The 72,089-nt window shown below is 35.8% G+C and overlaps 1 protein-coding gene and 1 long non-coding RNA gene across 2 annotated transcripts; both read right to left on the bottom strand.

Moving 5' to 3' along the window:
* Positions 1-19,430: 19,430 nt before the first annotated feature.
* HFM1 (helicase for meiosis 1) lies at positions 19,431-64,146 on the bottom strand. The gene is made up of 35 exons (XM_072420798.1): positions 64,134-64,146; positions 63,217-63,237; positions 63,080-63,121; positions 62,187-62,257; positions 59,945-60,077; positions 58,003-58,154; positions 56,499-56,576; positions 55,773-55,934; positions 55,162-55,362; positions 54,981-55,069; positions 54,592-54,635; positions 54,305-54,406; positions 53,364-53,509; positions 51,925-52,019; positions 49,991-50,124; positions 49,354-49,401; positions 46,641-46,721; positions 43,997-44,088; positions 43,794-43,900; positions 43,187-43,234; positions 43,018-43,115; positions 42,810-42,941; positions 42,378-42,463; positions 39,937-40,020; positions 38,911-39,068; positions 37,333-37,436; positions 34,079-34,207; positions 32,790-32,882; positions 31,038-31,156; positions 28,016-28,089; positions 27,588-27,685; positions 25,179-25,397; positions 20,570-20,654; positions 19,737-19,821; positions 19,431-19,651 (listed from the first exon to the last, which is right to left on the bottom strand). Exons 1-35 carry the CDS (start codon positions 64,144-64,146, stop codon positions 19,550-19,552), a joined length of 3,525 nt encoding a protein of 1,174 aa, XP_072276899.1. The 3' UTR covers positions 19,431-19,549.
* Positions 64,147-66,062: 1,916 nt separating this feature from the next.
* On the bottom strand, positions 66,063-71,353 carry LOC140336215 (uncharacterized). The gene is made up of 3 exons (XR_011921840.1): positions 71,245-71,353; positions 68,663-68,937; positions 66,063-66,251 (listed from the first exon to the last, which is right to left on the bottom strand). It is a non-coding gene; the product is annotated as an uncharacterized lncRNA (long non-coding RNA).
* Positions 71,354-72,089: the final 736 nt, after the last annotated feature.

Raw genomic sequence — 72,089 nt, 5'->3', positions numbered from 1 at the left:
TTGTTTTGCCTAAATTTTGCGTACCCATTGGAAGTTCGAAAAAATTTTTGCAAGAATGTCAGAGGTATTCTCGCTGATCCCTAGTACAGAGGTGTTGGGTGTATAAAACCCTGAAAACACCCTGCTGCACATACATGATGCATTGCTACTTGTCCTGAAAATACATTTATGGCACATACATACAGGCGCATATTCTTTTTTTAGAAGAATAGCATAGTGCAGCTTGACCTTGTCTACTCCTTCCCCACTCTTCTGCTTATTCTATGTGAAATGGTCATGCAGTAACTTTCAACATGTCTTGAGCTCTTTAATGGAAAATATTGGAGAAATAGTAATTATTGCAATACTGACAATTATACAAAGAATGGAACATCCACACGCACCTGACGTCACCAGGAACTCCCTGGTGACTCATCAGATGCAAAGGACGCCGGCCGGAGGAAACGAGAAGACGAGGATTGCAGAGAAGGACACCGGCGGATCAGGTAAGGCTCTATTTACTATTGTTTTTTATTGTTTTAGCTACCCGGAGTGTGGCTTGGGGTTACCGCTTTCAGCATCTTTTTTTTTACCCAGAGCCACACTCACGGCTACCACTCAGGGGGTTAAGCTCAGAGATAAGTGAAGCATGTTTAGGGAAGTGAATACATACAAGTGATAGTGACACAACAAACAATTGTGAATAAATGCAACAAATTTAAACATAGTGAAAACTATCCTTCAACATACAATAATAACAAATAAATAATATACACTAATATACACCAGGCATCAGGCAATGAATAACTGAAGTGATTATTGGGAAATTAGGACAAGAATTGTATGCCAGGGAGAATGGCCAGAGCACCATCATAGTCACATGTACAGTGCTAATACAATTTGAGACATGCAAAGCCACAATATTTAGACCTTCTAATATCAAGACACAGGTTTTGGTTAGCTGGGACTCAAACCTGCAGCGTAGCACCTGCTAAAAGCACCTTATAGAAATACACCTGACTGACACAATGGACCCTATTTATTAAATCTATCCAAGACTGGGGGAAATTGGGTAATTTAGCAAACCTAAAACAAATCTGGTTTAGGGCTGTAAACATTTGCTAACTAATAGCAAAATATTTATTAAAAAAAAATATTCCAGGTTTGCTGGATTACCCAGGTTCACCTATGATATTCTATCTTCTCCAGTTTTGGAGAAGTCACCAGAAGGACAACATCTAAACCCTAAGCCAAGCAATACATACCACAAATTTCTCGGTGGAGCTGCCCTTTTTTGGCATGGCTGCACTGCTGGATAGAGATGAAGAAAGAAACGATATCACAGAAAGCAGGCATTCTGGGAGTGTGTCTCATGGAAACGTTTATAACCACCTATAAATGCTAATAATGCTTTTGTTGAAAAGAGTGGAGACATTTATAAGTCATAAAATGCTTTAAAATGCTTAGGACCATACGTAATTGTCCCTATTGTTTTCAAATAATGTGTTTGTAAGTATTTTAAATCTTGTAAATTCCTCATTCTAATTATTATTGATTAATAACAGTAATTAATTTGGGGGGTTTAGAATCAGAAGAACACAGCAAGGAATGTTTTTTAAATGGCCAAAAATGTTCCATTTAAAAGCGCTTTGGTATGAACTGGCCTATTAGAATGTTAAGGAACTTCAAACATGGACGTTTAAATGCTGGGTAAACAGTCCGTGTAGACTTAGGTTTAGGACCAGTCTGCTAAGGAAAGTTATACTATATATATAGGTGATACAGAAGCGAGTCTGACACAGAATGGGAGTATTACAGGATAGAAGATTGGCATGCTGCTAGGTCATTGATTGGGGAGAGCTGAAAAATAAACTGAGCTATTGGGAAAAAATGCAAAGGTTCTTTGCTGAAAACTTTGAGAATGAATTACTCCACAGTAGCTATTGCACTAATACTATTTGTTTTAAATGTACTCCTTTTTATTTAAAAACACAGGGGTATAAAAAACATAGTAACTTTCATTTTGCTATCATAAATAAAAGATTACCTAAGGGTGAAAAACTTTGGCTTTGGTAATATGAAACATACTTCAGGGCTGGAAACCAAAGCTAAATCACTTCCTATCCAAACTGTTTTCTGTCCATACAAACCTGAATTTATTGTTTTTTCCAGTAAAGAGGTAATTAACGCTATATCATTTTACCTTCATAGGTTTTACATTTACATGCTTTTCTTTCTTTGCTGCATTTTCCTGAAAATAGTGTCATCTATAGAGAACAGTCTGGCCACACAAGCATCATTTTATCACATTTATCCAGTAGAGGGCACCTCCTACCTGCCAGTAGTAAGCTAGTTCTAAGAATTTTCTGGTATTGTTGGTCCAGAAATATTTTTGAATGGTAGTAAAACGATTTCCCCTAGTTTCTTTGTAAAGCAGGTTAAATGTGGAAAACAAAAAGTTTATCTGCTTTTTCTATTACAGTACAACATAACTGCATAAACCCTTATACTGGACACATGCGATATAATCTGTATCTATAGTGTACCTGTAATAGGCAGCTTTACTATTTTATTCAAGCTACTTTATAAGTTAAAGAAACATTTTGTAGAGTTAGAAGACTGAAGATCCCAAAGCCAGCAGAATTATTATGCTGGGAGGATGTCTGAGACTACCTGGTAGCTGACCTAACATCCCAAAGAGATTGTCTTTTACTTTTTAAGTTTCTTCAAAATTCTTTTTGATGCCAGCTGCAAAATATCTCTCTACTATCTTCAACTTACTAGAAATACTTTAGAGCAATTTCTCCAGAGGTTGCTAGGGATTCCTTGAACAATTTGCGTGTTCCCAGGTCAGTTTAAGTAACACCAATGATTTTCTGGCTATCTGTAAGGGTGACATTTTTCCCACTGGCCAGCAATGAAGGAGGTATTCTTCCTACAGACCACCGCACTAACGTACAGTGAGCTGTGGATATAGTAATTATAGCTGGGTTCCCTAAAGACCTGAATGTTATTTCAAGGGGTTCCTAATGTTGAAAAAAAGTCAAGAAACTCAGATATAGGTACATCAACAAAAACATTTTCTATCTTACCTGTTTACTATGGTAGAAAATAATTTGCCCTTAAATGAAAAAAGTCTGGACAACCATATTTCCTACGAGAAGATTTGAATAAACGCAACTTTGCAGCTCTTAAAGCTATCTATGAGAAGAGAGTGTACTCAAAAAATGCAACAGAGTTGGTAATGAATGTTTAAATCATTGCATGAAGAAACTGAAATGACTTTTGTTGGTGACCATGAAGAATTGACGCCACTCTCCCAGGTCACTAACACTAGTCATTTCAGAGCCATCTGCAAAAAGGGAAGAAATAGCAGGGGACTCAGACAAGGGAGGATTGCGGAGGCCCTTTGCAGAGACACTGCCCCTGATTTAATAAAGCTCTTCAAGGTTGGAGAAGATACACTGTTATCGGTGAACCTGGGTGATCCAGCAAACCTGGAATGGATTTCCTAAAAGTATTTTGCTATTTACTACCAAATGTTTAGAATCCTTAACCAGATCCATTGCAGGTTTGCAGGATCACCCAGCTTCACTGATGAAAGTGTATCTTCTCCAGCCTTGGAGAGCTTCAATAAATCAGCCCACTGTCAGTTTGGCCTGCTGGGGCAAGGTTACAATGTTTCTTCGAGGCATAACATTGAAAATGTCAATTTAACTGACTGTATGGACTATGTATCTCTATGCTTGTAAACTACAATGTGTATCTGTTTACTAGCATCCAATGCTTGTCATAGACCATGCAATCTCGTCTCAATGATATGTTTGATAGCAAATACAATTGATTTAAAAAAATCTTTGTGACTGACTATAAGTACTCATTGTACTATCCACTTTTTTAAATATGAATCTAAAGCACGATGTATTTTATTATATCTAATCAAAATATTTAGTATGAGAAAAAAACAATTGAAAAAAAACTCCTCGCCTGATTAACTTACAAATGACATCCCAACTAATCAATTGAAAATTAAATTGTTTCGATACAAGCTAAAAAACTAAACCTAAACTCAGAATTTTTACTTTACCTAAAAGGGTAGACTACCCTTTTATTTACAGTAAAAATTGTTTTTGCTTTTTTTTCAAATGCAACACCCTTTTTAAAAAAAAAATGCAGCACCGCCTCTTTAAATCTTGATTGCCACGACGCCTGTGCAGTGCAAGATCGGGCCGAACACGGATTCTGGGACCCGATGGAAGGAACCTTGCGACGCATAGACTGATCTGCAGGAATAAAGGTGTTTTTTTTTATTTTGAGTTTAATTACGCTTACAGACCGTGCAGGTAAAAAAATTTTAAAGTGGAAGTTTTTGGGTTTCAGGGTTCAGTAAATACAAAGGCTGCCAAATAATAAGCTCCCCTTATAAAACTTCTTTCAACTAGTCTAATAGATAATACGCAACAAAAAAAACCCTTTTCTTCAAAAGATTTATCAGTGGTCACATGACCGCTATCTGCCCACTTCTCCTAGTACAGAGGCTGGGGACAGAGCCTGGTACACAGGATAGACTTTAGAGGTCTTCTGGGAGAACAACAGCCATTTTCTGTGAAGGAGCCACTATCAATCAAGTGGTGTTGCCTGTAACAAAATCAGTAGTGAGTAATATGGGGAACTAAACAATAGGTAAAGCTTACAGATTTGGAGCATCAAGAATGCTTGACCTGCATACATTTTACCAGGTCTGTTCCCTAGAAAGTATTTCAGTCACATGATAGCTAGGCAACTGGCATTTTCAGAATCGGAAACAGTAATGGATGCCTCTGTATTCTGCTAGTACAAGTTTTACTTTAAAAATGTTTTCCATGACTCAGCTGCACGATACCGATAGAAGGGGACAAGTAAGCAGCACCCTAAGGAGGACAGCAAAGCGGCCTTTCCCAATTGGTTTTTCATCAATATGATTAATGAACATTTGAAAGACCACTGTACACGTCAGGTTTTCACATGAGACAAGCATGACAATCATGTAATGTGTGTACAAAGATTTACCTGTTCAGGTACAGCTTCATGAGCACAAGGGATAAAGGAATGACATGGCCTTTAAGACTTTAGGTCTGAGTTATCAAATCTCTCAAAAACTGGAGAAGATAGTCAATCATGGGTGCACCTGGGTGATCCTGCAAACCTAGAATTGTTCTCCCATGAAAGTCTATCTTCTTCAGTCTTTGAGAGCTTTATAAATCAGGCTCATTGTTTTAAAAGGTAGCAGATCTAATGTATTGCAAAGGAACATTTAAAAAAACGCTTAATTCTTGCTAAATTTGCAAAGATTGTTTAAATGAAACAGCAAATTAAAGCAACCAATCAGATCCCAGTTGTAATTACAATTTATTTAATGTAGGTAACATAAAAGCAAGAGCCTCTTAGTTCCTGTGAACATTGTATACATCTTCCCATTGTCTCTTTTAGGTTTTGTGTATAATCCAAGTAATAAAAAAATCTATTTATACTTGCAAAAACACTCCATAAAATCTACTATAGCACATTTATCAAAAACAATGGGTGTGGGTAAAAAAAGAGGCGGGGAGGGGGAACATTTTTGTCTTAAAGACAAAGAGATTTATTACTTCTTATGGAATCTTTATTCGTTTTTTTTTTTACAAAGAATGCTTTCAGCTCCACACATCATATGGTTTATAATATATTTCTGCATGTGCTAAGGAAACATTTTATAGAGACAAGACAAACTAATTAAAAAGCTCATTGTATAGCTGACAGAAACTCTCATCCCTGCATAAACATTCACAATATTTGAATAGCCTCATCACCCTTGATAAATCAGTTTTATGGCAAAGTAAGTCTGATTGCTGTACCCTTCAATGAGGTGTTTGTGTTTTATTCACCGGTCCACGCGTTTCATTCTTATATATGCACAATTGTATTATTTAACTAAACAGAATGGCGTGAGGATGACTTAAGCAAGCAAAGTTGCTTGTGATGATCTCAGAGGGTGAGCTCTTCCCCAGTTATTAGTCTTCAGGGGTCTTATTAGAGATGAAGGGCATATTCACACTGAATATATAAGGACAGAGTAACCTTTTCTACATTAATGCCATGTTAATTAAAATAGGAACTGAAGGTTTTGAAGTTATGTATCATTGTTTCCAGAGATAGTAGGATTGGTTCTTAAGGTCCAGGCATTTGGGTAACAACCATTCAAGTTATAATTATAGACTAATAATTGGAAACTCGAAAAGATTGTTTCCAGCCCACAAAGAACACATTTCTATACACAACAATGGATACTGCATGTTTTTTATTATATGCTTTGAAAGCAACAGTGATAGGTTGGACCACAGAAAATTACAATATAAACATCTGTATTACCATTTCTACACCCAAAACGGATTACTCCATTTCCAAGGAAATTGAGCAAAGAATGTCTGATCAGTCCCTGGGCTAATAATGCTAATTATGTAACTTCAGCAGGGAATAACCCTCTACGCCTCTACAATCAGTACATATTAGATATAGGCTTATGGGAGATATGGGCATGTGGCTCGAATATGTGCTATTTTAAAGGCATATTGTGTTTCCAGTGTGTGCAGCTTCAAATATTATGATTATACCTACTTTTCATGCAGTTCTATCACATTGTGATCAAGACACACATAAAAGGCGCGCAAGGTATGCTTTGAAGTAAATGGAGGGTGAGATTATGGCATGCAAACATGGGCATTCCCTTTGAATATATATATTTCTTTAGTGCATGTTTGCTACATTGGTGAAGCCCTATGTAGGAAGTACTGTCAAGACACAAATGTCCATATTGCACACTGAACAAATATAAAAAATGCATCTAAGCATTTTCAATTCACTTCCATTCACTTAATCATGTTCTCTTGATAAAGTTGCAATCAGTATTGCCTCTTTCAACAAGCAAATCCATAGATGTACACAAGAATCAAATGGACAAATATTCATACAAATCTTCAAGAGCCAAAAGTGACAGTGTGCTCTTTGTTGGTGGCCCATCTTTATATACCATTTACAGTTATATTGCAGGTTTGTCTAAAGCAAATCTTTCACCTTACCCATTTCCAAATAGTCATTAGCTCTTGAAAGATCTCCCTTCCCTGGAAATTCACCTTTCCAATGCTCCACTGCCCTTTTTATTCACCCAAATACAAAATATCAGGTATTTCTGAATACTCCTAAAGATAAACTAATTTGATAATAAAAGAAAGGGGTAGTTTCCTGCCTGTAGAATCTTTAAATTTGCTCTGAATGGACAAACTGGCAGTTCTCATGACCAGCCCTTCCTTCACTAAAGAATGGGACATCGATGAATCAGTAAACTGGAGGCAAATCTGAAATCCCAGCTCACACTTAACCACAGACCACTACACATCTAAAATCTACATATCAGTTACTCAATTCACTTTCCATTGTTTTAATATATTTAAAGGTTATATCATTGTCACTGTATTATATCAACAATGACACTTGTATAAAAATGGAAAGAAGAAAAAGAATTATAAAGGCAAGCAGACACTTTGCAGATTGCCTCTAGCTACTATTACTTACAAGTATAATCCGAAAACAAGCATGTTCAGCTGGACTTAAACATGAAAAATCATACTGATGTGTTTGGCAAAGAAATACTCGTTGGGATTTGTACTAATTGCAGATCACTGTTTCTTGGGTTGAGATCACATTGTAGCAAAAAGGATATTATTATTCAGTGTTTTCCTGATGTATGTGTGTGTTTTAATAAAAGCAGGCTGTTTGGTATAAATATTGATTGTAGCATGGTGAGAACATTTGAATAGACAATATGGACCAAGGGAGGGAAATATAGATCTGTCCTGTAATGACTTAAAATGCATTTATAGGCAGTTTATTTCAGCTTCTCATTCCATAATTTCAAGGTGTAAAACAATGTATATAGAAGATTGAATAACAGCTTTATAGAAATCGCAGAATCCTGTAAACATAACAATAAAATGTATATTTTGCAATAAAAAAAAATGTTAACATTTTTTGCTGCCAGAAGGGTATAGGTAGACATTTGGGAACTGGTAATTAGCACCGATTAAAGCAGGGGAATCACCAATTAAGCACTTTTTGATCTTCAAAATATCTAGATCCATGAGTTAATAAAAAAATCATGTCATTTAGGAAAAAATGCATTTTTGTTTAATAAATTGTATTATTTTATGTATTTTACCACTCCAAATGCATGGGAATTTGTTGCCCCACTGCAACTTGTCAGATGTAGATGTTAATGGAACCTATCATGGCAGAAACATAGAGGCTCCCACTGCTGACCTCCTAAAAATACTCATGGTCTGCTAGCCTTCACTGATGAAAATGTATCCTCTCCAGCCATGGAGAGCTTTAACAAATAGGCTCAAAGTGGGCAAAAAAAGACAATATTCCTGAAAAATGTTTTTTTGATATCTTTAAGAAATTGCTAAAATAGAAGAGTTGGGATTAGGGGGTATCTATTCAAGAAAAAGCTGATCTACATTCTCCCATTGCCACCAGAAAATATGTAAAGTTGTTATGGTCTGGCAGTGCTGTAGTCCTAGGTTTAATTCCCACCAACATGCGTATAACGTGTATAATTTTTTCCATGTTTGAATTTAGTTTTTACAGCTCTGGTTTTCTTCCCCTGTAAAGAACAATACTTCTAAGATAACAAGCTTCCACCCAAATTGCCTCTAATGTTTGGCTGCCCATGTGTGACTGTGAATGTCCATGTAAGGTCCCTTGGGGGGAAAACTACAATATAGAAAATGTTAAAATGCTATAATAATAAGTACAATAAATACTGTGGATAAATGGGCTCAAGCTTTTGTTGGGGCTAATTATTCATGAATAAAAACATATACACACAAAGCTGGGAGTTACTTTGATATGCAGTTACAGTGTGATAAAAAAAATCTAAGTAGTGAAATGTAAATGAGTGTGCTCATATTGACCTCTATCAAAATCATAGCCTTCAAGCATTAATTTCCTTTCAAAATTTGTATAATCCATGATGTGACATTTGGAAGTGCTCACTCTTTATGAATACTTGTATATGCATTTCTATTTGCATTGATGTGAACAAGTGTTTTGTAACAATGTGATGCACTGCAGTGTCACAAATGGAAAGCAATCCAGTGACAGAATAATGCTTTACAGATTTTGACTTACCTTTCAGTGAGAAAATATTTCTTTATTATTATGTACATTAATCACGTAGTATGATGACAATCTTCTATCCTGTGGTGCCAGTTGATTTAGCTAATTATACAGTAGATAGCCCCGTTCCATCACCTTTCAAGCATAAGTAATAATATTGTATCTTTAATATATTTCCATCAGCCTCTTTTTGCCATTTTAATTTTAAATGTCTAAAAAAAAAAAACCTGTCAACCTTGATATACCTTGTTGACCTGGGTGAATGCAATTATTTAGCAGTTGTATTTCAACATAGTTTTTTTTTTTTTTTATTAAAATGTATCTTCTTGGAGTAGATTACACCAAAACAGACTAAATATAATTGGATTTTCGTTATATGGCATTGTCATTGATATGCAACATGCTTTTCAAAATTGCAATGTATAACCTTAATATTTGCGAGTCTATCAGGACTTTGGCATAAAAATGTATATTTTCTAATATTCTCTCTTGCACCGAAATGATTTCATTTATATGCAAATGAGGCTCAGCTCCACACCTGTTTCTTGTTTGTTACAACTGTGGGAATTATTTGCACTTAGTAATAAAATTCCATAAACTGAATTTGTCACCAATATGGTAGGGAGAGAGAAAATATATCTTTTTTTTACCTTTAGCAGACACTTGCTTTTGTTTTTAGTTTGAAAGATTGATGGCATCTAAAAGTATTTTTTTATTAACAGAACAAAGCATAATTTGTCTTTTTTAAAGTGCATGGCGGATCTTTTTAGATTGAGTCGACTGTTGTTTTGTTTTTGCTTACCACTCTGATTAAGCTGAATGAAAACAAATCCTTTAAGGCTGATATTATACTAATATAGAACTCTTACATAAATATTATATAATATATAGGGAGCTTTTCAGATAAATGTACAGTGCATACTTGAAATGAGATTTTCTGAGAGTCACTGAGTACTGCACTGTCTCACCTTATGCATGAATTGGAATACATTGAATAGCATACTATGATATGGGGGAAAAACATATGGCAAGTTTGTAAAAACTCAAACAGTTTTAAAATAACTGTGAGCATAATTATTGTACACACAATTAACTGCCCTCTAAAGTCTGGCTGTTTACCAGTCCTCGGGCTAAAGTGATGACAGGGACTGGCATTCTGAAATCTGTTTACCATGAAAATACTCAGCTAGGAATAGGAGACTGCCATCTCTTCATTACAAAATATAAAAACACTTCAACAAACCCAAGCCTTCAACATTATGGCATTCTAGACCTTCCCGGGCACCACTTTCATCTTCTTCCATGTTTGTTGTTTAGGGTGACATAACCCCCATACATGTTCATGATAGTAAATTCATCCTGGCATAAAGGCATGCATAGTATTAACAATGAGCTGTGCAGTATGATTTTTGTAAGACTAGCTACCAGACAGAAGATGAGCTTTTTTGATGAAGAAAACTACGCAGTCTCTTCTGCAATTAAGGCCTGCCAACAATTGTTCAAATTTGCACTATAGCTCCACTTTATTTCTCTTATTTGCTCCTTTTAGTCGGTGAAATATACTACAGTAGGTTTTTTTTTATAGAAGTTATTTAATATGTAAAAGTACATACATACATTAGATTGTAAACAGAATACCTGAATATACATAGATATAAGCTTTCCTTAATCCCATGCACTACACCAGTTATGCAGAAAGAGGCAAATGAAGCACTATGAGCCAACCAGGCCTCCATTGCTTTACACATTTAAAATAATACTTTTTGCTGTGAGTAGCCTTAACCACTACAAAGCTTAACTGTTCATTGCAGCTATAGGATTGTAAAAAAGGTGATATACTTATCTTATATACTTATGACCCCCCCTATACAGACAATGGCTGTGTTTTTATTGGATGTCACATGAATAGCTTCCACTATATGATATGCTCTTCTTCTGGTCCAACACCCCTTCCTATTCTTGTGACTTTACTGCCCTGTTCCTGAGCCTCAAGACTGTCTGTTCTAGCAGACATGGGGATGACTGCCTGATTACAAATTACTATTTGAATTCACTTCCTCAGAGCGGATTAAAAGAAAAAAAATCACAATTATTCTGGATTTCTGGCCATTTCTTGTGAACAGTGGTGTAGTAGGGCGGGCACGCCATGCCCTTACTTTTTTCAGGACTCCCCGATATGCTCTCCCTTGCCATGGATAGTCTTCACTATTACCGTGCCCCTTCTTTTTTTATGACTACACCCCTGCTTGAGAAGCACAAGATTTTTATTCTGATATTCTGTCATAGTCATTGACCGATTTTTGTTGGTGGTGGACCTGCTGAAATGCATAGGACATCACAAATCAGCCCATTGTGATCAGTCCTTTACATGGGGCTTGAGAGAACAAACCACAACAATGTTCCTAATTGACTGTAATGGTGTTCAAATTTGGGGATTTACCAAATCACAATTTTTGGACCTGTTGAGATGAACATCCCTAGAACCTAACAGATACATTCAAGCAAGCCTAGCAAGAGACTGTCATCCAATAGCATATCTACATCCTTCCCCAATAGGATATAGTATCCCTAATGTAGCAAAAAGTAGCAATAGAGTGCAACAACCTCTTACATTTAATTGGATTTAGAATTACCACAATGAGTTCACTAAAAATTACTTCTACAGACTAACTATTGTATTTCTATAATAAATAAGCCCCAATGTGTTATTTGATGGAGAAGCAATAAAATTTTGCAGTTGAAAGTAAAATCAAGCCAAGACATACCTTTTAAATCCTTTGGGGATGGTGTGCATTACTTTATTACAATAGTGATATATGTCCGTGGTTGTCATAAAATATGTCAACATTTTCTAATCCTTTTTATTCTATATGCATTGTGAGGAAGTCACCAAGGAAGATACAAAGTAACATGTGAAATATATTGGTATGATGTTAGTAGTTCATGTATAAACCCTTGCTGAGCATGAAAACATATACGTTCTCCTTGTGCAGTACATACATTTATTGGCAGGGTAGATGTGGGGAGGCAGATACTTGTACTGGACATCAGGCAAAAATGTATGGAATAATGTGAATGTTTTGTGGTAGAGGATTGAACACAGTTAGCTTTTAAGTTTGATCATTTTCAAATAACACCAACATCTTTGCCAAAAACATAGACATAAACATTTGTACAAATAGAGTTACTTAGTTGCATCTTGATTGGCCAGGCAGGATTTTGTAACTCACAATGCATGGGAATTCATTCAGTCAAGGCTGCAATGGAGGATGTCGGGATACTCAGCATGTCCTGGCATCCTGTAGCTGGAAAAGAAGATTGCAAACAGGCAGGTAATCATTTTGTATTGCAAAATATAAATCCTGCCTGCTCACAGTTTTTGAATGTGACACTATAGTTCTGCTTTAAGTTCTACTGAAAAAGGGTATGCTGATCAAGAATAGAGGAAAAGGACCACTTTTTTTTGGATTAAAAAGAGATTTTTTTTGGCTTTCTAAGCACTTGTCAAATAGCATTGGTTAAGCATCTGGAAGGTCCATCCCTGTCCCTATGTAACTTCTATCCACACGTAAAAATTTTCAGCACTGTGAATAGAGCTAGTATGCCCACCCCTACCTTTTACAAGTCTGATCCACATGCATACAAAGCAGTCCACATAGAAGACAAAGTTTGTACAAGCCAAATTTACCATCAGGCTCTTTGTATTATTAAGTGAACCAAACCAGCAATGTGTAAGAACTTCACTTACTCCAAACATGGTCTGGTGCAGGAAGACTTGGGTCCTAGGTTAGCTCCCATGTAAATGTGCTATTCTAATGCAATCCTTTATGTGCTTTTAGTTTCTAAATAATTCTAAAAAAATATTTGAATATATTTAGATAAATATTTTTGGGTTAATTATGGGTTACTGTACCCATTTTTAGTATGTTACTTTTTTTCTGACAAATATATTTAAATATCACTTGGTAAACAGGTACAGATTTTACTTTTAAAACTAGTAGCATAGAAATAGGGTTGGTATCAGGTTAGCGTGTTTTTTTTTTTTTGGTTTGGTTAAACACCAGCTAATTATGATTACAAATGTTGTATACTTAAATTGCATGCCTAAAACTAACATTTGGAACATGTACTTAACACTGAATGCCATTGAAAGGAATTGTACTATAATTCAGAACACATTGCTGTATTGTTACTAGAGTTTAAACATTGCCATTTAAAACATATTTTTTTCCGGCACTTTTCCATTATTCCAAAAGGTATTTTCAAGTAGATTACACCCTTGTATTTATTAATGGTGCACACTATGAAGAAGTATTATTAAACCAACTCTGCCCAGTTCTCATTTAAGTTGACATAGAACAACACATTAACAATTTAAACATGGTTTATTGCAGTGTTCCAATGTTCATATGCAGCTTGATGCCTTCCTTTATATAAATGTGGCAGCAAACCAAAACAAAATGGTTTCAATGCAAATGTCGGTAATAAAAGTAATATGCTTGCAAACACTATTGAAATAAAAGTTATGTTACAAATGAAAAATAAACCTCTTTTATATGTGGAAATAAATATATGTTGAGATAAGTACATTCCAAAGAAGATGTAATCTTTGAAATGGGAATCCAGATACTCCTTTTGTAAATTCTGGGAAAGGTTAGACCCTTTGCCATAATATTATTGCTGTTAGTTTTTTACATTTCGGAGTATTTCCTCTTGTTTCCTGTTTAAGTTACATTCACACACTTGCTATGAACTTCTTGCTTTACCTCTCTAGAGTGAATTTTCCATGTAACTATGCAGATTCCACTAGAGTCAATAGAGACCAAAACACACTAGAGAGGTTCTAAAAGTAACTTACTCCATCCAAAACCTAAAAATGTGTGGGCTCAGTTTACTCCATCTCTGTTCTATGTGTATCTGAGTATGTCTTTGTGTCTGTTATTCAGATATTGGTTTACATTCTTTTATTCAGATTTTGGTTTACATTATTTTATGTTTTTTCTTTTATTTTGTTATGCTGCTGATGTTTTATGTATGTTTGTTTATACAAATGTTGTAAAATCTATGCAAAATAAAAAAAAAGTTTGTTTATAAAAAATGTGTGGGCTTTAAATTTAATCAAATGATTAAAGTGGTACTAAACCAAAAGAAAAAAAAAATCACACCTACCTTTAATCCCGCAGGTCCCTCAATGGCACTGGTCCTACCCGCGATGTGGTCCTGCGTCATCCTAAAATTCCTCTTCGTCCTGGCGCTAAGGAAGCGCTGGGCACCGCCATCTTCTTTCTTCACTTTCGTCTTCTTCCTCTGTCTTCTTGGCATATCACCCGATCTCACACTGCACAGATACGAGATCAGGTGACGTAGTCTGCTGTAAAGGGGAGAAAAAAGAGACACACACTGTGCTTGCGTGAGATCAGCATATTTTTCCCTTAGTAGATCTCAGGCATGCACAGAAGGAGCACCCAGAGCCTCCCGGGATGCGTGATGTAGGTATCCTGGGAGGCTCTGCGCTCCCATTCAGAAGCAACCAAGACTGAAAGGGGAGGTTTAAAGAAAATAAAGGTTTACACTTTTATGTAAAGTGAAAATTTTGAGTTTAGGTATGCTTTAAAAGCCTGTAGCTTTCACCCACTACACAATACTACTTTTACTAAGTACATTTTTAAATGTTTCAGTGCTTTTAAAATAAATACATATTGCAAGCCTAAAAAAGACCTAAAGTGATAATAGCATCTTCAAGTACCTGGGTTAGTATTAGATTTGATCACTGGGTCTTTGTGGGGATTTTGAGATGCTAGGCTTAGGCTGTCATAGTTTTCAATGCAGAGATCCACACTTTCTGTTTGTCCTGGTGACCAGAATGGTCAAGTGATAATTTTTTTTTATTTTTTCAACTTTTGATTTGCCACTGAAATAAGACTGGCATTAAATTGTTTGTAATTCCTTTTGCTGAAAACTGTCAAAGTGGGAATTTTTCTTACTTTTTAGAGATGTTTTTACACTGTTGTATCTGTGGGGAATTAAATGAAGTTCATTCTCCCCACACATGGCAAAAAAGCCTGTTAAGTACATTCATTTGATCTGACATCACCTTTTGTAAACCACTGTGTACAGCAGCAAAATCAGCAAAACATTCTGTCCACTCTGTCCAGCAATGTCACTTTCATCAGCAAGGAGAATTAAGAAATAGGAGCAGCCCCTGCTTCCCTTTAGCTTGAAATGTATTTTATCAGCATTCCAAGCACACACTCTGTGGCTGTGCACAGTTGAAGGGGATTTCAGGGGCAGATTAGTTCCTGACTAATGCTAACCTTATAGCCATTCTGGCCCCAGTGCCTTTTGTAGTGTTAAGTTAGGCTGACTTGTTGCTGCAGGGTGAATTCATAAGATTTACTGTTGCTGACCTTGCCTGTTTCTGACTCTGTGAGTGAATGTTGCCTGGACTATGCTTTTGTTTTGCCCTTGAATAACTCATTTGGTGGACTGATTGCCTGTGAATGACCTCTGGCTCTGTATTCTGGAGTTGTCTCTGCTGGAATCTTGGTACTACATTATCTGTGGGGTCCTGGTCCCCTGTCAGTCCTTCCCCAGACATTATTCCTTGTGCACCAAGTCCTGGGGACAACTGTGTGCTGGGAAGACACAAATAGCCTCCTGAGGCTGAGTGGGGCCTTGCTTTAGGTGAAGAGGTTGGCGTTAATTGGGGGACTGGTGTCTTTCGAGTACTGTTGTTGGACCAGAGCCTTACAGTAATGCTGTCTAACTCCCAAAATTATTGGACAGAAAAACAGATGACACACGCTGACCTGAATGCACTGGTTTATTGACAACTACATTAGAAATGAGGATCAATATTGATAAATATAAAGTTCAGGTTCTAAAAACATACATACATTATAGAATGCAAATCTGTAACTTTAGTACTAGCAAGATACTATCTTGTATTTAAAGATACTTAAATGTGAGTTAAGGAAAGAAAGAGAAAAAAAGAAGACATAACAAAAATTTTGCAGCTCTACAAACCATTAGTAGGATTTTATCTAGAACATACAGTTCAGTTTTGAGCACTAGAAAAACCAATGCTGAGAGAGAAGAAGAACAAGGATGCTGCATTGCATATCCTTTCTGAAGTAGCCAAGCTCAACTATTTATTTATTCACTCTTCAGCAACTAATATGTGATTTTTACTTTTTCTTTTACTTTCCTGGTATCTTAGCCCATGACGGTAAGACACTGTAACAGAATATGTTAACACACCTATTTACCCTTTTAGACTGTTATACAGTCATGCTTTTCCTAGGTTAGTGATTCTTAATGTTTGATGGTCTGTCTTATTGTCATGTTACTTATGTGTTCTATATGTGACACTTGTGAACACCTGGTTGGATTGTTTACTTTGTTGACATAAATTGGTACGTTAAAAATTTCCTATTAGATTATTTTTCAAATGTAATATTTTGAGTCAAGGTACTGGTAGATAACTTTTGGGTGAGTGGATCTACCATCAGAGAGATTTATGTATCATTTTCATACTCTTTTATAAACAATCCTATTATAAACTGACGTACCTATTTTTAACTTAACCTATTTTTAAAAAAACAGGAAAAACACATTGAATTTTGATAAATCTAGGGCACAAAATTCAGTTGTCACTGCTAACATTTAAAACAGTAATCATTAAAAATGCCAATGTAATTATTATGAATAAAAATGTATATTGAATAAAATTAACATGGAATAAAATGACTGGTGACAGGAACAAGGGCTATAGTGATATGTGATAGGGCTTGCATGACAAGTGACAGCAACAAGAGCTGTGTAAGAGTTACATGGACTGGGGTGAAAGTGACAGCCTGTCATTGGCCCTAATTTATTAAAGCTTTCTTAGGCTGGAAAAGATACACTATCATGGGAGAACCTGGTTGATCCAGCAAATCTGGAAAACCTATCGAATAGCTAATGATTTTAGGACATCCGTTCCAAGTTCGATGGATCACCCAGGTTCTCCCATGATGTAGTGTTTTGTTTTTTTTAATTTTTTTTTATCATAAAAAAAAAATAATGCGTGTCCCACCACAGCAGAAAAAAATAATTCTTTACTTTTCTTGTTTTAACTAAAATTTTCCTTTGCCAGCAATGTCCAAACAGGATGCCCCAGGATGACAAGTTGGTAGAATTCATTGGATGCTCTTAGCATCACAGTGGGAGCTCCACAGGGACAACAGAGGTCCTGCTGGGTCTGGCAACATTACTATACGTATCATAGCTGAAATTCAACTTTGTAAATTCATAGCACTGTACAGTGCTGTGTAATATTTTGGCACTTATTAATAGCATCCAATGTTGAAAATAACTTTTTAGCTCTGCTAGCGTGCAGGGTTTTTTTTTTAACATTCCATGGATAAGGTGCTTGCGGTTCAGTACTAAATCCAGGGAATATCCCTGTGTGACAAAACTTATTTTATCATATTTTTTTATGTCTGGTTACCAACCATAAAACTATGTATCTAGCGTATCTTCAAGCCTTTCTTGTGCCAAGGATCTTGGTGCTAAAAAGCACCAATTAAGGACTATTATTTCTTGTCTGCATCACACCAGCACTAAATAAATACTGTTTTGGTTAACATAACCTAAATTAAACACTATTTACAAGCAAATATGCATATATGGGTTAATCAGCCAGACTAACTATTATATTTGTTAATAAATTCCAAAACCACTAAATCCTGCATGAACCAAGAAAAATAATTGTTTTTAAATTTTTACCAATACCAATATTTACACTTTTATACACATTTTACCATCACAGAAAAGGTGCATGTTCTTATAGATTGTTTTATTAGAATCAGTTTGAGCAATTAGGTATCTAGAGGTTATGCAAAACAGAAACAAAAATTGTGAAAAACACAAACTGCAAATCACAACACTTTAAAACAGAATAAAGAAAATTTGAACAAAATAATATGTAAAAGTGTAGTTTTCTTATGAACTGATATGTAAACTGAAAGCTGGGCAACTCCATAATGTTTATTATTTATTTTACTTTTTAAAATATTCCATCAAATATGCTTAAAAATGTCTGAGATTCCTCATCTGTACTATCCCTGAAAAAAAAAAAAATCATCAAATGTGCAGAAATGGAAATGGGATTTGCTTATCACATCTTATACATACTCACACCAGCTGCAAACCATCACTAAAACTGAAAAGCACAAATAACCAACAACCCAAATAATGATTTTTAAAAAGATGACATTATATTAAGACTAATATCATCAGGAAACTGCTTTGTAGAGTTGCAGTAAAACGTTGTAGTAAAAAGTGTAATTTTGACAAAATAAAACATTGCCAGAATCAACTGTCAATTTCAAGTACATTTAAAAGCAATATTATTTTATTCAATTAGGTAACAAATGATTAAAACCTGCCAGGGTTATTGTTGACACCTGCATCCCATTGTAGAGATCTTACCTTTACTTCTCGTCCAACAGTACACAGGAGTAAATTTCTCTAAAGTATAGGAAATTTTCTTTTGGACAGTTGTTACCAGAACGTGTCCCCCTTTTTCTGTTTTGGCGACAATTTCGAATTGTCACTTTTCAGTTTCAGTTCTGGTAAAAACAGTCAACAGAACTAATAAAGAGTAATAAATCGGGATACATCACTCTTCCAAAACTATAAAGAAGGTTAGGTTAAATTCTAAATACTATTTTCTAACTAACATGTAAATATCTTCCTATGCACAATGTTTCACAGCACAACCCTCTCCATCTATTACTGCTTGGTAAAATATTATTCTTGTCAGTAGCCATAACCTAGTAAATCTCACAATAAACAGATTCATAAACTAGAACTGTACTGAGGCTAACAGCAATCCTCACAAATAAAGCACACCAACCTATAATTACATATATTACAGATCTGCCCAGTATTGTAATGTAACCTAAATCTCCCATATTGTTGATGTTTAGAATTAGGTCAGTTTACTTATACAACTTCATTACAAGCACATCTGAGACTCACCTTCCATAAGTGTCCATGCTTATGTAGCAGCATACCCATACATCAACCCTTTCAGCCAATACATAAATACCATATGATTAGCCTTTATTTACTTACAAACAAGTGCTGCACTAATACTGCAGTTGCACAGTCAACAAAACACTTTAACCTACTAACTGAACAAAAAGTCACCCATTTGCTTTCCTTTTTAGAAAATGTGCCCTGGAGCAGAGCTCCCATGCCCTTTTTATGAAAGGTTACCTTGGGATGAATTAAATACATTTAAAACTGTATTAAAATCTGTTTTGTACCAACAACAGTATGAAAATGAAACCATTTTCAGATAAGACGAGAAACCTGTTTCTATATAATCTTACTTTTCATGGCCTGTAGCATTACTTATGAAAAAGTTTCCAGACTGACAAATGCTATATCCATCATTGGCACACTTTGTGTTCTCCAGGTATTGTTCATCCTGTAATATATTTTATGGAAATTAGCTCAGGAGAACCAATATGCATGTTTTGTTGGCTTCTATTCAACCAGTAACATAAACTTACAGGTCTTTTCCCATTTAGTCTGTAGTTAGATATTCCTTTATTCTCTAAATTTGCATGATTTTGCATAGCATACTCGGTATTATTTCTGAAAAAAAGGTGTTTACAATTTTTAAATCATATATATCATATTATATAATCTGAATTGTTAAAACCTAGTTCTGCTTAAATAACAACTATTAGTGTTCCAGTATTCTGGGTCCTCACCTAATAGTTATAGGAAAATGGTATTGTTCCCAGCAAATGTCATATATGTCAAATGTATATGATTTAAAATATTTTGGCAGTGAAGCCAAATCTGCAAGTTCATCAGCCAGTCTGCTTTACGACAAAGGGCTCTCTGTACACAAAGATTCCAGAGCATGTCAGCTATAAACATACAGACTTTTGGTAATGCTGCTTACACCTATACTGCCCAAAAACATGAATACTAATATTATTGCTATAATTATTTCAGAGCAACTATAACTATTTGAACACCTCAGGCATTTAAATGCACTACACGTGTAAAAGAATCATTTGCGTAGTCACCTATCCTACTCGGTATGTCATGATAGAATGAGATTCACATTTATTCTTCTAATTCCAACTTATTTTGTCAATATAAATAATGCAGTGAAAAAAATGGCAACAGAGATGATTTCTTGCAGAAGTTTAGACTGCACGTTAGCTACTTTTTTTTAAGGATAATAGAAGTTAAAAATGGCAGTTTATTTTTTCTACTTTTTATTAAAAAAAAAACAAATTTTTACAAGACCAAAGCTTTTAAAAAGGAATCATTTCAATCAAATTTTATCTCAGATTATGCACAATAATCATATTACACAATCACTTACTTGATTATGTCAGTAGACTCAAGAATAGTATTTTCCTGTGGAGCAGAGGATGAGTATGTTGTTGCTGGGGCAGTACTAGAACCTGCTAAAAGTTTCCAAGTTTAGTTCAGACTTCAGTAAAACAGAGATAGACATATTATTGTTTCACTTACATTTGCATTAAATAATATGGTATATTTCTGTATCTGCATAGGTAAAAGTTCTAAACTGCTTATTTTGATGTGTTAAAGCCTAAAGTTTTTTTTTGCACTTTAAAAATACTTTAAGAATACTGACCTACAATCAAAGGCCTTTGTTTTAAGCACAGGCATTTGGAATTTTATAGGATCTACAAGGGGTGTACGAAAATTCACAGGGTCCTAGGGCCATTTTAAACCACTTTTGTGCTTTAGGCAGGACAACCCATGGTTACAACATGCATTGTCTGCACAAACCTTTTGCCTCCTCCACTTGTTCTACACAGTTTTTACTAACAGCAGCTGTCTTTTTCTGTTCTCTCTTCTGATTAGCTGCCCCTGTACAGCCTATGTGTGAGGATGCACTCTCCTGTCTGCTTCCTGCTCCATTGCTGCTAGGCTTTTGCAGCACCAGCAGCTCCACAATAGAGCTTTCATTCTCACCACTATGGGCAGGCTTAGACCTTTAGAATAAGCGTTCCCACATGGGTCGTGGTGGCTGACACCTTGCTAGTCAATGCAGTGCTGGTTCTCAATGAACCAGCATTTGAACATTTGACAGACTGCAATACTGCCACCCTCATTCTGGGTCTGCCATGGGGAAACTGCTTACAGTGTCTTCCCCGCAAGGCAGTGGTTCACTAACACAAGAAAGCAGTAACCACACAAAAATCTTACTGCCTGTCTAAACATTAGTGCACTGATTACTGTCTAAACACTAGGCACTGATTTAGATGACCTAGACCTGGAAACAGCCCGAAGGTTTTCTTCTTTTCTTTTCAAAAATTTAAATTGACCCCCACAAAAAAACACACCATTACACAAAAGACTAATTACCACAGTCATATAGACAGTCCTGTGCCCCCACAGTGTTGGTTTTACTTGTGTACAATATTGCTGTACAATCCTCTGTCCCACCATGACTTATCAGTGTTGTTCCCCTACACTACTGATCAGTCCTGTGCCTCAAAACTTGTAATCAGTACTGTGCCACTATATTATTGCTCAGTCCTGTTTCACAATATTGCTGGTCACTCCTGTTCCTCCACACCGTTAATCCGTCCGGTTCCCCTACAGAACTGGTCAATCCTTTTTTGTCCCCACACTACTAGTCAGTCCTGTGCCCCATTACAGCTGGTCAGTCCTTTGTCCCCACACTACCAGTCTGGCCTAAAAGTGCAGGTCAATACTGCTACTCAGTACTGTGCCTCTACACTGCTGGTCTATTCTGTGCCATAAGACAGCTGAACAGTACTGTGCCCTAATTCTGTTGGGTCTGTCAGTACTGTGCCCCCACACATCTGGTCAATACTCTTTCCCTATACAGGCTAGTCCTGTTACTCCACATTGCTATAATGAAAAACTTTGGCCTAAGCTTGTACTGGAACAAAACATCAGGTGAGTCTGGGGGGATATAAAGTATTCATGCATAGCAGAGAGTTACACATAAAGGAGCTGAAGGCTGTGTTGAAGCTGGTAGTGGGAACAGGTATTCCTCTGTGGCCCCTGGCAGCTGGCACCTTACCAGTAACTCGGCTACCTGCACTGCAGTGCTTGTTCTTTAGGAACCAACATTTGATCATGTTACAGCAGACGGTACTGAACCACTCATTGCTCTTCCCAGTCATTTGCTTTGGAAAGGTATTCAGACATATGGTAGTGACTCCTACACCTCAATCCTACTGCCAGTCTCTACATAATCTTAGAATCACCAGATTACCTATGAACATGGGGTGGCCAACTGCCCAACTGTGCCTGAAAAACATGACTGAAAACCTTAACAAGTGGGCTGTCTTCGCTATATGCAGTCCCTGGATATATTTCAAGATGTTATTTGAAATGTTGTCTACAGTGCATGTTTAAATCTTGATGTACATTAGAAAATAAAAGAAGAAAAACAGATTATACAGCAGGCTGAAGGGAATTGCTGAGGAGAACATACTCATGGACATCCATCACAAATAACTCTTATTTTAAAAATAAAGAAAATGATGAACTGCTTTCACAGCGAATACTAATTTATTTATTTCATTATATAATTCAATTAAAAATAATATTGCTGTTGGAAAATGGGATATAGTTGTTTTGCTCAGTGTGATGTGGCTGTGGGTTTCAAACTTGCTATAGCTGCTTAGAAATAATTAATACATTAGCAGAAGAGAGCCCTGTATATGCTAGGCAACATAATCGGGAATCAAATGTATATACAGAAATACACATCAAACATATAATTGGAAAAGTTTTCTCTCTAGTGCTAAAATCATGCCGGTGTCATTTCATGGCATCTAATTAGGCATCAGTGACATAATTATGTACTGCATTTTGCCAGCTCCTTCAAAGGGAATCTTATGAAGAAACACATTGTTAATGATAACAAGGCCTTTTGTGCATGATATTTTGAAATATGTGACAGCTATTATATGCAAGCAGTATGATTTTATTTCACTGACTGTAATCATTCCCGCTTATATTTCAAAGAAAAGCTTTCACTGCCTTATGAGCAATTTGTGATGGCCCTTTAACGCTTTAATGCATCACTTAAAACATTCTGCACTAAACCATGTGCATTGTCACTGCTTGTAATTTTAGTGTTTGCCATATTACGTACTGCATGAACTTTTAAAAATCTTTAAAATGCTTTATGTATATTAGCATTGAAAATGTGTAATGAATAAAATTATGCTGGTGTCATAAAGGCTTTATTTTCCATGACCATCTTAACCAGGTCTGTATAAGATAACAATATTATTTAGCAAAATTAAATAATAATAAAGAAAACCCTTACCTTTTTTCCCAGAAGATACAAAGAGATGCATCTTATATGCTCATACTTTCATACTTTAAAATACTGTACATATATCATAAAACTATTTGTAAATAGAAAAACATCAACCTAAGGGGAAAAAGACCCTTACTTCTCTTACACTACAGATTCCAGTCAAATTACAGTTCCTAATGTTCAGCCTTCTCCCGTGCCCTGGTTTACTAATGCTTCTGGAAACCTGGAATGGATGTGAATCAGGATTGAAAACATTTGCTAAGAAATAACAAATTACTTTTAGGAATTCCATTTCAGGTTTGCTGGATCATCCAGATTCACTGATGAAAGTGTATCTTCTCCAGTCTTGGAGAGCTTTAATAAATCAGGCACTTAGTCTTATGACACTGGGGTTCCAAAATCTTTTGAGATCCTGAGCCTTCCAAGGATCTCACATTCACCTTTAGCCACAGCCAGAGGTAGGGGAGAGAGTGTATCCCTTCTTACGAGCAGCATAGCAGAGATTAGTTGGTATATGCTCCCTTCTGCTCTTCCAGTATGAAGACTTTCAACCATAATAAATGCTGAACAGTAATGTACCATCTTTAAATTTACAAAGCTGCTGTAGGTTCCTGTAGGGCTTGATGCACCTCTTGGATTACTTGCAAAGTGCAATGGCTTGCCGTGGATAAAGGATCTTATCCCCTCTCTGAGCATAATTAATTGCCCACACTGACCATAATATTTTATTTTTCCTCGCAGGTTTTCAGAGCTTTACATTTCTAACATTACGTTCCCTGGTTGTTTTTGCCAAGCCTTCTTTCCCATAACTTCCTTTTTTCCTGCACTACTCAAGATCTTCCCATTTTTCTCATTCCTCTCTATCTCTGGGCCATTGATTTCTAAGAACTTTGACATGCATATTTTGGAATATATAGAACACCTAAACCCCTGCTTTGCATTTTTTTCCTAATATATTTTGGAGAAGTAACAGGGACAAGGGTTATTATTATTGTGGTTATATAGGATTTTACCTCCAGAATTAAAGGCATGTGGGAAAAAATTGAATGCGACACTGTTTTATTGGAGAGAGTTTTGGAAAAAATAAATGCCACCTAGACCTCGTTTATGGATCTTTTGCCATTTCTTCCATCTACCCCAGCTAGAGCTAGATTTAGTGACCTCTCCTTTTACTTTTTCCCACCTTCTAATTTTTTTTCCTCAGTATATTCTTTTCTGCTGATCTACCACTCCCTCATATTCAATCATAAAAAATTGTAACAAAAAGAAAGAGAAAATTTTCCAAAAATGTTACTCACAAACAAAAGGCATGATCAGAGTATCTGTATTAAACTCATAAATCTGGATGTTGGATTTGGGGATATGGCACATTATTTTGCTCTTGTGAAACATTTTTCTATGTTTACTGCTATTCCCATTCTTTAAAAATTGTTTTAAAAAAAGAGTGCAATGGACATTAAAATATGAAGAATAATTTGCCTTTCTAAATAAAATATTAAAAAAATATGTTGCACTGATTGTTGTACATGTTGTGATTGTTGTGTTAAGTTCATTTTACAATGTTACCTAACAAGCCAGAAATCAAAATAATGCTGGCAAATGAAACAATAATTTAAAAAAAATGTTTTTTTAATTATTTTAAATAATGTTTTACCTAAAATTGGTGACTCCACTGACTTCTGAAAATTGCTGTCATTAACCAAACTTTCATCATCGCAATCATCCCAGACATCATTTCCTAAATCAAATGTCACACCAGCGGGTTCCACAGACCAGGAGCTAAACTTATTTATATCAGTGAGATTCTTTTGATGGTCAGTAATATTTTGACTCTGTTTATTTCCATAATTTTTTCCTCCAGAATATACGCAACCTACATAATGAACCAAGACATGCATAAAATTCAGTGAACATTGTACAACATACTTTATGGTAATATCACGTTAAATACCAGAATTATAAAGAATCTCAAGATTATTTGTAACCCTCAGTCTAAAGATTAGATTTTTCACTTTTGGAAAAAAGAGCTGACCTGCAATGCTGCCTATGGAAGAATATGAGATATTATGCAGTATGATTATCTTTACTGTCCCCCTGTAAGCTGTAGCAATTAAATAATGAAATCCATCCCTGTACTGTATTTCAGATGCATTTTAACCTGTGTTTTACAGACATCAATTCCTGGCTGGCATTGCGTTCTTTTTTGAACAAAGGCGTTGGTGTGTGTTGTCTAAAAAATGTTCCCTTATAGTTGGCAATTATCCAAGTAATGTAAAAGAGGCAATCAAAGAAAAACCAGTTCTGGAATTTATATGAAGACCTACAGCTGTATATTAAGAAGTTTTGTTACTAGACCAGAATGTTTTACTGCTGGGTAGACTGTGCTCATTTAACTACTCTTGTCTTGTATTGATCAATTAGCAGGCTGTGAACAGTGATCAGTGGTGGACAAAAACAAATTAATAAACTGATTATGTTGTCTGGAAAGGTAAATAACTGATCAGAACTATAAATCAGTTTAAAGGTATACCTGTTCCCTTGTTATTTATATACCAATCTACAGAATTTTGGTTTATTGTATTTCATTGATGGACAAAAGTGAACAAGAACCCACCACTGTGTGGAACTAAAAATAAAAAAAATCACACTTACCTTTAATCCCGCAGATCTGTTGATCCATCAGAAGGTTTCTATGATCGGATCCCGCATCGTCCTGTTATCTGTCTTCGGCCTGGGGGCCGCCATCTTTTTTGTTTGCCTTCCTTCTTCTTTGTACATCACCCGATCTTGCACTGCACAGGTGTGAGATCGAGTGACGTAGATGGGGGGAAAAAAAGAGTGCTGATTTCACGCATGCAAAAAGGCTCCTTCTGTGCATGGCCAAAAATGGACATGCGCAGAAGGAGCAGCCAGAGCCTCCCAGGATGCATGAAGTATGTATCTCGGGAGGCTCTGCGCTCCCATTCTGCCTTTATCGCCACAGCAATTTTTTAAAAAAGGGTGTTGCACTTAAGTTGGGTTGTCTACCCTTTTATGTAAAGTAAAAATTTTGAGTTTAGGTCCACTTTAACAATATGCTTAAAATTATTTGTATAGATCATGATAAGAAAAACTCATTTACCAGAAGAATGTCCTATGTGCAGTAGGGCCACTTCTGTGTTTACCAGTATACACAGGGTTTCTTGAGCAATGAGCAATGAGCAATATGTTCTTCTAAGGTCAGTTACCACTGACATCAATGATCTTTTTGGTGACATTCTTCCCACTGACCACCACACTAATGTACTGTGAGCTGTAGATATTGATATTGCTGTCAGGAGTTTCCTAAGACTTTAAAGTTATTTAAGGTGCCCCACATGTAAAAAAAAGACTGGGAAAGGCTGGTGTATAAAGACCATTTATGTCCTAAAGGACTGTGCAGAAGACCCAAATACTCAGTCTAGAGAAAGTTCACCACTGTACAGAAATGCAATGAAATAAAACTCAAACTTTTATGATTTTGCAAAACAAATATTTCCTCCTTACTATGCTCCAGTTATAAAAATGGAGGAGAATGCCATTTTCCTTTTTGATTGAATAAGACATCAGAGCACTTTGGGAGTCATCAATAATATGTTGAAAACAGACCAAGAGATTGGTACATTTAGAAAGCTTGAAAAGTATCATTTTTGAACAGAGTATAACTGTGTTTACCTGCTGGAATTTATCTTATATATGATTATGCCTTCAGAACTAAGTCGTTTTTCACGTTAGTGTGAATTGTTGTTTCATCTAATCTGACAAATTAATTTAAATGTTAATCTGCAGAGCTATGGTATGACACAGATATATTAAACTAGACCTAACTTCCTATTGGATGTCGTGCACAATATGAAATAAAGTTACCTCTGCTTATTGTATCTCATGATAAAATCAAGTATAAGTAATGGAATAAATTTACCAAGTGGCAATTTATTATAGTGTATGGCAACATCATTAGCTCATCTGATAACTTAGTGCAGAATTCAGTCATAAGAGAACTACACTCAAGTTATTTCTGCAGCACCTTCTGCATTCAACCTACTTGCTCCATCTGGTGGCTGATCTTTATAACTTCTCTGATTAACATGAAAAGCGTCTTGGGTTACTGTTTGTGTTGCTGCAGATGTCAATGTAGGTGACCTTCAGGGGGGAGGTGACAATGAGAACACATTAACAAAATGTAATATACATATCTGTTCACATATGTTCATATTATGGGGAAAACATTTCTGTATGCATCACAATATCGACAAAAGATGTTACTGATATATAGTATGGTAGCTACATTCCAGATTTTTGTCTCTTTAAATCACCCTTACAATTAGCAAAGAACAGCATGGTATGGTACAAATTGGAGGTATACAAAAATATATACATTGCCTAATAAATCCTATAAACAAATAAAATGGTGAAAACCTTAACAAGAATAATATTTTTTATACAAGGCTAATAATGCAATGCCTATCTTACCGCAAAAGTGAATTGATGTCCGGTTTACATGTGTAGGAAAACTGCTGTAAATTTGTATTTATCTCAGCTTGAATCTGCATCCAGGATATGAAATATATCAATATAACTTTTTTTAAACAAAATGCAACAAATTATTTGAAATAGAAAAAAAAAACTACATTTACATTAATCTTTGGTCAGCTAGTATTCTAAAAATGATTTTAAGGTTTTTAAATCACTGATATTGAAACATACTATAAAAAATTAGGCCTAAAAAAAACCTGAATAAAAACTTCAGACAAAATAACTAAAGCTAGGTACACACTTGCAATAATTATCGTTAGAAAATGAACGACTAAGGGTTATGCACAGATATTTTGAACGATCGTATTGTGCACGATTCTGTACATGTTGTAACAATACGATCGTTCAATCATAATCCACCCAATATTGTACACACGCTAGATACGATCGGTTGAACGATGCAGGAAGTGATATGTAAAGGAGAAAGTGTACTGCAGAACCATCCACGATCACTGAACGACCGTACACACAATAGATAGTGAACGATCATCGCTCAATCAGATCCACCGGGAAGTTCGTTCGTTTCTGGCGACAATCCTTGTTCGTCTGCGTCGTTGTGCACTTTTTTTGTTAACGATTATCGGAGATCGGTCGTTAGTCGTTCGTTTCCAGCGATAATTGTTGCAAGTGTGTACGCAGCTTAAGTGTCCCATAGCAGACAATTAGTTTTTATAGTTATAACTCAGTTAATGGATCTGATTGGTTGTCATGGGCAACTTTTATCCTTTTGTTTAATTTTTTCGCTTCCATTTAATTAAACCAGTCTCATAAATAACCTCAGTAAAACCTGTAACAGGATAAGTCACAGCTGTGTTAGACCTTATCAATACAAAAGAGAGATCCCTAGAGTTACTGGAAAGTAATTTTAAAGGCTTTCACTTCCACTTCCAGAAAAATTCTGGAGTGAGGGGGTTTGCTGTAAACTGTAGTTCATTTGTCGTTTTTATAATCTGAATAAACCTCTTTCTTTTTTCTATGCAATGATATTGTCTTACAATATTTTGGCCCATGCAAGACAAAGTAAAGGTCACTTAGCTCCACCTTTACTTTTTTTACATGCCGATGTTGGGTTTGGTCAATGGAAACAAAATGAAATGAGTGTTCTTCTAAGCATGGGTGTGCATGCGATTTATTCTCCCCTCTCCTCTCCTGATAGCATTTGATTGGTTTAGCCTTGACACGTGCCAATATAAGAAATCCAACCCTTATGTGAGCTCTAAAAAGTAAGTTTGGTGTTGATAGAGGACTTTATTTAATCAGGCCAGGTGGCTAAATAGTGCAGCGAAGGAGCAGGAAAGTTGAGTATATGCTGCTGACAGCTAAATGATTCAGTTACAATTTCGACACAATGAAAATGCTTTAGTTATTTGACACTTTAATACACACAAAACTATTTTTTCACACCCAAAAAATTAGAAATAAAGTAAAAACCCTTCGAGGTTTCATTCACACTTGCTCCTGTTACTATGTTTTTAGTGCATCCATGGACATTATGTTGGATGTGTTTATTTGCTTTTAATAAATGTTAACAAACCGCAACATGCATACACAGTATATCGTAGTACTGTGCATTGACACATGGTGCATACTCTGTGAAAAGGCCCTCAATTTATTTTTATCAAAACCCACTGACATAAACAGCAAAAGAAGAATAATAAAAAAATATTAAAACATTACCTGTGGCACTGCTTGGTGTCCAGGTCTGGCGTGTGTTTTTGCATGTAGGTGTCTGGCGTGCTTATCCTTGCGTATCTTGGAGTCATCTGTGGCCATCATCTTGTGTTATGATTTTTTTGGGAACTTGGTGGCTATTTGGGATCCCTCTTGGGGAAAGCAGATGCTAATACTTCGAACCAACAAATGTCAGAGCACGAACCAGAAGATAGTCAGATCACCTGATTCACTTGACTCTTTCACCTGTTGCTGACCTCTGCCTGCCTACCAACTCTGATTTGCTTACCATCTACTAAACTTTCAGCTCAGGAGATTGCGCCACACTGCCTGTGCTCTCAGAGCTGTGGACCCATCTGTACTCATTTATCACTGGTGGGGTGGTCCCAGGGGGTGCAATCAGGGACACAGCAGGAAGCAAAGAATTGGTTCACTGTTAAGTTTTTTTTTTCTATCATCCATTGCAATGTGCATTGGTGAAGACCGGGGTGAACTTGCCTTACCTACTGGTGACAGGTGTAAACAAAAGTATAAAGTCACTTAGTTTAGTACACACAATGAAGCTCTCTGTTCGCTTTAAATATCCAATTACGTGTGAGGGAAATTGAGAAGAAGAGAACAGGATTTTAATTCGTACATGACTGAATGACTTAAGTGATCATGGATTTACCTTAATAGGAAAGTGAACTTTTACTTTAGTAAATAAAAATGAGTAAAGTCTCTATTTCTTTAGTAAATAATGTTCTTGACCCTGCCTATTACTAATATGTTTTTATATTTATAAAAACATTACTAAAGGATAATCTGCAAATATATACTCTAAAAACAACAGTTTTTGGAATGAATATATCCTTTCAGAACTATGTCGACCCATATTTAATAAGGTAAAAGAACTATTATATTAGAAGTTTGTCATATTTTATTAAAATTATGTTAATGTAGCTCTAGCTTTTGTTCTAGTTTGCTCCTGTCCTTTTATCATTCTCTGAAAATGAATTCCAGACATGAATTAAAGGAAACAATTACTGCTCTAGCGAAAGACAATGAACACAGAGAGACGTGTCTGCCTCATAAACATCAGATACGCGACTTGTGCTGTTATGGATGCCACAGTGGGGGTCTGCAATTCGGCATAGGGAGCTTGCTGCTCTCTCTCTGCATGACGTTAGTTTAACTATCCGGCTAATGTAAGATTCATTAGGTAATCCATGTGCTGATGTCGCAAAAGCCATTTTATGTAATGACATGTTCTTTGAATTTCTGCGTCCTGCCTTTTTGATCGTGTTACCTTTAGTCTCTTCACTGGTGGAGCCGATGAAACTGAATTTCGGTTCCTTAGATCACTCAGATACGAAGAGAAGTTTGAATTAGTTTTACTGTCAGCTTTGTGAGAGACTCCAATTTTACCTGTTATTTGTAAATAAACAGATTATATTTTAATGCATAAATGTCAGCCTGACACAGTTTCAGATCGCAAGTTCTAAAGATGATAAAATAAACATATTACATCATCAATTCTGTACAAATCTCAGTTTTACATCAGCCTTGTCTTTAAACACATTTAAAGTACTCCTGTGCGGATGATTAAAAAAGTATGTAAAACAAAAGCGTCAAATAAATGCAAGCACCTTAAGGACCCAATACATACAGAATTCACTTAAAGGTGACCCTTAGGGGTTACAACCCTTACATGGTTTAAAAGGAAGCATGTTTGATTTCTAAGTGGCTATGCACAACCTATGCATAGGGTAAATATTGAATTGTGCAATGCAGAGTTGGGATGTGCATTTTCTTTATTACTAGGAGGTTTGATTGGATTTCAAAACAATTTGGGAGACAGGGAAACAGGCCATTGCAAGTACTCTATAACTGTCCTGTCACACAGGTACAGAAGGGAGTGCTTACTACTGCCAAAAAACTCAAATTCTGTGTTGCAATGGACCTTAGATCTTTAAGGTACATTTTTGCTGTTCCTGAAGCATAAACCCAAAATTGTTTCAATATAGAAATGGGTAAATTGTCAGAGCTGTAAAGCCCACAGCCAGTTTGGGTTATAACGAAAAGGCAGAAAAATATGAAAACTTTCCATTTAAATATGCATGCAGTGTACCACCCACAACATCTACTTTGTCATTCATTGGGCTTGATTTGTTAAAGCTCCCCCTAGCTGGAGAAGATACACTTTCATCGGTGAAGCTGGTTGATCCAGTAAACCTGGAATGGATTTCTATAAAGTCATATGCTATTTGCTAGAAAATGTTTTGAATCCTAGACCAGATCCATTTCAGGTTTGCAGGATCACCCAGCTTCATTGATGAAAGTGTATCTTCTCCAGCTTTGGGGAGCTTTAATAAATCAGGCCCATTGTCTGAACAGCTTAACCAAAATACAAGCCATGGGTTTCATGTATAAAAGATATGTCTGTTTTTTCTATACTTTAGTCTGCATGTCTGCACTGCACCTATTAAAGTTCCATTCAAGTGCACTGTGAAAAACTTGCTGGATATGGATGGAATATGTTATATCAAGGTATATCTAGTTAAAAAATCAGAATGAGTTTTCTTACTGACACAGCTGGAGAATTTCCTGGATAGTGGGAGCGGGTTGCTAAATGATTTTACCTGTCATCTAGACTTGCTGTGTAACATCAGAAAAGCCATGGGACACAATTTTACAAACAGCATGGAAAGTCACATTTTGTGCAATCTATACTGCTCAGTGTACTGTAAAAACCTTTAAACACTTAACAAAAACAGATTAAAACCTTAAATGAAAAGTAATGTATCTGAGTATCAACATTATTACTTTCAGGCAGAGAACATCATGACTCTGTAATACAAAAGAATTTCTATTCTTCTTTTTTTTAGTCAACACATGCCAGAAAGAATGACATTTATGTTTCATGAGACATAATACAAAGCTGTTTTGAAAAATCAGTCTCGAATGAAGTATTCAGCAATGTATTGGGAATAAACTGAAGTTTACCATGTTAAATGTTGTTTCTTCCTAATAAGAAACTATACTGTTTTAGTAAACTTACAGCATTCATGTCCACAAGCCTCCTTATTTTTGCAGTTATGGTGACATTCTCTCATACCAGTTTTTAGCATTGTCTGCAAGATAGGTTGTCCTGCTGTTCACAGAAGAACAAGTTTTAGTCTCATGAAGTTTACCAAATGCAAAAAACATAGGCTGTAATTGTAAACTTTAAAAAAATAAAGTACTGTAAACAAAAGACAGTTACTGCCAATATTTACTACAGTTTCACTTTGTGGTTGACAATTGCCACTTTTGCTATATTTGAAAACCAAACCTTGTAAATTTGATTTATTGCTCTATTTCAATGATAATTATACACGGAAACAACCTTACAAAAACTAATAACAGACCACCATGCTTCTTTCATTGTGACTATTGTTTATTACAGACAATAATATTATTTGTTAGTCCTAAAAAAAACAAACATAGAAGTCAGGATCTCTTCATATACTAAATGAAATTGTACAATAAACATGAAAGATGTATCTTCAAATAAAGGCAATGCAAGGGCAAATAGTCACTACCATACCTCTGATCAAAGCACTGTGCTAAAAGTCTATAAAAATCACATTCTATCAAACACAGATTTCAGGATGATGGCAGGTATACAAGTGTTTATGTGAACTAGCTCCTAGCCTTTGTTCTCACTATAAGAAAATGTGTTACCATGCCTTATACTGCAACACAAATCCACCTGAATGGCTGTCCATCGCAAGGCTGAGCCCATTTGTTACAATAAATAATGTAGTTCACAAAAATAGATAGTATTGCATGCAGAAGTGACAAAAAGTAACAAAGCAATGAATAAGACATTATTATTATTATCAATATATTTTACTTAAAAAATGTCAAGCAGTCTTTGATGTCCTTGTATGAACAGCACTGCATCAACGCACATGGTGAGAACAAGGTCTTACTCTGGCAATTTATAGCTAGCTACAGAGTTGCTACTGAATACAGCTGAATACAATGCTTTTCTGTGCAGTTACAAATCACTAGTGTGCCATCATCATTTGCAGCTGCAGAAAAACAAGAGTAAGTACTGATGTTTGAAATTCTGTAGCTATCTCCAAACACTGGGGAAAAAAGTAAATTGTTCAGTCATTGAGCTACAAATTACCTTATATTTCAGTGAGACAGTCCTTGCATTGACTGTAATTCATTTTTTCCTGGCAACACTGCTACATAATCACCAGTGTGACACATCTGTACAGGTTTACACTAAAAAACACCTGTTGCTTAGTATAAAATTCTGCTATGCAAAGGTCTAGATAGTTTCTAAAAACTTACCAGAGTTAAACTGCATGTTTCTGCTACCTAACTGTTTACTGTCAGGCTTTAATTCCACATCAATATTTGCTCCCAATTTCTGAGTTCCTACATAAATAGCTTGAAAATTTTGTTGAATATCAAGTCCAACTTTAAAACAAATGAGGAAAAGAAAAACACAGAAATCAGTTTTGCACAACACTATATAAGATTTTGTAAAACTTTGTGGACTTTATAAACAAAACATTTATCATAGAGAAAATTAAGGGAAAAACTCTGATTATGTAAATGTACTGTACCTTGTGCCCAATTAAGCTACTATGTACATTAACACTTTCCATAAATAAAAATGTATTCAAACAAAAACAATTCTATACAAATGTAACAAACACAAATGTTAACACAAATACAGTAAGTAAAACAAGGATGTGATGTAGGTTTTCTGGATTAGGAAATTTTTCACTTTCTGCGATACTTTGCAGGCCTATGCTATAAAGCCACTCAGTATCAAATAATATACCATTTCCTCTTACTGGTTATTGCTATTGCTTGAGTAACTGACTTGCAAAAACAAGTTTAATAGTTACCCTAAGTTATTAGCACCATAGCTGTTAACTGAATCACCATATTTGCATTACTGGTTGTATAATATGTACATTGCTCTGTTTGCTTCACAACTCCAAGGACACTATAGCCCTACTCTCCCACTCCTTATGCCTTTATAAGAATGCATGCATTCCACCAGTAATAAGCAATTTTCTGATAATATTTATAAGCACCTCCCCACAAATTGAAGGCCTTGGAAAAATAAAACCATGATATGCTGATACTTTAATACTTTATGCAAATGCATGTCAAATGAAAATGCTAAAGTGTTCATTGCATCAAAAAGTTAACTAAACAGGCTGTGAATGTAACAATGCAGCCAAATTTTATAGAAAGTATATACCAAAAAGCTCAAATCAATCATATTCTTCCTTATCAGAATTGATTGATATCCTCTTTGTTGGTGAGAGTCTGTCTTAGCATTTCTCCTGGATGTACTTATTACGCCTACAACGTTTCATACAACTGGTAAACATTTCATATTAAGAAATAATGCTATGATTTGCAGCTCATACAGTTAGCTCCGTAAATATTTGGAAAGAGACAACTTTTTTTCTATGTTTGGTTCTGTACATTACCACAATTAATTTTAAATGAAACAACTCATTTGCAGTTGATCTGCAGACTTTCAGCTTTAATTCAGTGGGTTGAACTAAAAGATTGCATAAAAATGTGAGGAACTAAAGCCTTTTGTTTTACACAATCACTTTCAAGGGCTCAAAAGTATTTTGACAAATTAAAAAGCCGAAAATAAAATGTTCATTTCTAATACTTGGTTGAAAACCTTTTGCTGGCAATGTGATGAATCAGGGGCAGTATGTCTCTGAACACCTCAGAATTCATTCGGCTGCTTCTGTCCTGTGTCACATCATGGATAAACACTAGTGTCCCAATGCCATGGCAGCCATGCACGCCCAAGTCATCACACTGCCTCCGCCATGTTTTACAGATGTGGTATGCTTTGGATCATGAGCTGTTCCACGCCTTCTCCATACTTTTTTCTTGCCATCATTCTGGTAAAGGTTGATCTTGGTTTCATCTGTTCAAAGAATGTTTTTCCAGAACTGTTTTTGAGCAAAATCCAAACTAGCCTTTCTATTCTTGAGGCTTATGAGTGGCTTGCACTTTGTGCAGTGCACCCTCTGTGTTTACTTACATGCAGTCCTCTCTTTATGGTAGACTTGGATATCGATACGCCTACTTCCTGGAGAGTGTTGTTCACTTGGTTGGCTTTTGTGAAAGGGTTTCTCTTCACCATGGAAATTATTCTGCCATCATCCGCCACTGTTGTCTCCCGTAGACGTCCAGGTCCTTTGGCGTTGCCGAGTTCACCAGTGCTTTGTTTCTTTCTTGTGATGTACCAAACTGTAGATTTTGCCACTCCTAAATATTGTAGCAATTTCTCTGATTTTTTTTCTGTTTTTGCAGCTTAAGAATGGCTTGTTTCACCTGCATGGAGAGCTCCTCTGACCGCATGTTGTCTGTTCACAGCAAAATCTTCCACATGCAAGCACCCCCCTCAAATCAACTCCAGGCCAATGTATTAATATTTTCAATATGGCTGGTTTTGTGGAGCCTAATCAAGGAGAGAACTTGCCCACAGGTTCACCCTGGTCAGGTCATCGGATTGGATGAGGGGACAACGCCTACCAAATCAGAAAAAAACAGCTTATACAATCTGGCGTCACCATCTAAACTAAGAAGTGCTGTCAGGTCAATGTTTGAGAGAGTCAGTGACCATGACCTTGGACCTAAAACTTAAGACTCGGCTTTGACTTCACCCCTACACCAAGCAAAGCCCAGAGCCTCTAAGGGGTCTGTTTATTAAGCAGTAAATCTAACATTCACTGAAACATTCCCTGGTGCAGAATCTTTCAAGTCCATGTGTTTCAATGTAAATAATTGTGTCTCTACCAGGAAACCCCATCTTTTCCACCCTATACTCTTTCCTTCTTTCTTCTCATTCCACCTCTCCATTTGTTTCTCTCTGCCAATTTCACCCTTTCTCTCTTCTCCTCTTTTTTTATTCTGTCACCACCTCTCTTGCTTCCTCCATCTTACTGTAAGTCTCTCTCCACTTCTACCCAACTTCTATCATACCGCCACTCTGCCTCTTCCTTAGCTCCCTCCATCCTACTGTCACTTTTCAATCCTTCCTCTCCCACATTTCTCTAACCCCACCATTCATTATTTTGTTTTCTCAATTTTCTTTTCCTCCATAGATCTCCTTCGTTATTATCTTTACAGGTTACAGGTCTGTAAATATTTCAGAGGTTGCTTGAAATGTGAAAACAGTTTTAAGGGTTTTTAGGCTTAAAAATAGGTTGAGAAAGGCTGATGTAGAAGATGTATGTTATCTGTATCCAACCCAAAGTGCAAAGCCTGGGACCTGAACAATGTATTCCTCCGTAATGACTGCTTATGAGAAAATTGCTTTTTGCATAACTGCTTTACGCAGTACTGGAGGGAAACATGGTGAATAATATATACAGACAGCCTATGCTGACAGCTGTCATAAGTTCCTTTAAAGCAAACAAATACTAAAGTAAAAAAAATGATACTTGGTCCAGGACAAGCATGACTTGGCTGAATAAGTCAGAAAGTCACAAGTTCTGTATATTAGTTGATTGTCACCAACTACAAGGTAAAAACAAACATATCTATCTTACCATATTCAGAGCTAATCAAATTAACACTAAGCTCATCAGAAGTAAAAGCCCTATTTATGTCGATTTTTCTTGTCCAAATTCCTGATTTTAGCAAAGCAGAGTCCCTGGAAAACATGATTAATCTAACTTTAGACAGCATTAAAAAAATAATTACAATATTAATGCATAAATTGTTAGTACCATGCCCTTTGATAACTTGTTTTGCTGACAGCAGTGTAATGTCTTTTAATCTGTGTCCTTTATACTGCTGTAATATCCTCTAATAAACAAAAAATATTAAAAAATAAAATATTATTTTATTATATATAAATTTTGTTGAACATGGGAAAATGCATTTGATTTATATTTGTCCATTTCTTCCTTCCCTAAACCACTTTTCAAGGGCTGACTAGTATCCATATATAACTGCAAGTATGCTTTCTTTGTTCTATCAACCATTAAACAGTGAACATGAACCCGTTTATGTTTTGGCCCTAAAGGAATACAGACAATTATTGAATGTTTATTTGGTGAATAAGGTAATATTATCTTCAGTTCTCTTATTCGTTCATGTGCAAGCAAAAAAAAAAAAAACTTAAGTTCTTTTAGAATGTAAGGACTTTCACATGTGCCGTTTTACCTACATCCATTACGTGCTTTAAGTTGAAATAAAAAACTCTACAATTCTTCTATTTATAAACCACAAAGTCTGACATTCCCTGAAACATTCCCTTGTGGGATTCTTACAGGTCAATGTTTTTCAATAGCAGTAGTTGATTTCCACCAGGAAACGTTTGAGAGAATGTCAGATTCCCTGTTTTAAAAACAGAGTCTAAAGTCTATAAGTCTTTAGAGGTTTATTTTTGAGGTCTAGCAGTAATATGCTTTTTAGAGAATGACTGTTTTTTTGTCCTACATATCCCATCATTTGCCTCCAGCTTCAGCCCTGATGAAGGCTTTTGTCAAAAAATTATGAAGAAAAGGCATAACTGGGAAGGGCTGAGTCAATGCCTTATAACAAAACACCAACATCTGCCAAAAAAGGTATTCAAAGTCTGCTGTTCAGCATTTAACCCACCTTCTCGAAACCTAGGGCATCCTCAACCCTACATTAGCCTGTGGCTGGACAGTGAGGGGGAAGCATTACAGCAATGAGCTCACGTCACTATCTCTCTGCTTTCTCCACCTATTGGCATGCTTATTGTCAACAAATGAACTGCTTGGTTCTTTCTGTCTCTCACATGTCAGCCCTGCTATAAAGGGACTGCAAGAAGCTGAAGTGTATATTCAGTACTGACACGGCTTCCATTAAAAGATTTATTTTGTGTTAATGTTTTAATGTTTCCAAAGCTGCATACTTCCCTGTATTTTATATTTGCCTTGTGTTCATCTTTAATCCTAATTTCAACCTATCTCATAACTTGCTCAGTGAAAAAAATAATAATGCAAAGCTGAGAATAAACCGTGTTCATATTTAAGTATGTCATAACAGACTTGGGTCTAAGTATATACCAATTACAAGGTCTTGAAACTGCTGGTTAAAAAATTACACAGTAATTATATTTCCCTGGTGATGTTCAAATAAAAATAATTACTCACATTATTTTCTGCTTAAAGACAACATTATTATCAGAGTCTCCAATAATAAGTATAATGTGGTGAAAATCTGGCGCTGTTCTTTTTTTCTGTAACCTCTCATAATTTGTTAACAGAACAGTAACAACAATTTCTGCCACTGATGAACTGTATCTTGGTAACTGAAAATAAAATACATTGAAGTAAACAAAATCGTGGATACAATTTTAGTGCTTTTACCTCGTACACGTGGAAATCACTTTATTTTTACATGTATTGCAAAATACAAAAATAAAACAAAATATTTCACTCATCTAGTAAAAAAATAGCATCTAAACTCCATAAAATTAACAAACAAGTTATCATATCCCAGTTTCCTATTTCTTCTTATTCCCTTCTCTTCAACATATCAAGCTATTGTGCTCAGTTTTAACATCACCAAAAAAGATTATATGAAGTTTTATGGGAGAGGGGTTTTCAAATGTAACTCAGATGCGAAGTAATGCTTCCTATTTGGCTTTGTCTTAACATTTTCTAAGGCATGTATTACTCAAATATTTGATTCAATTAGTTTGCCAAGTTATGTGCATTTGTTTACCTTTTGCATTTTACCTTCTTTCAAGGGTTTATATATCGTTAAAAATGTATATGGTGTAGTTTGCATGAGTTAGAAAAATATATCATATAAAATGGGTATAATAATTATACAGCAGTTGTATACCGTGGAGACATATAACTGAACAGTATGATGGGCTCAGTAAACTTAGATCCTGGATCTGGTCCAGGATTCAAAACATTTGCTAGCATTTGTTAGCAAATCCATTCCAGGTATGCAGGATCACCCAGCTTCACTCATGAAAGTGTAACCTCTCCAGTCTTTGAAAGCTTCAATAAAAAAGACCCACTGTGTTGCTCAATTAATGAACAAGACAAGGGTGGCATTTGCTAACAATAATCACATATCAAAATACTTGGGAAAAGTACATAGATATAAATAGCTAAAATCTTTTATTATCAGTTAAATAATCCTTCTATAATGTTCTAACCTACCTGTTCAATGCCAAGCTTATAGTTGGGAAGATGGTGTACAGATTCTTTTATTTGATTACCAAATGGAGGATGTCTGTTGACAATCTTTAATATAAAAAAACACATAAAATAATCCTTATTTAACGGCGTAATATGTTGGTGCTATATAAATCCAGTTTAATAATATTAATAAAATAATATGTACATAAAAAGGTTGTGCCAATGTTATTATTTTCTCATTAATAGATCGTTGCTCACTCACCCACTGACCTATTTATTACTTAGGTACTCCAATAGAGAATTCTCACTAAGAGAGTTCAATGACTTGAACCCCTGTACAGGTACAGTTTTATTTAAAAACTTAGCAAAATATTCATATTATAGTGGGGCAGGGGGAGAAAAGGGGGCTGTAAGGAGGTTGCCCTGAAAAGGAAGTGAAGATTTTGAGGGGGTCTCTAAATGTAGCATCTTGGTATAGTTCATTGAGGTTTGGGAGAGTAGATGAAAAGACTTGATCATTCCCTAGACCCCAGAAATATTTTTTTTAGATAAAACTAATGTCTAATGATGTCTAATTTTTAGTTTATACAGTTTTCACCAACATTAGCCTAGCAGAGGTTAGAAAAATGATTGTGGATTATTTACATTCTAATATTTGTTCTTAGAGAAATTATAAAATTCTCAGATTGTCGGGACTAAATACACTTAAGCCTTGAAATGGATTTAGAGTGTTATACTATCTGTATAATGGTAAATCAACATTAGATGAGAGGTCCAGAAAGTGTGAAAGTTACCTAGAATTTTTTTTTAGTATCATGTTGTTAGCCCTGCGGGCCGTACTGGTGCCGCTACCCCTGATCGCAGGCACAGGTGCCTGGTCCTCTCTTTCCTCTCCTGCCGCCATACTGACTTCGCGGGCAGCAGGTAGCGCAACCCTGCTACCTGAGTTCCATGCCAGAGTTTCCTTCCTGCTGGAAACTTGCTCTGGTGTTTGTGCTGACGTGGATGTGTCCCTCTTTACCTATGACAAAATTCATACACGCCCTCTGTTTCACCATCCTATGGCTGGATTTCTGCAGGTATTTAAAGGCGCTTCCTACTACAGGAAGATGCCTGAGCAATCTTATGGTTTTAGCTAGTCTAACTCCTAGTGCAAGGGTGTTTCTTCTGTCTGCTTTGCTGTGTACAAGATCTTGGTTACTGAACTCTTGGACTTTGCCTGATTGCTACCTGACCCTGACCTCGGATCTTGTTTATGGACTTTGATTGCCGCCTCTCATGACCCATACCCTCTAAGCCACGCAAGCCCCCTCGGTGCTTGTACCGAGTGCCCTGACCCCTCTGGTCAGCTGCCACTGACCCGGGGACTGCTTTGGAGTGGCACCTGGCAGCTACTCTGTGGCCCAAACCTATGCTCACCATCTGAGGCCCTTGTGAAGACCAGGTAGCGGCTTAGTTACGCCCCTCCGGAGCATACCCAGTCAGTGGCACAATGGGTCCACACCCATTGTGCCCCTGTACCCATTCCCCATGGTGAGGGTGATGCGATCTACACCCCCCCTCTCGGTAATGGGCATCCAGATTCCAATGAGACCCACTCACCCTCTCAAATACCCCCACAACCATTTGAGGCCAAGTTTGATAATGAGGTATGGTCCCTGAACATTAGTTCCTCACTGTTAAGGGAGCATGGGGCATGGTGTAAACTAGAGGGGAGGTCATGAATTTGCTGTTCCTCCTTTTTTTGCCAGATAGGAAGGGTTTAAGGTATTCCAGTCATGTTTTATTGAAGAATATGAGTTGTGTTCCATTGTTTTTCTCAGCTACAAGTGTCCCAATACTATGCAATAAAATAATGTTTTTTAGCTTAATCTATGAATTTTTATATTTATATGAGTTATTAAAATATATTTAAAGGAATGTTGCTAATTAAAAAAATAACTTTGGTTGACCAAATTATTGGAATGCTAATGAGCTAAATTCTGCAGCATATTACCCCCCAAACTTCCCCCTCCCACACATTCTGCCAACACTTTAACTTCGATTTACAGAAAAAGACATGGTTTTTAATTTTTTAACTATTAGGACATGTTTCGACCCAACCCCTTCTTTCTCCCAGGACCCCCATGCAACTTTAGTGACAATTCCATGTTTAGATGTGTTGCACAAAAAAGTAGAAGGCAGTAGACTCCAATGCAAAAAACAAATCAAACTGAAATTCTCAAGATCTAATCTCTGTGTTATTTTTAAGACTCATATTGAATTAAATTTCTCCAACCTCGCTCATGACTAATTAATTAGAAAGAATGTAGGTGGGAGGATTGTGCCTTTTTTTTAGCTCAGAGATATTTACTTAAATATGGACAAGCAACAGTTGTTACAACAAGCTACAAGTTTACAAATGTTTTCTTAATAAAAAAAAAACTGCCAACACATAATATACAAACTTTAGTATTACAAACCAGCTCCAGCTCTCTGGGGTTTGTATCTTCTATTTTCTGAAAAGATGTCAATCCTGCATTTACCATAGCATTAGCCAAGGTGACACCTATAGAACATTAAGTCTGCATTAGTCACATAATGGCACTACTTAAAAACACACTTTTGGAACTACTTTTATAGTGAATTTATTAGAAACATGCATTAGGTTAATAACATGTTTAAATCAGATTTCATTTTGTTAACAGTGTTCAAATGAAAAGATAATGTAACAGAACCAAACCCAAGCCTAATACCAGAGATTTCTTGGTTTTGAAATACAAAATGTGAATAAGGATTTTATTTAATCTACTACAAGCAGGTTTAGGCATGTTAAATGCAAGTGAAAAATATTTGTTTATCATATATCTTTGTTGTGTTTAGTATTAATCAAAATATGTTTCAGTTCTACCTACCAATTTTTTCCAGTTGTTTGGACACATGTGATGAATTTTCCCATAATTTACATCTGAAGCACTTAGCCAGAATTAAGGCATTCAGAAATGCATTCAACTTGTTTTTTTGTAAAGCGAGGAACTCACACAGATCTACAAAGGTAATAAAAACTGGTTAACTAAGAATTCCAATCACTGAATATTTCTGACATATAAAGAAAATACATACATTTAGTCACTCGTATGCCATGTCTGAAGATCTTTGCCATGTCCTGTGTTAGTGAAAAGTCTTGAACAGGAATGCATCCAAGTTGTGCTTGTATAAGACTGAAGTTAAAAAGACACAGATATTATATAGGTCAATTCTAAATCAACACACAGACACAATACATGCTTACCAGTTCACTTTCATTTCGCTAGATTTTATTTTCCCTTCCATCGGAAACCTTTGTAAATAAATAGATTAAATGATCATTTATGCATACATTCGTTTCAGCGAAACATGTTAATTTGAAAATACAAAACATTCATTACAAGAGCTTATACTTTGTAAATTGATTCGAAATAATATTTAAGACTAGTTGGGGAGAAACAGCATCCTTGCCCCATTTGAAAGAGTTTTGGCAAAACATATTAATTAAATATAATGTACATTGCCTACTTGGTAATGAGTTCCTAGGTATGCTTTGGGCAAATTAGGCATATGTAACATTTTGCAAAATAGAAACAAATTGGATGGGCAGAGTAAAACGCTGCACATTTTGTGCACACTGATACCAATTTAAGTCTCACATTTTGTCATTCAGTTCCCTTGTAACAGAAATTGTGATTTCCTAATTTCTAAGCTGCATGCTACACACGTTGTATTACAGTTTATGTAGGTATATGTTTTCATCTACCAACTACATAAATCCCCTATCATGAGCCATATTTAGGTACATAAAAATATTGAAGAATACACACAGTGCCTGAAGTTGGGTTCGGAATTTCAGACTTTTATTTTACCTGATAGTAATTCTGTTTTTGTCCTTGTTCATTGTATTAAGCAATTTCTTTTCACTTGTTCTGAGTTGGACATCAGAGAATTCTTTACATGTAGATATCATTGTGACCTGAATATATGATATTATTAATGCAATAAAAGATTTGTATTTTATTACAGTTACACACATTACAATTCAAGTACATAAATACCAGTGTAAAATTACCAGATCTGACAGGGTCTCTTTTCCATGAATACTGTAGAAAAGTTTGGCTGTGTCAAAAGCAATATAATATGATGCAATCAGTTTACCAGTTTCTAGGAAAGAGATTAGGACAGATTTGGTTAATACTAAAAGTAAAAAACATCTATAACCAGTATCATTACATCTTATTCTGATTTATTAAGTTTTAGTATATGCTAAAGAATTTAAGTGGAAGTAAAGTCCCACTTTGAAAAATTGGAGAGCAGGCAGGTGTTTATTGCAGAAAGGTACAGGTGAGGTACCTTCTGCAATGACTGTTCTTACCTGCCTCATCTCCACCCAGTTGTCCAATTTACCCGGAAATCCCTTTAAACCTCCTGAAAATTTTTCATATGGGGATATCTGCACATAAATTACTATATGCTTAGCAAAGTGAATGTGCACTTTAGACAGTGTATCTTTAATTAACATAGACAATAAGAAGAAGCTTTGTACACTCTGAATACCCATCATGTTAAAGTGAAAAAAAAAAACATTTTTTCATTGCACATGATTAGATGATTAAAGTGAACCTTATTTACTAGCAAAGTGACCATTCTCTTTGGAAAGTAAATAACCAAGGCCCATGTATTTGCACATTTGTGACTATCAGGATTGGTTTCTCCTTAACAGGTTTTTAAATATTTTGTTTCTAAAGTAATGCAGAAGAAGGTACTTGGACAAACAGAGGTTGTCAGGAACACCCCAAAGTCCCAAGTGGCTAGGAAATATAACTACTAGATCAAACAAGCCAGTACAATATATCAGCCCACTTGACTTTATTATAAAATAAAATATTAATTTTGGGAGGACTATCCTAACTTTTATATAAAGCATATTATTGTCTTTTTATATCTCCAAAAAAATCTTCCTTAAGTGGTGTATTTTAGGGATGAGTGAGCAAAATTTTAAAATTCGATCTTGCAGCGAATCGGGTCATTCTGACAGCTCCACTCCCCTGATTGCTGTTGCAGCCCTATAGTATGTGTTCTTGGATAGAGATTGGATTTCCAAAAACACAATAGTCCCACGGCTGGGCTCATCATGAATGAATGGAGCAATGGTATTCATCCTGTGATGGTTCCGACGGCTGCATTCAATGATGAGCACAGCCGCGGGACTCACACTAACAGGAGGAGTACCGCCGCTGCATTGATGAATGCAGCCGTGAGAATCCTCCTGTGCGTGATCCCCAGGCACTAGAAGGTAGATAAGGGCAAGCCCTCATTTAACCTCTAGTGCCCGGGGAGGCAGGAGGAGTACCGCAGCTGCAATGCAGCCGTGGGAATCCTCGTGTGCGCTATCCCCGAGCACTAGAAGTTTAATGGGGGCAAGCCCTCATTTAACTTCTGATGGGTCTGCGAAATCGTATCGCCGAAATTCAGAAGTTCAGGGAAATTTTCCCGAGATTGTCATAGGCATTCTAGCTCATTTCTAGTGTAAAATTTTCTCACAGTTGGGAGTCAACTGCACCTTAATTAGGCTCTTAGCAGTATTTTGCTGGGGCTGTGAAATCACTTGCATACTTCAAAGATATAAAGGTGTTGTTTAATAGCAACCATGCAAAACAGGATTATTAGACTGGGCACAGCTAGCCTTGAAAATATCAATACACTCCCCAAGCTGAGACCTATTGTACTCCCCCACATATTATAGACCCAACACAGGCCTAAGATAAAAAATAAAGATGTTGTGAATACTACAGCTCATGTTAGGCAGTGTTTAACCTTCTTTACATTGCTGCCACCTGCAGGGTTGCAAGCCTGCAAGGAAATAGGCTCTCTATAACACTCTGGCTGAAAAACTAGTAAAAGTATATTTTAGTTTGATCTGAGGCCTGTGCAGGGCATGTAGTATTTGTAAGAAGCACCAGGAAATTCTACTGGCTTTACAGTTAAATACGTAATTCAAAGAAGTTTGTGTTAACAATACACAGAAACAATTTATATTTACTGAAGAAAACAAAAGTTATATTTACTGAAGAAAACAAACCTGAACCCACCATTTTGTTGCTGCAAAGCTTTTGGCCCCCTGACATTTAAATAAATGGTTCCCATTTAATTAAATCGGGGATTATACTCTGAGTTCTACATGACTCTAACAAAGTGAAAGTTGCAATAACATGCTAGTTGTTCTAAAGGGCATGGGAATTTGGTATAATAGGATTTTCGGAGCATTATCTTTATACTGGTATCTTTATAGTTTTTATGACATTTTATTAATTTATTGCAGATACTATCTATGAGGATCACAACCTCTACTGTTGCCAATCATACAAAAGAGACATTGTTTTGTGCACATTAAAGTGTGTGTGTTCCCCTCTCTATCTATAAACTGGAGAAGGATTTTTTGGGTTTTGCTAATCAAGTCTTTGTGGATCTCAGTCAGTGTTTATTTTAAATATGTGTACATATAAATGCTTGCCTTTTTTTACACAGTACTGTTTGCAATGAACACTGTTGAGAAAGAATTGTGTTAATCTACTTCCATAACACTGGAAATCCATGACAATACTAAAAAATAGTATATTGATGTAATAGACTATTAAAGTAATTTATTTAGCCATTAAAAATTTAGACAGCAGCTTTTTAAATAAATACAAATAAACAGTTAGGTATTTGCTTACCTGTAGGCTTAAAATTAATTTCTTCATCCATTTCAATTAATCCAACAGATGATAAATCATTTAGATTTTTCAAACATAGTTCTATTGTGAATAAATATATAGATATATATCAATTTATCTGAATAAAGTTTGTAAATAAATATTAAATACAAATATCAGTATGAAATATATGACAGATATATTGATTATTAATTCGAATTTACACCTATTAATAATGACTTTTTGGTCTCTTTACCACCAACAGTAGCAATTTGTTTTAGCTTAGCAGTCAACAGTGGTCTGCATCAGACTCATCATTTGGAAATGGTTTAGTGTAGAGAAATCTGTGCTCAGATGTATGCATTACTATTAACTTTATGCGCTCAGGCTTTCTGTGCACCAAATACGAACTGTTGAGCATACATATGTCAGCAGTTGTGAGGAGTGTCCAGATTGTCCCAGCTCCCCTTAGAAATACAACATGTATGAGTGTCAAGCTGTCTGGCATACATTTTTTAACACTCTTTTTTGTGTTTTGTACTGTCATTAATTGCTGAACTATGTCTGCCTTAACTCTGTTCCCTGGTCATGTGTGGATTTATGCATTGGTTTTGATGTTTAGCTTTGGTTACCCCAGAAAACAAACTTTGACTGCAATCCCTGGCAACAAGCTAGTGAAGTGTCTGAATTCAGCCTTGCACATTTAAACCCAAAACGTGTGGCCCTGAGGTGGAACAAGCGCTGCCAGAGCCTGTACATTCTGATAGATTCTCCTACCATCCTACTGGTGGCTCTGAGCATCTTTCTAGTTAGTTTGCTTGAACCCCACCCCTCATCCAAGCTTCTGACAGTTTATTTGTCACTGTAGTCTCACACATTTCATGGGGCAAACAACTACTGTATGTGCATCTCTCTTAACTATGTAAAATTGCTACCACACAGGCAAAACAATTACAACAGGGTATAGGACATGCAGTAATGGAAGAAAATGTCCTGTAATGATTCACTTGTGTAGAAGAGAACCAGCATGCAAAGGCAGAAAATGTTAATAGCAGGTCTGCATTTAGTCCCAAAAGCACTAAACATGGCAATAGTACATAGTACAGGCACCACAATCTTATGGATACCTACTGTATATCCTAGTCCTTAACAAAGTAACAGAAATGTTAAACATTGTCCAATGATTTAACCCATGACTCATACCAACAAGTATTATTGTGGCTAATGCCCAGACTGAGAACTCCCATACTTTGTTATGTCCTACCTTATGCGCACTCAAACTGGGACAGACATAAATGCAAGTATACACTTTGTGTACTCTAGCACAGTGGTCCCCAACCTTTTCGGACTGGCAGACCACTAAATATTCTAGCTGTCATGGGCATAGAGGGAGTACACGTGCAGCCACCTGCCCCAGTATGTGCATATGTGATCCTGGGAAGTGGGGCAACCCAAAGGGTTTATGTTAGTCTCTGCTGTCCTAGTGCTTGGTGCTGTGACAATGCACCAGCTACTTAACATTTAGCATTATCCCTAGTGTGTGCCTTTCTTGCTACATGCCCTGATCACCTGCCTGAATGGCAACACCACCTTGCCTGCTGCCTGCTCTTTCACCTGAAAACAGATGCCACCTTTCCTGTTACCTGCCCAAACCTTCTGCCAGATTACTAACAACACCTTGCCTGTCAATTGCCCTAACTTCCTGTCTGGATACCGACATCTCCTGACCCACTCTTCCCCCTGGATACCAATGCTGACTTGCCTGCTGCCATCCCTGACCTTCTGCCTAAATAGTAATGTGACCTAATCTGTCGCCTGCCCTAGCGGCAGACTTAGATACTGACTGCATATTGCTTGCCATCTGCCCTAACCTTCTAGCTAGATTCTGACTATGCTTTGTCTGTAGTGTTTTCCATGACCATGCTTGACATGACTGGCCAAACAGAAATCTACCTCTATTGGCAAAACCTTTCCAGCAAAGGGCCAGGTAATGCCTAGGTTTGACAGCCCATCACTCCTTGTCACTTGGATTGTGAACCCCGAGTGATCCCATGTTACCTGCCAGTAGGGAAGGGCATAACGGTATGAGGAGGGAGAATTTTATATATTCTGTCCCCAGGATCTCCTAACTTGCAGTGTGGTTGGAAATATTTTATGCAAGTTGTTTTTGTTTGTTATTATTCTTAAATCTGAATGAATATAATCTTATGAAAAAATATACTGAATTACAAAAAGGTAAAGAATAGGAAGCTATAGGCATAATCTTTGTGAATTAATATATGGTCTGCAAATATTGGTACAGGCATTTATTTATTTTTCTTTTATATTAGTTTTCACCTGTCCCAGAAGTTTACTATTACAGTATGCTTTTCGGTCCCAAAAATATTGCTGCAGCACTACACATGGTTGAATTATTTGTAATTTTTTTTTCTTTTGTAACTGAAATCAGAAATTCTAAGCAAAACACTCCAAGGTCAACTACCATAACAGGAAAAATCATTAATCCTGAAAAAAGGTCTGTTTATAGCTCATATAGGAAACTGTGTAAAACCACATTCACTGCAATCTATGTAAACTGAGACCCACAATAGAAAATTGTGTTAATTAGTTTCTCAGTTTTGTCTATTTAAAATTTGAAAGATAAAGAAAAGTGGAAGTAATAAAAGCTTTGAAAAATGTTATGAGAAAATTTCTTATGTGAGTATAAAATACAGAAAAAGGCTATTTTCAATACCTTGCAATTTAGCTTCAATCCCCAGTTTGTCTAATCCTCCTTGGAAACCTACAAAATAATGACTATATTAGCAATTTCTTCATGTGATAACTAGAGAAAAAAAATAATGCTAAGCAGACTGAGGAATGTACAATTCACCTGTGTTTATTGATTCACAATTGATTCCTATTATGTGTAAGCTTTGACCTCTAACAATAGACAAATTAATGGATTCAAATTCATGGTTACTCTACATACAGCTTATAGGTCATCTTTCTGCCTTTCCATTGAGCTGCCAGGACTAAAAACTGCTTTAGTGGGCAGTGTTTATGCAGCCAATTCCCAAATACCAGCACTGTTACATAGGAGTGAGTGAAATGTATCCCTTTATCCAAACATTCTACGTATTTTTCTTCTCTGGTTGTTGGGCTGAAAACGGAAGGCAAACTGAGTGGGGGCCCCATTGAAGTTGACCGGTTGCCTTGCATGGGTAGGTGTTCATGTTCTTTGTAGTAACATAGTCTATTTAAATGTTAAAGCACAAGCACAATTATTACAGTGCTCTAAACAGTGTTACCATCTTACCAAACCTATATTTAACCACTGCTGCATTTGGTTTGTCTCTGTATAACTTAATGTCAAATATCAGAAAACATACCATAGTGAGATGGATTCTTCAGTGTCCTGATGTATAAAAATGTTGATCGGATCCACTCCAATGCAATGTTAACATCCGTGATGGTATGCAGTGTTATTTCTGCATTCAGATGTTCCACAAGATGTCTGTGCAGGCTGATACAAGAAAAGATAAATATTACTCTTTCTTATGTCTATTTAAAGTAAACCCAGCAGACTTTTTGCAGCTTCAAAGCTACAAAAAAAAACCTTTAAGCTACTTTTTATCGATTTTCTACATTTCTTTAGGTCACCTAAACTCTTTCAGAATGTATAACAAAAATGAATATAATTTTTTTACACACATTCTTCTTTTTCCTATTCATTACACAGGCAACAATATGATGCAATGCAAATGAAAATATTCTAAAATAATTTTTCAAACAGCATTACAGGAGTCTGAGACCTTCTTCACAGCCTCAAGTACCACATTTTCTCATAAATAAGGTTTCCAAATTTTTTAGTCAAATTAAAAACTTCTAAACATAGTATTGCAACAAAAATAGATAAGTGGAGTGGGGGACATGTTTGGACATTGCCAAAGTGAAACAAAACAACTAGTTGTCACACTTACCTTATCCTCTCTAAAACTCCAGTGCCTCTCTCCTGCGCATGCAGCACATTTGCCCTTCCAGATTTTTTCAGTATCAGCCAATCAGGAGATAGCCTTTTAATAGCGCTTGGCTATTCAGCTGGCTCAGAAACAGTGCTTCCACTAATGCTGAGCATTTCCCATTCACCTGGTAATTGAGTGTTTCTCAGTTCAGCTCCTGTGCTAACCCATTGTCCAGTCTGTTGTTGCTCTGTCTATTCCCTTGTGCTCTTCTTGGGTTCCTTTTTCTTGGGTGACCCCCATGTCATCTGTGCCCTTTATCTATTCCTGTGTCTCCTGTGTCTTCAGTGACCTCTCTGTTACCTATGCCTCCTGTCTTATCCCGTGTCTCCTGCATTCCCCTGTGTCTGCGGTGACCTCTGTGTCACAGTTGTCTGTTTTCTTGTTCTTGACCCCTGGCTTTATTCCTGACCTTCCTTGCTTGCTGTCTGCCTCAACCCTGGCCTTCTTTGACTTTTCCCCTGCCTATTGATTTAGTACCACATTCTTTTCTGCCCACTCTGGTGTGCCCAAGGACTGCAACCTGGAAGCAGCCTGCAATGCAACATCCTCACCACAAGAGGCTCTAGAGAAGACCAGGCTGCTGCTAAGATTTTGCATCTTAGACCTTCTCAGGGCTCACACAAAGCATGACAAAAGCATTGTAAGAAAATCACATTAGCTGCTAACTTTTTGAAATAAAAGTGAAGCCCTTGAACATCTAGCATCTGTATGGCCCTTTGTACAGCCAACAAGCAAGTAAGAGATTAGTCTTGCAAATTTTATTATGCAGAGCCAACATGTAATGAACCAAAATCATTTGCCTCCTGCTGATAAACAAATTAGATTATTTCTGCTATGTTAGTAAAAAATACATTCTGTACATTGTATATTGAGCATCTGTACATTTTACAAAATAACACATATTTTTCCAAAGCATTTTTTATTTTAGCTAACATATATAAAGTTTCAGGTTAAAAAATAAAATGAAGAAACCAGACAGTGTTTGTGTATCAAATCTTGTATCTCCTATAACCTTATTTTTTTGCCAACAAATAAAATGTGCCTATAACACTAAATTCAACAACGTTATCAACTAGACAATTAAAATTTTATTAGTTTCCGATTCAGAATGTATGATAGTTATGGTTTCCCTATTTTCATATATTAAACAGAAACAGGAAGAATTAAAGTATTAATAATTGGATTTTTACTGTACATAGGAGGAGGATTTCCAAGACATTATAGACAGCATTATTATTTACTATTACCAAGTCATTTGAATTTTGGTAGTTACGTTAAAGACACAGAAAACAGTCACTAACCTGCTTTCAATTGTATCTGCACCATCTAAAATTTGTATGTATTTTTCTTTAGTGCACAACCTTGTCATTATTACTGCTGTGGCTGTAGAATCATACTGTGGTAAACATAAATTATTGTTATTGAACATTAAAGTATTAGGATACTAATGTATATACAGTATTCAATAACATTACAGAGATAAAAATGCTGGCTGGTTCTCTCTAGTAGTTAAGAATAAACAAAAAACACAAAACCATGCTGACTTTTCATTTTCAATTGGTATATACTGTAAACCCTTAAAATATTTAAATGTTCTGTATATTTAGAACCTAGTTAACAGATTTTATATTCTACACAGCCCCAAAAAAACTTGATCGAAGCACACATACACAGCAAGCGCAAAGACTCTCCCTTTGCTACCACTGCCCTAGCTGCACTTGCCAGCAACTGCCCAGTAAATATGTAGGCCAAGACAAGTTGTGTATTACAGCAGCAATTGGAGCAGCTGCTGTCAAAATTTAGCTGCTGATCAGTGTTTGTAAAAACTGTTTAAAACATGATTAAGGGCAGGTTATTGCCTACCTCTAAGATTACGAGAAGATTGATTGAAGTGGACTATTGTAATGGTAAGGATACAGATACAGGCTTAGAGAATAATTAACTGGACTATGTTGATGAATAAGAGTGTTGCGATGATTTTTTAATGTGAAGGACTCAAGGAAATTATGTGTTGGTAATAAACAGGATCAGAAAAATAATATGTTCCAATGATTTTAATTGTTGTAAATTGACTCCTTGTTATTGCTGCTTAAAAAAAAAACAGGCAACAGGTAGCCTTACCAATCTTATCATAATCTTAAAGGTTGTATATTTATGGTTACTTATGGGCGAAAAGCGTCTGGCATAAAATTCACTGTAACATCTCTGCCAAACTTCATCAACAAGTGGGATCTTCTATTCGGTTACAACCTTCCTAATATGTTTTTATATTTTTTGTACTAGTTAAACTTTATCCTTATATGGATTTTAATATTCTTGATATAATAAAATGGTAATCTTTTTAACAATCACTTAACCAGGTGCCTCAAAAAGAGCATTCTTTCTTTTTCTTTTTCTTCTTCTGTATGTCTTTCATTAATATCTACAATTTTTAACATTGCTTTTGTTTTGCTTTTTTGCTTTTACATTTGATTTTTTTTATGTGCATGTGTTTCATTAAATAATGAATTTTGTGCATTTTAATTGTTTTGTAAAAAAACATTCACCCAGAATTTTTATTTTAATTTGATGTGAAATGGAAAAACTGTTGAAATGGAATAAAATGGTATTGCCAAATAGATAGGCTTATGCTGGAAATTGGAAAATAACTCCAGGTCTAGATCCAGGTATACATTCACAGGAGCTGAAGTGGTTAAATAAAATGTTTTGTATGTACTTCTATCACTAAATAATTGGTTACCTGAGGTCTACCTGCCCTTCCAATCATTTGCAGAATATCTGTTTCACTGTACTCCTGGAACATTCCCGATGCATAATGCAATGTGGATTTTATGATCACCAAATGAGCTGGAAGGTTTACACCCATAGCCAAAGTACTGGTGGTAACTAATAAATTAACATAAAACAATAAAACCTTTTAAAATTTAGCATTAGTGAATCTATGTACACGTAGTCCAGCTCTTACCATACTGCTATCTGGACTCTACCACTTATTTCTATATTACAGACTGCCTAAAATTTATGCTGGTTTTTAACATGCTTTAAAATTAATTCTAAAGAATGTTACCTTTATCTGAACCAAAAATGCACCAACAGTACCTTTTTTTTAACAAACTGCACCTCCCACAAAAACATAGGCATAAATGCAACTTTAGATAGACAGGAAGATGACAGTCATTTGATCCTGTTCTAAAAGGCTAAATCAGGCAGTGATTTCTTATCAATATATGACTAACCAATACATACACAGTAATGCCCCTGCTGACAAAGAGTTACCCGTTACTGACATATGTAAAGAACTATGATGGAGTTATGTGGTCAGGGGCCAGCGGTTTGTTATTAACATTAAACTTATTCAAGAACAACAATGCTCATCCATTTTTCTTATATGCATAGACATAAACATAAATTATTTTTTTATTTATGAAAAGTGAGTTGAGATACTGTACATGCTATAGGACGATCGGAAAACACCTGCATGTATGACTTTCCTCTTATATCCACACGTTATACTGTAGATCACAGAGAGTAGCTGGCCTAAAAAGAGTATACCTCAAAGGCTAATAAGTGGGGGTTATATACAAACTTCATAAAAGAACAAAACTGCCACCATTTGTTTGCAATAGTCTGGTAATTTATTTTTCATTTGCAAAGGAGTTTAAACTGATTAAATAGTCTTACAAAGTACTGGCAGGTCTCCCTCTGTAAACGTTGCTTCAATGATTTTCCTGTCAGACACATCCATTCCAGCATGGTGATATCCAACACCATAAAGAACAAGATCTGTAAAGAAAGTATTTACTAAATAATATCTTCTGTTAAACTTACTCAAAGATGGCAAACCTATGACCGCTGCAAACAGTGGAACAGTCTGAGCAGTTTTATCATTAATATAGTTTTGGAGTTAGTGAGTCAATGGTTGCCTCTTTCATAAGATTACTACAAATACATAGCGGTTAAAAACTTGCCTCTCAGTTTTCCATCTTTTATAGCATTAGCAGACTTCTGCAGCCTAATAAAATAAACAAATAACAAAATTATAATAAATAATAACCAAATGTATAATATATAACAAAAAAACTATACTTAAAACTGTAGTCAAAATATTTAGAAAAGTAGTTCTCTGATCTACTTACATATCCAACTAAGTAAAGTTTTCATTTTTATAGATCTTATTAAAATGCAAAACCTTTTTCAGGTGAACAAAAACACTTTGGCCCCCTTGCATGGTTTGCAGCAACATCAAATCTAAATTTACATTTACCGTTTACTAAAAACATTTTACTTTCACAAGGATGAGGTAAAAAAAAATAATTGCAAGACAAAAAACTGAGTAATATTGTTGATAAAAACAAACCTTTGTTTATGTTCAATGCACATAATAAACTTTGCATCTTTAGCAAGGATGGAGGCAGCTTGTTGTACTCCTTTCCTAGTGGCACAAAACTAAAATCAAGAATTTCATTTTAGAATAAACATCATTAGTAAATGAATATGCAAATACATTGGAGAATTTTAAAGGAAAAAACAAGTATTACCACAAGTGTTGGCTTTTGATCAGAATAGGTCTGTATAACACCAGCAACCTTATAGTTAAGGGTTAGATCAAATTTATATTCGGTTTGATTAGAGGCACTCGGATATCCTAATACTACTTTGCGTAATTTTACTGGTCGGTGAGATTCATCCATTTTCATACAAATGGCTTGACATTGTCCATCTGATAGCCACTCTGCAATCTAAACAAAAATATATTTTTTCTAGCACATAAATGCTTAATTAGGATCAAGCCAGAAATAAACTTCATAAGTTCTTAACCCAATGCTATGCTCCCCCAGTGTTAAATATGAGGTTCCCAGTGACTTCAACCTTATGTTGGAGATGCCACCAGGACACATCTTCAAATCATCAAAGACCTGCATTTGGGAGACACCTAAATTTCCATCAAAAAAGAAAATCTCAAACCAATAACCAAATATTATTTTAGACTACAGTAAGTGCTAATGAATAGTATGAAACACAAGAACACTCTGCTGAAATCACTACAGTACTTACACAGTAAAAAATAACTACTAATTACACATATAAATTAGTAATTGGCAAAACTTTACTAAGAAATTAAGTAATCAGTTTAGATAGAGACACCTACATCATTGGCATTTGGAATTGTTGCTGAAACAGCTACAAATCTCATAGGTAGCTTTACTTCTGCTCTGTTAGTTGTATGTGCCAGTGAAACTTGCATTGTTTTCATTCTGCTGACCACAACTTCAAGCGTTGCCCCCCGGCTTTCATCCTTCACTGTGTGCACCTAAAATGACAGAAGTCTGTTAGAAACAACGGTTCCACAGTTTCTCTGAGGTTGCTTAGGGTTCCCTATAAAGTGAGCAGTATCAGAATATTCTAGAACCAAGGCTTGCAAAGTATTAAATGTATACCAAACTTTGATGTAAGGTGCAATTGGTCCACAGACCACCAATTAAAAACACATTTCAAGGGTTTACCCTCTGTAAGAGTTGACAAAGTTTGCTTTAGCATGCATATAATCACCAGGTATAGTTAAAGATAGTGGTCAGTATTTCATGTTTAACCTTTAGCAAGAACTATAGATGAAGTGGGATTATTGTAAACAAAACATACACTGTTGTACAGCATTACTGCTGCTAACTAATAAACTAAATGTGTTTTTTTTTTTTGTCAGTTCCTTTTTTCTTTGCAAAGAAACAAGTATAGGCATTTGAGCAGTGACATTCTGGTGCTGGTATGGTGGAAGGAGGTGACCATGATCAGACATTTGTTTGAGATATCTAAGCATACACATACTTTTTTTTATTACATATCTATTTACAATAGTATGTTTTTATTGCAGAATTACCTCATCTATAAGAAACAGCCGAACTAGCTGAACCAGCATATTGTCTCTCCATTTTCTACTCATGGCATCCCATTTCTCCTAAATGACATAACACAATATGAATTTAGATACAATTTGAATTTTGAGTAAGTACATATTTATTCATCCAAAACACAAAATATATTTAAAATTCTATGTATCAGAATGCTTTTTAAATTGCTAATTACATAATAAGGCCACATTCACTTGAGCAGCATATACTGGCATAGATATATTATGTACTAAAACAGCATATTAAGAAATAGTGCCATTTGCAGAGCAGTTCATGCTTTTAAACACAATGCTTTTACTTGCCTGTATCTACATTTTAGATCAGATGGTTGTGTAGGGAAACAAAGTATTAACATGTTGAAAGGTGGCCAAGTTTTTCATGAAGGTGTTGGGAAATTGGAAAACTGGTCCAGGTACTGGTTATGGAAGAGATGGGAGGATTCCCTGACGAAATAGTCTTTGTCCAGGTTCTTCCTGTGTGTGCAGCCTGAACACAGGTGTAGTATTTAGCCTAACAGGCCTAGAGATCTCAGAGCCCTGTATCCAGTGGGTAGCTAAATGGTGCTGAGCTGAACACTATTTATGCCTATGGATGGCTAGCTAATGTTTATTTTACTGTTTTGTTTATTTTGAGCAACTTACACAAAAAGCACAGGCAGATGTCTGTCCTTTTTTACTCCACCCCCTAGCCTGTTTTTTACAACGTTCAAAATAAATCATAAACTATCTCAAACCCATGGCATTGTGTATAGTGGAAAGAAACATTAACCACTAAACCAAAACTGTTTCTGCAGGTTTAGAGGGCATTCAGTAATACTATCTATAAAAAAATACATAAACTGGTATAATTGTTATCTTTTTTTAATAAGGGAAAATTGACAGGTTTATGTCACAGTGCAGTCCCTAACTAAATTCTGCCTCTTCCACTAGAAGAAAGGAAAGCTTGCAGCTGTGAGGACAGTAACAAAACAGAAGAAAGCTTTGGTGACAAAAGGGAAGAGAACTTCCTGGTCACTCTCACAGATGTGCCAGCTATTTACAGGTCTCTCCTTTCTGCTCCAGGAAAGCAGTTATCCCAGAGTTAGGATGCCACAGGTAATAAATGTTTAGATTCCTGCTGATTGCTTTATGATATATTCAAATGATTGTTGGACTAGGTTTGTGTAAGAGTGGGACTGGGTGAAAAAAAGACCTTCATTCTAGAGTTTGGACTTAAAGTGTATGTGTGCACAAAATACAAATCTAAATATATTTAATTTAGAAGAAAATCAGTATGTCCCTACAATATGAGAAAATGTTAAGTTTTACACTTCTATCACAAAAAACATGTTAGCAAAATTCATCATACATAACGTCTAACCAACCAGTGAGGTGAATGTCCCATCCCTTACACTTAATATTTCTGAATGTTTTTTAAGAATGGCTTTTTATGTAGGTGGTATATTATCATGCTGTATATACTATATCTACTTACAGGAGTGGTCATGATAATATGAGCGTGTTGAATCTCGAATAAGTCATCCACCTCTGTATCCCCTGTTAGCTCCTTACATTTTAGTCCAATAGGTTCAAACTTTTCTTTCCAGTTGTCATATCGTTGACCACATAATGCTTTTATAGGTGCCACTAAAATAATATTGGCAAAGCTCTTACTTTATTACATTAAAAAAAAAATATGCAGCTTAAATGCAAAGAAAATTTACACCACTTTAATTCTCTGCCTTTTTTCTGTTTTCCTGTACTACATACTTAAAATAAATTTGACATGTTGTTACTAAACTGCATTTTTTATTTATGTTGCATATATTTCTGTTTTCTTGGGATACCATGTCATCCTCCAATAAGGAAGCAAAGGCTTTGAGGTTTTGTAATTTGCAATTTGTGCCTTAGTTAAGTTTTAAAGTAAACCTAAACTAAAACTTTTACCTTGCATATAAAGGTAAACCACCCCTTTATGTAAGGTAAAAAATACCTTTTTGGTGTGGGGGGGGGGGGGGCAGTGGCAATAAAGACAGATTGGAAGCACAGAGCCTTTTATCAGGATTCTGGCTGCTCCTTCTTCTGTGCATGCCCAGAGCTTTTTCTTCAATAAGGAAAAAAAACTGCATGCGCATTGAGATTGGCCCTCTTTTTTCCCCTTATCTACCTACGTCACCCGATTCTGCCCCTGTGCAGTGTGAGATTGGGTTCTGTAGGCAGAATGCGGAAGTGAGGTGGAAAGAAGATGGCAATGCCCAGCAATTCCTCTGTGCCAGCTCAAAGGAGGATTCCAGGACGACACAGGACCCAATCCAGGAAACCTCTTGAGGGTTCGACGGATCCGTGAAAGTAAAGGTGAGTGAGATTTTCTGTTTTTTTCATCCTCATGATCTTTTTGGCTATCTGTAAGGGTGATAAGCTTCCTACTGGCAAGCTTAAAAATATGTTTTTTTCTGGCCTGTGAACAGGCAGTTTAATACTATCCTAAACCTCCTGGTGACAATGATACCTCATTAGTCAGACTTTTTGTGGGTTTTCTCTAGGTGCTTCTCTAAAAAAAAGTTTTAATATTTCATACCTTAACCTATATTATTCTCTTGAAGATACAAGCAGAGAACACAACTAGTAAGCAATCCAAATTAAAGCTGCTTGGAAAAAATTAAATTACCATCTATTTCTAGCTATTTTTATGTAGCTCCCATGTTGTCTGCATCTATGTAATCTATTCATTCATCCATCCTAGTTTCCATTTTGTGCTATAAAGTAGCCACAGCAACAGCCACATATGGACGATAACGGAGACTTAGCAAGAGCAGCCATATATTATTGTTGTCGTTTTTAGGGTAGATTGCAAAACATGGTGGTTAAGAAAACCTTATAGCAGAACAATGTTTATTTAGGTCATCCACAGCTAACTGGACACTAACCAGTTAATTTAAAACACACGCAAAATTATTTTATTTACATATTTACAATGGATTGTACTTATTTAATTGTATGCATGTAACCGGAGAATTATGCAGGCTGTCATTAGGAAAAAAGTAAAATAAAATACTGTGTGATCATAACCTGTATTTATCTAACTCTGATTTTCTAAATGAGTTTTTACCCTTATTTATATTTGAATATAAGATAAAATTATGAGTTCACATGTACAAAATTAGGTGACATCTTTGAAATGTCCTTAAGGGAGGAGATGACATAAAGTGATGGGGGATTTCTCAGCAATACCATTTCTAAGGGATATAAAACTCCAGGCAGCAGATCTCTGGATGAACATTTTGTGTAGTGGGTCCTAAATTTACTGGATGTGACAAATTATGCCATACTCACATGTATGTAAAATAAAGGCAGATAGTTACATAGATTTGTGTCATTTTTTTTATTAACTTTTTAAGCAGATTTTTTATGGATTTTCATTTTTTTTCTATACTCACTGTATACAATCTTGATATTTGTCCAAGGAGCTGGTACTTCCATTAGTAATCGAACAATTGCTAATTCAAAAATTACTGTCTTTCCAGACCCAGTTGGTGCACACATGACAAAATTCTTATTGGAATACAAAAGCTAAGAAGAAAATGTGTTAAACAAAGAAAAAAGTAGTTTTAAAGCTCAAAATAACTTAATGTTTCAAAATCCAAAGCAGGCATTTTCAGTTGTCATTAAAGCAAAACTAAAAAAGAATAGACGTAGATACTTGGGACAATGTAATACTTGTACACATCATCAGAGGCAGCCCAATGGTCAAGGAGAGCTAAGGTGTTTTCAGGGGATGCAGAATTGACAGAATCCTGGACCTGTCATGGCTGCAGGACACTTAGAAAATGGTAGATAGGTGCCATAACCAGAAAGTATGCTGTGCATACTTGCCAAATATGACAAAAAAACTCACACTAACGAGTTTAGTTCTTTTTTAAGTAGCTTATATTTTATACCTAGAGTTTTTCAGAAGCCAAAAAACCTTAGGGCCAAGATTTACACAGCACTGCCACACTACACAGTCCTATCTGGCAGGCAAGAAACCTGATTTCTCTGTGCTGCAATTTAGCGCAGGCACTATAAGTTACCTGCATTCACCTTTCTTTTAAATAAGCTTTATCTCAGTGCACTTAGAAGATACCTCAAACCCATACAAAAAAAAAAAGCTGCCCCACAATTTCAGCGTTGAAATCCAGCATTGCCTCCTGCTATCTCTTTATCCCACAAGTGCCTAGGAATACCCAAAAGATTCTATTGTAGGTAGGATAGCGGTTTACAAATAGAAGCCTTTTAGAAAATAGGCTAAAAAACTGGTGTAGGAAACTATTATTTTGACATGCACTATGTTTCAAAACTAAATGGAAATGCCATAAAATAGGAATATTGTATATGTTCTTAGAGTTATAAAATTTAGTATATTTGCCTTCTCTGCCTATATTCTGATACAAGAGAAAGAATTTGTTTTGGAAATCTTGGTATATCCTAACACATTTAAAACTAATCGTACTTCAATATGAAAGGCAAGGTGAACTTAAACATCTCTATCTGTATTTACAAATATAGAAATTGTGCAATAAAAATATTTGATAATGCAGTACATGCCATTGCCCCTGGGAGGGTACACCAGATATTAGAATATACACAAATAAATAATTGATTTTATATCCACAATCTAAAATTGATCAACCATTCAGTGTTCAAATATTAATCACATTAATCATACTTTAAGGTGTACCAACAGACTCTAAGGGCTCTATTTATAAAACAGAAAATCAGACATTCCCTAACCATTCACTTGTGGGAATCTTACAGATCCATGGGTTTCAATGGCAGTAATTGATTCTCACACAAGAATGGCAGTCTCTCTGTTTTATAAATAGAGCCCTAGTAATAGTAATCGTAGTGAGTGTATCACAGTATATTATCAATAATGCTACTTTTTAATTGAATATAACTTTATTGAAATTTTGTGTATACTCTAATATCTGATGTGCCTTCAAAGGGCTAAATGTATGTACTGTACTATTGTATTGTTATTTTTTTGTACTATATTTGTAAATAAAGTCTTCAAAGTCCCATTTATGAACTATTCTTTGACTATGTACACACGTGCAATAATTGTCAGTGGGAAAGATCTTTTATAATCCTTTCCAACAAATAACGACTGCACGATGCATGAATGAGTGCGGTACATACATCACCGTTCTGCTCTATGAAGAGGGGAGGGGGAGAACAATGGAGCGACACCCTGCTGCACTCTCCCCCTTCACTTTCATTATGATCGTTTGTGGTCCATCGTCCGTAAATCTGCCAGGAACGGTCTTTCGGACGATAGACGACAAGCGCTGTACACATGCAAGATTCTCTTCCAATATCAGCCCTGAGACGATTATCGGATGAGAACCAATGCACATGTATACCTAGCCTTAGTTTATGCTTTGATACAACATTAAAGATTGCTGTTATTGGCTATTATTCTTTTATAGGCTAAATTTTAAAGCAGATAGTGATTTTCAAATAGTGTGCTGACCCTCTGAAGGCCAGGCAATGCATACTTGCATTTAAAAACATTTGAATTATATTGCCTAATTTAGAAATATATGTATTCATGTAAGCTGTATGAAAGCTGTACCAATCCCGCATTGTTTTTACATAAATAAATATACACAACATAATAATAAATCAATAAATACATACATCATCCAAGGCTTTTGACTGTATGTAGTTAAAATAAGGAAATTCTTTGAAGATAGCGCTGAATTGTTTAGCTTACATGTCAAGGAAAATGTACCCTTATGAAAATGGTAATGCAGTAATTATCAATGTCTTAATACATAAATTATAAATTTCCTGTCTGTGTAATATAGGAAAAATTGTTGGTGCTGTGATGCATCTATGGGTCTGGTTTACACAGTATTTTAGTTTTTCCACAAAAAAGAGCACAGTTGGATCTGTATACATTTAGATTCTTTATTCTGAGTGAATCTTCACACATCCTGTCTAAGGACAGCAGATACAGAGTATGGAAGGGATAAGTCACAGAAGAAAGAAAATGCAAACAAAAACACATTTCTAAAGCAGCAAATATGACATTCAGCATACATTCACTGGTGAATTCTTAGGTAAATCAATCAAGGTAATGTTAACATATGCCCTAGGAAGATACACCTGCAATGAATGTATGATCACATTCACAGCTTTAAAACTACTTTACAGTCAATTAAATTTTTGTGCTTATGATTTGGATGTGTTCTGTGTCCATCTTCAGCGGAAAAATAAATTTAGCACAAACTATTAGGCTTGAGAAAAAATAAATTTGGGATTTTTCGGAAACCCACAACTGCTCCAATCATACTAATTCATCCATAAAAATCATACCCACCACTACTCCAATCATAAAAATATTAAAATGTTCACATTTTATTTACAAATACAAAAAAAATTACTAAAATTTATAATTCACATAACACTTTGGTACAGTCAGTACCCAGAACAACTGTATAGTCCGTACATTGCCTTTATTATTAAAGTCAAGGCCTGAGTTAAAGGGTATATATTATATTGCCCAAAAATGGGGGATAAAAGGATACGAATTTCAGACACTGGTCTAAGGATTCCGCATTGTGTCTTAGCTAAATGGAATATTAATAGAATTCTTATTATTACAATTACATACATAAGTAAACATAAATGTATGCCAACATCAAACATGGATAACGTCAATTACCAGCTGTGGACATCGGCTGTTCTACACAAACAGAAAAAACATAAACAAAGTAGAAAGGTCATGTGTAGAATATTCTGTCTTTTTCCCTCTCTGCTGCATCCCTTCTTGTAGTTGATATCATTTCAGAGGGTTGTAGAGACTGCTGCTGTTAGAAAACATACTGACAGTGTTTATACACACTGTTTAGGGTACATACACACGTCAGATGATTCTCATCCAACTATCGCTTTAGGGCTAGTATCAGACAAGAATTTGACCTGTGTACAGCGGTCATCCGACGTCGTTCATGGATCGGTCCTGGCAGATTCATAAACGACAAACAACTGCACACAAGTGAAGGGGAGAGAGTGCAACACCCTGGGTGCCCCTCGCTTGTTCTCCTCCCTCCCCTCTCCATAGAGCGTGAAAGATCTTTTCCAACATCAAAAATGTATTGTATTTAGCCTTAACATAAAATGGAAAGACACAAAATACCTTTGTATCTTTTGTATCTATTCTATTTTTTTCAAAAGGTTTAGCTTGGATCTGCAAATAATGCCATTTAAAGCAATAAAATATGTTATTTTCAACCCCTCACTTAGACTTACCATCATTCTTAAACTCAATCTTTCATTTCTATCCTATTCGTTTTCTGATTTTTTCGTTTTTCTTAATATTTAAACTTGTTTTATCCATTCTGTTTATGTTAAAAAATGTTTAATGTAACTTATACAAATCTTTGCAATACTTTATGACATAATTTTCTACACTGAATAAAATATTAAAAAGTTTTTTTTCTTTGCCGTATTGTGCGTTAATAGGGGTTGTACAAGTGTGAGAGCTAACATGGATAAATCTGTTTTAGCAAAGTGATCTATCTGAACAACTAAAGAGGCAAACAGGTCATGTAGACAGCAAAGGATACAGAGCAATCTAACCGCATCCTGTCATCGTACATGCTTACTTAAAAGAGCCAATATCACTGCCTACCCTGGACAGCATCACCAGACCAATGCGCTGCTAGGAACCATCCACTCCTGCAGGCTACTCTCCAGGAATGGGGAAAGTGGCATACTCACGGGGCACTCTTTCCGGACTCTAGTCCCCTGATACCGGTGTTAGGGAACCCAACATTTTCCCCAGGGTTGGAAGAGAGGAATTTCCAGAAACTTAGGGACGAAGACCTGTCATGGGTTTGGGATTTTATTAGTGGGACGGGCTTGTATTCCCTGACAGAGCTCCAGAATCCCTCTATACCCAGCTGGATTTTTGGAGGGCAGCTCAACGTTCGCATTTTCTATGGAGCCAACCTCATCCATCGAACCTCAAAAAAATCGCTCACAGAATTTGAACAAATATTTTTGGGATCTGAAGAAATCTAAGCTTTATTCTATGCTTAATGATGCCCCGGGGAACTTTACACCAACATTTTTGAGGCTATGGGAAATTTATGGCAATTTAGAACTTCTCAGGCGGAGCGGGTGCTCTCCTCTGTGTACAAAGGTTTACTTAATAGTAACATGCAGGTGGTGGGATATAAGATATTAGCACGGTGGTATAAAACTCCTGATAAATTGCATGTTATGTTTCCTTCAGAGTCGGATTGGTGCTGGAGATGTGGTGCCCACAAAGGCACTATGCTGCATATATTTTGGGAGTGTCCGTGTCTGAGGGCTTACTTAGGGAAATTTGCCAATAAATTGTGATTCTGAATGTTCCCAAAGACCCAGCCTTCTTTTTACTGAATCTGAATGATTGTCCCCAGAAGGTATATCATAAGTCCATACTAAAGCATTTAGTGACCACAGCCAAGGCCTGTGTTCCCAGACTGTGGAGGAATAACGCTCCCCCTACTCTGGGTATGTGGATACGTAAAGTTATTGAGATCCAAAGTATGGAAGACCTTACTGCTGGGCTTTATAATAGGACGGAACAGTTCACTGAGGTCTGGGCTCCTTGGATCATGTTCCAAGAGACGGTAAAATATAAGAAACTGCTGGAACCCTTGGCAGGTCACTAGGGTCATGGGTGCCCTGCTGTTGGTCAGGGCTTACCCACAATGTGGGTTTTTTTGTACTGCTAGGTTTTTTGCTCTACCGGTAAGATATCTGATGTATAGTTCTCCTGTGTTCTCTATTGTATCTGACAATTGCTCTCCACTATCTGTTTTATAGTGATTGTGCTATGTTTTACTGACTGTATTTTTTTCTTGTGTATCCAAGTTTTTGTTTATTGTTATTTTTGGTAAATGAATAAAAAAAATAAAGTGTTAAAAAGAGCCAATATATACTGTATATAGTTTATACATATCATTTGATTTTGCACAGTAATTCACCTTGAGAAAGGTAGGTAGGGCCCCACAAACATGTGAGTATTTTTTTGTTATTAAAGATTGAATTGGGGCAATATTCTTTTTCCTACCTCTAAAATATTCATACAAAAATATGATTTTACTTTGTATTACAGCTCACTGCCAATACAAACCATGAAACCTTAATACTGGGCCTATTGTTTTTATTCTAACTGATGTAATTATAAGGAAGGAAAACCAATTATTTGGCCCAAACTTTTGTTATTAAATTCGTATACTTTACCAAAAATAAAAATATAATATGACAATAAAACAATTGTGACTTTTAAAGTCTTTTAAAGACTTTTTAAAGACAATTGTGACCTTTCCCTCTCACATTGAGCTTGGTTTATTAAACTTAGATAATTTGTCCTGTCAGTACCTTCAATATTTGGCCTTACATTGTGGACAGTATATCTTTAGGGTATGCCAGTAAAAAGCATTCAATTTAAGATTTACAGTATATTAAAGTGAAAATACCAAATATAATAAACTGATACTGTCACCTTTTCCTGTAAGAAGAGTTAAAGATGAAGGGATGGAAAATGTTTCTTCATTTAAACAATCACTGGCTCCATAGATGTCATCCCCACTGCTGACCAGTTGATTTTGCTGGAAAGGTTTGTTTGAGTTGGTTTTATATGATTTTTCTATGTTGGAGTTATTTTTAGGTAACATTTGTTCTTCTTCAAATGTTCCAAACAAACTGTAAAAATGAAATGAATCCAGGTCTGTATGGTAACTGAAGATATGGCTCACATGTAAATAATGAAGGCCAGACATAATCAGGCTCATCTCATTGAGAACCTTGTGTGGCAAGACATCCCCTTGTCATTGTATGTAGCAGCATACTGGTGCAACCAATGGCAATGTGATGGGAAAACATGACACATTTTTGGTGACAGTTGCAAATATTGACACCTGCTCCATCAAAAACTCTTGTTATTGACACATTGCTTGCATAGTTGGATGAACAAAATGTACAGAGATGGGTAAATTTATGAAGCAGGAAATATGATATTCATTAAAAATTTCCTGGTGGTGAATTGCTTACTACGATTTACTACCTGCAGTGAACTTTTACTGTGAACGTATGTTGCTGAAATTATCACCAGGTACAAAAAATGGGGTAAAAACAGCCTAAACAAGCAAATTAATGCTGCCACCTCAGTTGATAAGCTGATATATATTGAAATTATTTTGTATAGATATGTTTTGAGCACTTTTTAGATTTCTTGACCAATAGCCTCTAAAACTTGGAGTTGTCTTGACAGCTGAAAGGGTAAAATAATAATAGATTCTAATTTAACAACCCATATGATATTATACATTGTCAAAATTTAATTTTTTACTCCTTCAAAGTCGTTATTGGAAAAAGTATGTGAAGTTCTTGTGTAATATTAACTTGAAATCACAATTGAACTCATGTAACCTTAAAGGTAACTTGACTAGTTAATTGAAGATTCACAAATACCATGTCCATGAGAGCACAGTGGGACCACCTATAGCAGGAATTCATAATATATTGTTAAGTTGGGCAATGTTTGCCTTAGATCAGCTATGCCCCAATAATTTTCTTCAAAACAGAATCAGAATTCTATTCCATGACCTACTATAAGTAAACAATCACACATTTGTGAAAGAAGTACACATTTGTATGACCTTTACTTTGTTTGACCAAGGATAATACAGTATCCACGATATTACGGTACCATATACTGTAGGTATCTCTTATTTAGGTATCTGTGTAGGATGGGTATTTACTTTTAAAAAATTAAAAAAAAAGTCCACTGGGTCATCTATTGTGCAATAAACAATGTGAAGCCTCTTGCAGCTGTACCTAAATGTGTTTTTTCATTCTAAGACTTCGTTGAAGACTGTATATTTAAGTTGCCATCCATGCAAAATATGAGTATTTAAAAAAAGGCTCAAAACCTTTTTCTTGCAACCACGTTATTGACTGGATAGTTGGCCTTTTGTATAATAGACAATTTATTTCAAAAGATTAGAATGCCTTTGGCTGTTGCACATATATTTAGGTTAGTTTATCTAATTGCTATTTAGGATGGGTGTTATGATTTGCATTGATTGGGAGGGTGTTAAATTGCTTGTTTAGGTGGGTATTACACTGCGGTAATTGTTGGGTGTTAAAATTCTTGGGTGTTGCCATGTGTTATATTTTTGCCTGGTGAATATGATGTTATTGCTGGGTGGGTGCTAAAGTATTGCCAAGTTGGAGATATATTATCCCTGAGGGGTGTTATCCTATAATTGACAATAATCTTATCATTGAGCTGCTGATGTTTTTGATGATGCTGTAACCCACTTTGTGACAACTCCTGTATCGAAATGCGCTTACTTTGACATGGTACCCAAATCGCCAGTTTGATAAAGGGCCATTTGCAAACTAACCTTGAACTCCACATTTTGGTAATACACCCCTGGCAGTTGTATTCCTGTTTGGGTACTGCCATATGGCCTCTTGCATAGTACAGAAATGAAAGAAAAGGGAAAGGAAAAAGAAACCTTTGCCTGTACATGCGTTATTCTTGCTACCCGTCACTGGGCAGACGAAGTGAATAGAAATGGATTAAAAGATTATGAGGATTTTTTTTAAGTTTTACTAGGTTTGCTTGTTGGTCAAAAGGAAGGATCCCTTTAATTATATAAAAATAAAAAGTAGAGGTTCTAAAAAAAAAAGCAAAAATTTGGAATTGTGGATTTATAAAGTGGCTGTAGCAGTATAGATCTTTTGTAGCATGCTTCTATTCCTTGGCCATCTGCTTTAGCTTATCTCCTGCAAAGTTTCTTGGCATTACAGCCACTGAAAATTATGTGTAGTCTTTTGGTAATTTCAGGGGCTGCACTTGAGGTCCCAAGAAGCAGGTGAGTCAATATTCAGTGTTCACCACTGTTCCAAACACTTGTTTTATTCAATAGAATATAAAAAAAACTAACCCCTAGAAAAATCTAATTTTTTTTTTATCAAATAAGATGATCAATAGGCTAGTTTTTGATACATAACGTAAGTGAGGTTGTATTTGTATTTCAACTCCAAATAGTTAATGAAACAATCTCTGTAAACTTACTGGGGAGCAAAAACACAAAAATCATTACCTTTTTCGAAGCAAACTTTGTGCCACGGATATCTTTACTTTGTAGATGATTCTGTTCAGGAGGCAAAAAATCTGTGCCTACAGCTTCTTTGTTACCACTTGAAAACCAGGGATATGTTGCTGTCACATTCACTGCTCTTGTATTTCCTGTGTTTGGTGTCACTTTTGTGTTAAAATGAATGCCATGCTGTGAAGCATATGGTCCTTCAGATTTGCTTTCTAATGAATTTACTTTCTTTAATGGTGGTGTAAACTTTTTTGGTTGTCTTGTTCTGGCTTTAAAAAGAAAGCATAAAAACAATATTTAGCGTATTATGCAAATGAGCTAGTAACAGCAACATTCTAAAGCTGTTTACAATTGTGTGACATCTGCCCTGAAGGTAAAAATGTGACAGGACTTATAATTAATGTTGCGTGACATTTTCACAGCATATTCATTTAATTGTGCAGAAAATAATGACGTTACAGTCTACTCTCAAAAAAATAGCCCAAAACAACTCAATTTAAAATATTATAAATATTTTAGGCCCTTCAATGGGATGATAAATAGAATACTTCATAAACTTATTGCTTTGTGTGCTCTGAAGTCAAATCAGCTTTTAATTGTAATGTTACAAAATAGCCACATTATGTACTAATGTAAAATCAGCCATGCATAAGAGTTCTTATTGTTTATCAAGAAACATAATGTACATACAGCCACAGGGCTGCATGTTTAAAAAGTCTGCCACAGAGTGACACATGGTATGAACTTTGTGTTAAAGAGACTATGTTACAAAAAAAATACCAAAGAAAAACTACAAAGTTAGAACGTTTATACTCCCTTACCCTGTAGATCAGGGGTGTAAAACTCAAATACACCGAGGGCCGAAATTTAGACAATGTTTAAAACTTAGACCATGTCATGGGCCAAACTTGAAATTTATTGAAAAAAACAATTAATCTCCATAAGAAGAAATAAGAACACATGAGAAGAACATGCAGTAATATGCAGTGGATTGATCTAAATTTATCCACTGCATATTACTGCATGCTCTTCTCATGTGTTCTTGTTTCTTCTTATTGAGATTAATTGTTTTACTTTGCCAGAGAATGCAATGTGAAACCAAATGAATTGGTGCATTCATTTGGTTTCCCATTGTATTCTCTGGCACAATAAAAAGTTAATAAAGCAATAGCTCTATGATAATTCCTGATTATTGATTTTACCTGTCAGTATAAACTCTGTGGGGTCAAGGCATTGGATGCTGTTCAATAGACACGAGTGATGCCACTACTACAATTTCCGGCATCACTTGCATCTAAAAAATGCGGGGCCACGCATAGGCAGAGAGGCCGCTGGTCTAGAGACGCAAATGATGCCAGGAATTGTAGTAGTGACATTGTACTCAGGTCTATTGAACAGTAGCTTGGTATGAATTGCAGCTGGACTGCTGTTACTACAGATTGCAGTAGCAGCAGGCCAGCTGCAATTCATATTAAGAATTCTTTTGGGCGCCAAAAAAAAAAGGACACGCCAGGCCAGAGTTTGACGCCCCTGCTGTAGATCTTCATTCTCCTACAGAACTACAGCCTTTAGCAGACTCTTTACAACAACATGGTCCTGGCTGTAACAGGTGCATATATATTTCCTAAACTGTTCTATTTTGTTTTCAGGGTCCATTCACATTAGTGTGTTGAAGATGAACCCCATGCTTTCATTAGTGCAGCTTAATGTGCAGTGTCATTTCTAGGGAATAGAATGCTGTGCTTTTTTGTTAAAAAAGCCATAGGTGTATTTATAAGGAATTGCAGCTATCCAATTCAAAATTAATTGGATGATTTATTTGTTTATTTTTTATTTTATGTTTATTTTCTCTTCTGAAAGAACAGTTTTCCCAGGAGAGGTAAACAACACAGGTTCAGACTGTACCTCTGAAAAAGGCCTTAGATTTCTGCAAAGTCTGTCAGTCATTATTTATATTGCAATAAAATGCTAATATTAGTGCATAAGTTAGTTTACTTGCACAATTCATGCACTATACATTCTGTTGAGTTTACAGCTGTATGTAGATTTCTTTTACAATGTGAAAATGAAATAGGGGTACCAAAACCACCAACCTTTCATTGCTGATTACTGAGCTAGGCAGTATGAAAAAGTACAAGCAATTTCTTTGTTTACATTCTTTACAACGCTTTACATATAACACAATTTTTTTTTTCATCAGATAAATTTTTCAGCTCACCTCATTAATTCCCTAATGATGCATTGTAATCACCTTCCTTCCATAGAAGGCCAGTATGCCTAATAAATATCTCAAAATCAAAAATGTTAATTTAAATAACGTGTGTCTGCCAAATGATTATTGTAAACTGACAGCTGAAATTTCAGGTGTTTTTATCGGCACATTTTCAGTGACTGTAGCTATTTTATGAAGAAATTGCACATGAATGTGTTTATGAATATTCACATACATACTTGTGGAAGAACCACTGACATTTAAACTTATCCCCTGTATCTGAAAGGGACCTGGTCATAATCCAAATACACTTGTTAATCCTAATCTGGTAACTTTTGCCTCATACATGCATACCGTGTTGTACCTGAAAACTGCTCATCGACTTCCATCTGCAGATCTACAGCCTGTGGAATATCATCAATACAAGGAGCTGGACCACAAAGCCAACTTTTTAGGTTTTCTTTATCCCATTTAGTACTGTAATTAGAAGTCACAAAAATTAAAAATAAAAATAACTGCCTATTACTGGCAGCTGCATTTGAGTTTAAAATACAACTAGGACTAAAAGTAGAAGATAAGATAATAAAGAAAGCAGATGATGGAGCCCTGAATTTTTCAGAAGTACGTAGGGGCATTACATACTGTTACTAAATGAAACGTGAATGCTAAAAAAATGTTAGCACAAAAATTACAAGACAGTTAATACTTTTACAAGGCAGTCAGGAAAATATCATAATGATACATTAAAGAGAATTTCTACTTTCATGAGGCCTGTGTGATCAGATCAGAACTGCATCTCTCCCAATACAATCATTGGGAAACAAAAGCAGATCAAATACAGGCCAGATAAGAGGTCAAATGTACTGTGAACAAACTCCCAAGTATATAAGAAGTATCTCACACATAGGGTCAATGCATCTAACAGTACACTTGTTTTTCCCAGTGACACAATCTCATAGAAAAAGAATAATGTCTCTGCACCTTTAAATCTATAAAGCAGTATGGCTAGAAACTTCTCTAAATCAGCAGCTCTAGGAGTGTTCAGCAAAGCTACTTTTCTCTCTCTAGACATAGCAACCCTTATACCCATTGGGTTTTGAAGGGAGTTCTGTCAACCAGACTTATCCCAGCCTCTGAAATCACTGTGAGAAGGATTTGTTTTTAGATGGTGACACGCAAATACAAACAAGGTAGCAAACTGTTGTTAAA

Source organism: Pyxicephalus adspersus, chromosome 8 (genome assembly GCF_032062135.1).
Source record: "Pyxicephalus adspersus chromosome 8, UCB_Pads_2.0, whole genome shotgun sequence".
NCBI lineage: Eukaryota > Metazoa > Chordata > Amphibia > Anura > Pyxicephalidae > Pyxicephalus > Pyxicephalus adspersus.
This window is presented reverse-complemented; position numbering and strand designations above follow the sequence as displayed.

Coding starts and splice junctions, on each gene's coding strand:
- HFM1 (XM_072420798.1), bottom strand. Junction 62,258..63,079: donor TAGACCAGTGTCTGAAATTC/GTATCCTTTTAT, acceptor TTGACATGTAAG/CTAAACAATTCAGCGCTATC. Junction 34,208..37,332: donor TTTGATTAGCTCTGAATATG/GTAAGATAGATA, acceptor TTTGTTTTAAAG/TTGGACTTGATATTCAACAA.